The sequence below is a fragment of the Solanum dulcamara genome, chromosome 9, assembly GCF_947179165.1.
Source record: "Solanum dulcamara chromosome 9, daSolDulc1.2, whole genome shotgun sequence".
In the NCBI taxonomy this organism is placed as follows: Eukaryota; Viridiplantae; Streptophyta; class Magnoliopsida; order Solanales; family Solanaceae; genus Solanum; species Solanum dulcamara.
The window spans coordinates 2,477,284-2,545,834 of NC_077245.1; the positions used below are offsets into that span (position 1 = coordinate 2,477,284).

Below are 68,551 nucleotides of genomic sequence, written 5' to 3' on the forward strand. Positions count from 1 at the left end.
AGTTAATGATAGGTTTGAAGTTTGGAGACAAACTCTGGAGTCCAAAGGGTTCAGATTGAGCAGGACCAAAATATAATACTTGGAGTGCAAATTAAGTGTTACGATGAATAAAGAGGCCATGGAAGTGAGGCTTGCCACTCAACCTATCCCCAAGACAGAAAGTCGATGATGATGTTACTTATCGCATTGGGGCAGCGTGAATGAAATGGAGGCTTGCCTCTAGAGTCTTGTGTGATAAGAAAGTACCATATAAACTTAAGAAAAAATGGTCTAATGGACCCCTATACTTGTATGAATTTGTATTGTGGAACCTTCTATTTAACCCTTTTACCAATTAAACCCTTAAACTCAATCAAAAGGAGATTTTAAAACTCCTCCTACCATGTGTGTAGCTCACTTTTCCTTAAATAGATGACATGTCAAATCCATGTCACATAAATTAATAACATGTCATAATTATCTTTATTAACTTATTTTCAAAAATTATTAATCAAAATATTAAATAATAGATAAAAAAATAATTCTTTAAAGTAAAATTCATTCTTCTCTCAACTTCCTCCACCTTCTGCTCAACTTTCCTCCACCTTCCCCGACCCACCATCACTGTCAACACAATCCTCACAACCATCACCTCCACCCTTTTAGTCTCCTTTTCTTCCATTTAAATTTATCTTCATACAAAAGAAAAGAGACATTGGAATGAAAGATTTGAAGAAAAAAAACTTGAATCTTCCTATGTTTCCCTTTCTTTTTCTTTCCTCGTAAGACTTTTGTGTTTGAAAATTTTACTCTTTAATGATGGTATTTGGTGAGACTAAAATAGAAAGAAAAAAAGTGGAAAAAAAAGGGGATGGGTTTGCTGATGGAGTGGGAGTTGTTAAAAAAAGAGATTGGGGCGGGGATGGGTTTGGGATGGCTGGAAAACGGGGGTTGGGGTAGGGATGGGGTGGGGGATGGCTGAAAAGAAGGTTGGGGCGGAAATGGCTGAAGAAGGTGAACAAGGTGGGGGTGGGGTAAGGGGAAGAAGAAGGTTTTTTTAAAAAACAAAATCTTTACTACTCTATTTACTTCATTTCATAAATACAATTTATCATATTTTACTTTCATTAGTCGACCAACTGACTTATTGTTCAACATCTATGAAACTATAGATGTTAGGTAAAAAGTCGTATATGGAATTTGCCAATTTTGTAACAAATAACGAAGGATATGGGGTGTAACTTAGAAATGAATGAAGCCTGAGATAAGGATGATAATAATTGAAGGCAAGTTATTGGAATTGAGTGGATGTTGTGAGAAATGGAAATATGATCACATGTAGAGCTAGGTTTATATAAACCCCACCAAACCATGATCTCGACCTTTTTATTTTTTTTGTTTTTTTGGTTGAAAATGTGAGTGGCTCGAGATGGAAATAAAGGAAAATGAAGCAAGCAATCCAAGTTATGGCATATATTATCAATTTCAGAATTTAAATTTTATAGATTTAATTTTTAATATTTTTAGTATTAAATTATTGTACTTATGAAATTATGAATTCAAATAAGAGCTGAATTAAATAAAATCCCTTGAAAAAAAAATATTTCATATCAAAATTGAAAATACTTAAAAACTTTTGTCGTAGGTAGCACGAAAAAACACGTTACAACGACTTGTATGTCCTAACATTACAAGCATCGACACCTTAATACAAACTCCAAATATAACTTAAAAAAATAGACGCATACTTACACAAATTAAATTAAAAGTAACTTGTCATTAGAAATTAAAATTAACCGGTCTAAAGCCAAACCGACGGATCAAGCATTGATTCCGATTGGACCGGGTTTATTGTTGGATCCAGTAGCCATGTTGGCTACGTGAAATTGTGACACGTATTTTGTAAGCTGCACTTTCTGGTACTTTCACTGGTGGTTCATTTAAATGTGCCCAAAAGCGTTGATTCCGGTTGGACCGGGTTTATTGTTGGATCCAGTAGCCATGTTGGCTACGTGAAATTGTGACACGTATTTGTAAGCTGCACTTTCTGGTACTTTCACTGGTGGTTCATTTAAATGTGCCCAATTGCTACTCATCCACCTGCAATTCCAAAAAAAATTAATTATTTTATATATATATATATATATATATATATATATATATATATATTAATATTATAATCTTTCTTGTTATATGATTTGGGCAATTCTCGATAGATTAGTCTTGTCCCACATGGCCATATGGGAGCCTAGTCAGATGTTCATCTAAATCCTCCCGGCCTAACCCATCGGGCCCACAAAATTGACACTAATTTTCACTTAGATATTTTAATTAAACTTTGTTTATTTTAGACACCTCAAGTAAAATTTTGATGTGTCATTTTGACACTTTCTTTTACAATCACCCAAATATCTAAAGTGTGTGTAATACACTTGACGCTGATGTGTCAAAGTGACCAATTAAATGAAGAAATGTGACAGATATATTAAAAATATTTTTAAAATAATGACTTTTGATTAAAAAAAAGTAATCATTAACTTCATTTAATTGGTCACTTTGACACATCGACAAATGTATTACACACACTTTAGATATTTGAATGATTGTAAAAAAAAGTATCAAAATGACACATCGGAACCTTACTTGAGGTATCTAAAATGAACAAATCTTAGTTGAAGTGTCTAAGTGAAAGTTGGTGCCAACTTTGAGGGGTCACCGATGAATTCGGCCAAATCCTCTGCGGCTTATGGTTAAAATAATTTTTTTTTTTTATGTATATATAATAAATGTCGAATTCTTCAGCTAATTTATGTACTTATTTTTTAAAATTTTGAATTAATAAAAATTCTAGCTCTAAAATTTTGAATTAATAAAAATTCTAGCTCTTGTGGGATGGTAAGTGTTAACTAATATAGATCATCATCAAGAAGCAATAAATTTAAAACGTTTAATTACCATCCATTTTTCTTGATTAGTTGATCGAAACTTTCCTCACTTGACAAATCAGAAAGCTCTTTAGAGTTTAATCTTTCTTCCTCTGCTTTAGCTGCCTCCTCAAATGCAATATTTGCCTGTCCCTAATTAAAACAGCCAAAAATTAATTAGTAAGCGATCATCATAATTACGAGTTCGACAAAATTGTGATCTAAAAATTTTAAATTATAAATTATAAATCCGTCTCTGAAAATAATATGATATTAATATGTATACCTGTTTTTGGCTTTGAGGAGATAACATAGAGACATATCTCTGATGTTCTTCTTCTATTTGTTTTTTGGATCTCCAATATGCTTCTATATCTTCCTTTGTTAATGACTTATTTTTTCGATATTTCACTATAAATTAAATCCAACAAAGAAAAAAACATTAACAATTAAACAAATTATAGAAGGAAAGAGAAAAGGGGTAATATAATTTGTCATCCATTAAATGAACTTACTAGCTTGAGGATCAGAAACATGAGAGTCCCAACCTGCCATAAGAGAACCCATAATAATCTCTTTTTCTTGCTAATTCACTTCTTAATTAAATCAATAAGACACTTAATTAACTTCACTTAACTTTGTTATAGACAACCTAGTGGAAAATCTATTTTTATAGGGAGAGAAGAAAACAGACAATGGTTTATGGTGGGGCCTGCCTTAAATTGCTGCGCTTATCTCTAACAAAAAAAACAAAACATTATTTTATTATTAAATTATGTTAAACCAATGACTTGTGCTGTTGTGCATATAGTTTCTTTATAGTGGAGTAATAATTAACTACTAATACTGCCTGGAATTCTTTAGCCGCCCATAGATATGCATGCAAGATAAAATATAGAGAAATAAAAAGGCAAACGTATTCTTGCCTCAATTAATATTTATGTCTATAATTTTGGATATATATAAATAAATATTTAAATTTATATAAAATTAGGTAAATAGATAAATATATTCTAAGTGATATAATATACCTATAACATTATATAAGACATGAATTGTCATGTACATAAAATGATATGTAGAACACATATATTTACTTATTTAATTTTATATAAATTTAATTTAAATATATAGATATATACATTCAAAATTAAAATAGATAAATATGAATTGATTCTAGTTAAAGTGACATGTTTATTTGTGTTATGCCAAATGAAAATATCTTCTATCTATCCATCATGGATTGGTATGTCCACTAAGTTGTCACGTCAGATAATTTATCTCTATTCTTATCATATCCTAGTCTCCTAGAAGTCCCCGTTGGACTCTATTCCTTCATAAACAAAATAGGAGTAACACCAATATCCTAATTATCAAAAATAAAATAAAATAGGAGTAACAATTAAATTGATTTTGATTAACAGTAAAAAGCTATTTTTTTTCAAAAGTTAAAACAATTTTTTCCCGGTAAATACTTTCACTTTAGTCAATCATAAATTATTGCTACTTAATAAAAGATAATTTCTAAATTATTTAATCAAAATACAAATTGCTATTCTCTATTTTTTTTAAAAGTTTGATCAGACGTATTATTAAAAAATGCGTGTACTTCTTTCCCAAAATTAAACTAACACCATATTCAGATCAGATACTAGGATGATTATCTTCAGGGACAAAGTTAAAGTGCCAACCTTATCCAAGTTTGTGTGAAAATTGGATTATAATAAGTCAATTGTGTTGCTGTTGTGTGTTGCTCATTCTCCCCTCCCCATCTCTCATGTGGAAGAACATGATGAAGAACAAAGGTGACATAGAACCTCACATTAAGTGGAACTTATGTTCAGGAAATTGCAGTTTCTGGTGGGACGATTGGCTGGGTATTGGCCCTCTAGCCAATTACTATGAATATATTTCAAGATTCAACAACTCCACTGTCTCCATGTTCATGACAAATGGAAAATGGAATGAAGAGAAAATCAGGCAACAGGCCCCTCAACACATGATACACACAATTCTCAATATTAAAATCATGTACCAACAAAACACATTAGATCAAGCTCAATGGAAGCTGCAATCACGTGGAAATTTCACTTGTAAATCAGCTTGGGAAAATATGAGAAAGAAAAAAAACAAGACATTGATAGATAGGATGACATGGCATACTAACATCCCTTTCAAGGCTTCATTCTTGCTTTGGAGAACATTGAGACACAAACTCCCAACCAATGATAAACTGATTTCTTTTGGGAGAGAAACCGCAGAGTGCTCATGCTGCTACAGGCCTGGTTTGGACAACATAGATCACATATTTGTCTCTGGAAGCTTTGCTAAACACATCTGGACATATTTCTCCAACTGGGGGGAATCAGGCAGGACCACAACTCCATTAGAGACATCTTGATGAGATGGTGGACCTACAAACCAAACAATGCTGTACATAAACTCATGTTGCAAGCCCTCTCTATATTTATTTGCTGGAATGTCTGGAAGAAGAGGTGTGCAAGTAAATATGGAGGAAAGAAATCTAGTACTACTAGGGTGAAGTTCAATATAATCAAAGAAATATACATGCTTATTACTACAACTTTTCCATATATCCAATGGCCACCAGCTTGGAAGGATCTAATTATTTGGATAGAAAACTGTAAGCATGACATAAAAGTAACCCAGGTTAAATGGCTCAAACCCCCCCTAACATAGTTAAACTTAACACTGATGGGAGTGCCATAGGCAACCCAGGAAAGATAGGAGCAGGAGGCATAGTAAGGGATCATAAGGGTAATCTGATATATGCTTTTGCCTCTCCTTTGGGAGTTGGAACAAATAATCAAGCGGAAGTGCAGACAACCAGTTTTGGCATTAATTGGTGCATTCAACATGGTTATAATAGAGTAATATTGGAAGTAGATTCGGAACTTGTGATCAAGTGGCTGAATCTGGACATCAAACCACCCTGGAACATTCAAAACTACGTTAATGAACTCCAACAACTGGTCCAACTGCTAGAATACTTCCAATGCAAACATGTTTTTCGGGAAGCAAATTTTCCAGCTGATACATTATCTAAGTACAACCATACACTTGATAATACACAACACTTCTACAACCTTCAACAACTTCCACAAGAAATCAAGGGCTACATAAAGCTATACAAGATAGGAATGGCAAGCTTCAGGAGAAGAAGATTAAAAAGGATAAAACAACCTTCTTGAACATTTTTTTATCTCTAATGTTCCTAACTTGGCTACGATTGTTGTTGCTGCAACTTTCCTTGGACCTACTTGGTACGACATGTCTAAAAAGAGCAAAGATGAAAAGAATTTCCCCAACCCATGCGAGATAAAAGGTTCGTATACTTGTTCTTGAATAGGACTAGTGTAGGCTACTTTCTTGTATTTTCATGGAAGGGGAGAGTCTCCCTCATTTATGCTTTCTTAGTTGATTTGTACCGAGAGGAGTCCTCTCACAGGTTTAATGCTTTCTAATTATAGTTAGTCTCTTTTTTGTATCGGGGATGAGTTAGCCGACCTTAATAGGTTAGCCGACTTATGAACCACCATAGGATCGGAGGTAAGGTTTATGTCCCCCTCCTTGTATTTTATTTTGATTATTTATGTTAAGGCTTGGGGGTGCTGCTCAACCCCTGACTGTGCACGAGAGGTGGGAGCCTCGTGTAGGGTCTGTTCCCAAAAAAAAAAAAAATTCTCCCCTCCCCTCACCCCACACCCCACACCCCACACCCCACACAAAGAAACATTTACTCATAATATTTTTTTTAGTGGTAATATATATTTAGCTGTTATTGAGTTAGTCATTATTTAGAATTATTAATATTTTTAGTGATATTTATATAAAAGGTTAGTTATAAATATTTATATTTATTATTATCGCTAAATTCGTTATTTTTGATAGTGTCATCTCATTAAACTTGGAACTGGGAAACATGAAACTTGGAAAACCCCAAATATTAATTTGGCTTTGGAGCCTGTTAAAGAATGATAAAAGTCCTACATTGATGGTTAATGAGATAGGTAGACTCCTTAGAAGGTGTGGGCAATCCTCTTTCTTTTGAACTAGCTTTGGAGTGTGAATTAGGTCTAGACTTAATTTAACATGTATGAGAGCAGAACCCGTTCATCCAATGTTGGGTCACTAAAATTAAAATTGTCCACACATCAAATGTTAAACACTGCACTTGAAATACCGTGTTAAAGAATGACAAAAGTCTTAGATTGATGATTAATAAAAAGGGTAAATTTTTTATAAAGCTTAAATAATCCTTATTCTTTTGAGTTAATTTTTTGGGGTGTAAGTAAATCTAAGAGCTAATTTAAGGAAGCTGAACAATTCTAGTATTAGTAGACGCCAAAATATCTTAAATAAACAACATTATCAACATCAAAGTTTTGTTATTTTCAAATGTCAATTTTTATCTCCAGCACGTCTGGTATCCACTTCTCTTTCTTTTATGTCAAAATCAAAAATAGCATATGCATGACTTCATCTTTCTGATAATTATCGTACCTTCTAGTGTGCTTTAAAAAAAACTCCATTAACATAGTCGATCTCCTGTTATTTTTACGTGAGACACTTTTTTTTATTAATCTATTATAATAGAATGATATTTTTTTTTCCAAATTTCGAAACTCGATACAGAAGAAAGAGTTCAGGCATTATTAAATATGGGACTATAGAAACACATTCATTCATCAAAAAAGAGGATTTGATTGAGTATTGAGGAGTCAGGAAATTTAGGCCAAAATACCAAATGAAAGTAGATCGATTTTTTTTCATTCCTGAAGAGGTGCATATCTTGCCCGGATCTTCATTCACATTATATTCTTAATGACGTGATTTATTAAAAATTGTTGATATAACATTCATTCTTTCACTAGGATAAAAAAGAAAATGGCAATATATGTGAAATTCTCGCTACCATACAAAATGTCAATTAAGGTACTCTTATTTAATTTGCATATATTTGTTATATAAAGAGATAAGTGTCAAAAACACATCTAAACTATTCCTCTTTTTTGAGTTTCATAACTAAACTATTGGAAGTAAGGATGTCAAAATGAGCTCAAATATAGGTAACCCGTCCAACCCACCCAAACTTTTATTGATTGAGCTGAAGATAATTTATATTAGGTTCAATCTCAATCCATTTAAGCCTTAATTCATTTTTAAAAAATCTTCAATTAAGTCCAACTTAATTTCTAATTTCAACCCATTTTAAGGCTCTTTATTTGTATTGATGTAATGTATGTTATCATAGTAAAGGTATGAATTACTATCTATATAGTAATTTTATATCTTTTAGGATTAATCTATCTATTTGTAAATTTTTAATTTTATTTTCTTGAGTTGAAATTCAAATTGTGGTTATAAAAGATAAATAATAATATGTTAAAATTATTGAGATTAACGGATCAAATTGGGCAGTCATGAACCAACCCAAATCTTAGCCCAATTAAGCCCAATCCATTTGAACCCAAAGTAAATTTGGGCGAGTGATGATCCAGCGCGATTTTTACTTCAATCCATTTTAATATTTTCAATTTCAATCCAACCCGCTCATTTGACAGCCCTAATTGGAAGTGTGAATTTCATATCTAAACTATCACTTATTAGTTTGAAAAACACATCTCTCTCTTATATTTTCCTCTCATCATGGTATGTACTACACTCCCTCTTCCATTTAATTTTTTTTTATCACATTACACTCCACATGGACAAAATATTTCATCTTAACAAAAATTAAATCAATTATTAGAGTTAATTAAAATTAAAGATTAAAATATTATTATTCCCTTCCCCCCCTCCCCAAATAAAAAAATAATTATTACAAAATAAAATATAAATATTTTTCTTACCTCACTCCACCACTTTCTCTCACCATAATCCCCCCTCCCCCCCACAATTTTTTATTTATATTTATTAAATTTCTTTTATAAAAGTTTTTAAAAAAATTCTTGCTTCATCTTCCCCCCCCCCCCACTCACACAAATAATAATTTAGATATTATTTTATTTTATTTTAGAAAAATTATACCCCGCCCTATCTAACCCACCGCTTTCAAATTATTTTCATATATATATATATATATAAAAATGAATTTAGGAAAGTATTTTTAACTTGCCGCAAGACTTTTCTTAAAATTAAATTTTTATTTTTATTTTATTCGGTACGCAAGTAGGAAAATATATTTCCCTAAAAATATACGTACATATCTAAAACAAAATGAGAAAAATATATTAAAAAAATAAAAATTAAGAGCGGAGAGTTAGATAGAGTGGGTATAATTCTATTTTTTTAAAAAATAAAAATAATAACTTTTTTAGGAAGGAATGGGGCAGGGGTGTTGACACCCAATTTTGACCCTCTGATCTTGGGCGCATTTATAAGTCCATGCACTATGTTTGGCCATTGTTGTGTGGCATTCTGAGAAGTTATTGAAGCCAAATGACGTGTTTTGGATGGAATATCAAGCAAGTGTGCAATAAGGTATGAGTTTCAACATATGCAGGAATTTTGCAAAGCAAAAGGTAGGAAAAATGGTCCTGGCGCTATAGTGGCGCAATGCGCCACTGCAGCGTCAAAACCTGCACAGACTCTAGTGGCGCGACGCGCTGGGATGCAAACTACTGAGGCATGTTTTGGGCGCGATAGTGGCGCGATGCCTCACTGCAGCGCCAAGCGAAATTCTTCAGAAATACTCTAGACGCGATAGTGGCGCGATGCCCCACTGCAGCGCCAAGCGAAATTCTTCAGAAATTCTCTAGGTGCGATAGTGGCGCGATGCCCCACTGCAGGGCCATCAACTTTCCAATTATTTATTATTCTGCCCTTCAATAATTGAAAGTGGAGAGCACTTTAAATAGTTGGGTGTGCTAGGGCAAAAAAGGGGAGACGTTTTGGAGGCGGAAAAAGAAGAGAAGAAAGACGAAAGAAGAAGAGAAGCACAAAAACATCTTAGGTTCTTTTCTTCCTTTATTATATTTTAATGTATTTGGAATTGATTCCTTGTTGTTGTTATTTACATATGAGTAGCTAAACACCCGAATTCCGGGGCTATAGCTACGAAACATGATTTAATAACATTTAAACTTGGTGGAAGATGGGTTGTTGATTCTAATTACTCTTTTATTCTTGTGGTTATGATTTTAATGTTTGACCAGCATTAAGATATATGTGTTGTTTATCTTGAATTCGGAAGAGGACAAGTAGATAGAACAAAGAATGGAAGGAATGTGTTCATACTAACATATGTTAGCGTGATTAGTAGATAGGATGCTTGTGACCCATACCTATTTACCACATTTGGTTATGATAAAGGATGATAGTTAAATGCGTTTTTATTATTTCATACCTATCACCGCTCAATGATGTAGTTAGGTTGGCAATGAAGATAGACAATTATAGATCGAAAAACCATAATTGGATTATTAACCCTTTTTATCAATAATTAAATAACCCATCGGAAACTAAGATTGAATAATAGTAAACTTGATTTCACGTTATGTTATAGCCCTGAAATCTCTTAAAGCCTGATTAATATACATAACTATTGCATTGTCTTCACTTCGAGAAAGTGTTTATACTTCCAAAAATCAGTAACAAACAATCTTAACCTCATTGCATAACTATAATTAGTGTAGGCATTTGAAAGAAACTGTTTGCCTTATCAAGGTCCTTGTGGGTTCGATATCTGGCTTGAAAGAGCCGCTTTACTACTTGAGAGACTACGTACACTTGTGTGTGCAATTGTAGCCACAACACCCTCCACAACACAAATTGGCTATCGAGTTTCTTTGAATTTCGAACATTTTTGAAATAATTAGTTTTTATAAAAATAAAGATATTTTCATGTTATTCTTAACTATTTTTACTTTTTTTAATATAAATTTTAGTATAATATACATATTTTTATATATAACTATATCTTTAATTACTATTTATGTCGTTACTCGAAAATCACCTCAAAGGATTTTATTTTTTAATAAATATAATGTTAGTTAGGTTAGTTTAATTATAATTTATATTTTTGAAATTTTTAGTTTTTTCTATATAAAAAAAACTTTCTCCCACATCGAAAATTGATGAAAAATTTGAGGTTTTTGGAGCCTATATAAATGTTCATATTCTTATGAGGAGGTCACGGGTTCAAGCTTTGGAAACAGCCTCTGGCAGAAATGCAAGGCAAGACTGCGTACAATAGACCCTTGTGATCAGACCCTTTCCCGGATCCCGCGCATAGCGGGAGATTTAGTGCACCGGGCTGCCCTTTTTTAAGAGTAAAGAAGTGAGAGATTTTTTAACCACCTCAAAGTTAGAAATTTTCTTAACTTGACTAGGATTTTGGACTCTTGTCCCCAGCCTAAAGTTGTGAAAATTTCTAGCTTTTAATCTATATTTTTCTTCAATGAAAATAGGAGATTGAATTTGAAATTTAGGCTAAGAACAATGTTCTTATAACATCGAACCCACGAAGGTTCGAGTCAAAATTTTTAATTTTTCTTTTTGTCGATTGGAGTTCCATCAAACTCTTGGGGGGTGATGAATTTGTTTTCCGCTCGTCGTCTTAAGGCTCGCTGTCTAAAAAGAGGTAAAATATTTTCTCAGTTTTATTTTATTTAATTATTTCATGATTTATAATTAGTTGATTCGTAGTCTTATTTTTTTCAGTTAGCATGTATTAAGAATAATTAGATTAATGATAGAAATATTTTATAGTTAGTATGTGTTAGGATTAATTAGCTATCATATGTTAAGATTAATTAGCTATCATGTGTTAGGATTATTTGATGAAAGCTCTTAGTTTTGTTCATTATTTTTTTCAAGTAATTTTCTTTAACAATATAGATTTTCATGTTTTCAATTTTTTCTTTTAACATGATTTAGATAACAAAAATATGTTTAAAGTTGTTATTTAATTAGAACTTCCATGACCTAATTGATTTAATTCTTTTTTTAAAAAATTTGAGCTAGTATAGCGTATATATTAAATTCGTGTTCTTTACTTACTTGAATATATTTCTTCTTTCCTTTCTTTTGTCTACATATATGCATGTTGTTAGTCACTTCTAGGATGCCCATCAATTTAATAACTTAAAATATCATGATATATTCTTTGATTTAGCTTAAAATGAGTAAATACTTATGTAATTTTATTTTGGTGCATGTGATATCAATTCGAGTCCTTCTTTGGACTCCATTCTTGTATATCATTGAGTTTTGAGTTTTCCATCATCTTGCTTGAATTGCTGAAAAGTTGATATATGAAAATAAAGCTAATATACATGGTTTGAATATTGATATTAGGTTGTATACATAGAATAGAGGTGGAAAACAGTGTCGTATACACTGATATCCAGTATCTTTACAGTCCGATATGTAAGAAAATAAAATATTTCTATATATCAAACTGTATACAAACTGATATACAGTGATATACAACAGATACATGGAACAAATAAGTGGCATACTGTTTGTATACAGTCTGATATATAGAAATAATGTTGTATACACTGTATATAATGTATATATAGTCCGATATACAACCGTGATATACAGTGGAATTGTGCTTAAGGTCCAAAACGCAAATGACCTAACAGTTTAGTCCAGGCGTACAGAAACTAAGTGACAGACCATATTTTCATGTGTTATTTATTATTTATTTATATTGATTCGTGTTGTAATAATTTATTTACTTATGTTATTTATGCTTGCTTAGATATTAATTTTAATTTGTTTTAACTTAATTAGATTCCCCTAAATATAAACCAATTCATATTAATTTACTCTTTAAATGATTTTCTATCTTTACATAGTCATTTGATAAACTTTTACTTTTTTATGCACATGTATATTATTTTTAATGTTTAAGTTTGATCATTTTTTCTAAAATATAATAACTTTAAAGTCTTTGTTTCCTTTTAAATTAATATTTTCAAAAGTTCGTCAAATAATTTTTCAAATCGTCGGATAACCGTGTGTTAGCGGCCACTTTGAATGCTTAACACCTTCTCAAAGTGGAAATAAGAACCTCGTACCTTTTTCTCTGAATTTTTAAGACTTAAATCTGTTAGTGTATTTTAAACTAAGTTTTATTGATTTTTTTAAAAAACTAAGTGGCGACTCTTCTTTTCTAAAATTATTTTTTTCTCTAAAAAGTTAAAATTAATTTTAAACCGTCTTTTTCCAACATAACAAGGGGGAGGGGGTGAAGTATGAAATTTTAAAAAATATTTTATAAAACAAATTTAAAAAATAAAAGGACGGGGATTGTGTGTGGGGGGGGGGGGGAGGTATTTTAAAAACTAGTATTAATAGTTTATCTAATTTTTTGTTAAGGTGAAATATTTTATCCATTTGGAATGACATGAATTTTTTTAAAAAATAGAGAGAGTGTATTACACACACCATTGATGTGTGTTTCTCAAACTAATAAGTGATAGTTTAGGTATGAAACTCACACATCTAATAATTTAGTTATGAAACTAAAAAAAAAGAATAGTTTAAGTGTGTTTTTTGACACTTATATTTTATATAAATCTAATACATATGTCTGAAAACTTTGCTTTATTTCGTAAATTCGATTTCCAATCAAACATTTTTACCTAAAATGAAACAGTCACAGCATGCTGAGGAATATCATTCATATGTCTCCACTAAAGAAAATTCCTTTCTTAATGATTTTATCTACTTCCTATCTTAAAATTTCTCTACTTTATTATGCTCCTTCTCTCTACTTATACCTTTATGGTAGAATAGCAATGACAAATGGATAGATTGGATTGAATTTTTGGGGTTAGAAATGAATTAAATAAAAATAGATTGAGTTGCGATCCGTCCATATTAACATGGATAAAAAATTGCATTAGGTAAAATATGAATTAAGTAAAAAATGAACTCGATCCATTTTTATTTAACCTATTTTAACGAGTTTTCTTATGCGTCAATTTGGATCACATGTTTAGTTCAAATGAGATACAATCTAGATTCTGCCTAAATAATTATTCCGCCATGAGAATACCTAACCCAATCATTGATCGAATGAATTATATTTTTATGGGTTAATTTTATCATCCATCGAACGAAAGATAATAGTTGACATGTGTATTTTTGTAACAAGGACACGACTTTGATTACATTAATCTTTTAATAGATAGAGCACTCTCTCTACATAATAAATCCAAGATCATTTGTATCTTCACTAAAATATTGGTCATATTTGTAGAGGGTTCAAATAATAACTAAGCTAATTTAAGAAAAAAGCAGATACATAATACAATATAGTGAGATTTCTTTAATAAATATATTTCAAGTTTCATGGGCTGCCTCTCTTGTTGTTGAACTTGGTGGAGAGAGTTTTAGACAAAGGTGTCAAATGTGTGGGCTTGGACCTAGTCCAACCTTTTGGGCCCATGATGCTCTCCTTCAAGTAGGGCACATCTTCTTCACTAGACAAAGTCCTTAACCAGTTTACCCTCTTATTAGAACTTGCACCTGGCCCATAACACTTGTACTCAGCAAAATATGATGTCCTGTAAAAAAATAAGACGAATGATCATACAAGATTAAAAATGATCATATTTGTAAGAAAGTGTAAGTAGTAATATACATTGAGGATAAAATGAGAAAAGATTGTTGGAGAGAGTTTGGTCATATAATGCATAGACCTAGAGATTCATAAGTTGATAGATGTGAAATTGTGGTGACTGAAGGTGTAAAAAGGGGACGAAGTAAATCTAAAATCACATGAAAAGAAATTGTCTCGAAAGACGTACAATTTCTTGGAGTGAATATAGATTTAGCAAAACAATCAATAGAGAAAAAAAGCTTCATATAGGTGACATCTACTATTAGGGAGTAGACTTTAGTCTTTTAGACGACACTTTCTTGCTTGAAACTTAGGCTTAGTTATTGTTATTGTTGTACCTGCTATAATAAGTTAAAATAAATCTTATATATTGTCGGTGCTTATGAGTTAAATTGATAAATGTACCTTTGCCTAGAGGGATCATTCCAATCTTCCCAACCATTGGGGAGTATGACATTTGACATGTAAGTTTGAGCAAATACTACCCTAGCATAGGCACCCCATGGTCTCCCAAGAATTGCACTCTTCACTCCAGTGATCTTACATCCCACGAAGGTGAAACCTGTATTCTCTTGAGGTGATTGCCTATGTTGTGCTGTTATAGCCCCATTCGATTGCGAAAGCGAATGCAAATGACATTTCTGCCCATAAAAATAAACGGGGTCTTAATCATGGTTAAGTGATATATAACTTATATGACAGAAAATTGATTTGATGTAAATATCGAGTATATTATATATTTATGTTACCTCAAAGAGAGAAGCGGCATTTCCACATATGAAATCAGTGTCCCCTTCAATATAACAATTTTTGTAATAATGTCTACCAACGTCATCAAGTAATGTGTCTTGATGAGACATAATTCTACAACCCACGAAGGTTGCTTTATCTCCTTCTACCCTCAATGCTACTGCTTTTGCTCCACTTCCATATGTGTTCTGTGATTAACATCAAACAAAATACATTTCAATTAGTGAATAAGCGGGCTATGCTGAATTTGAACAGATCAAAATAGGCTGAGTGTTAAGAATAGTCAGCTCAAACGCTACTTGGCCGGAGTTAGGTTGGTCAAGATGGGAAAAACAATGTGTCAATGGCCAACCCGCCCAACTCTTACATATTTTTAAGTTCTTTGTTTGCTTTGTTTAATTATCCAATAAACTTTATTTCTCTATTAATTATCACTTTTCTTATAATAAAAAATTGATAAAGTTTCTCATGGATCAATTTGGACGAGATACCCCAATCAACCTAACTTTCAGATAAATTGAATTTGACGAGTCAAAATAGGCATAAGTTAATAAATGGACGGGTCATTAATCCGATAAAACATGAGCAAATTGAGCGAAACATATTTTCATGGACTGATTCCATCACCTCTACAAAGTAACCAACATGTTATAATGGGTTAAACTACCATGATATCTATAATCAACAATAGCAAATTAAACTCAGTGTAATTCCATAGAGTAGGTCTGCTAAAGACAGAGTGTACGCAAATCTTATCCTTATCTTGATGGTAGAGAGACTTCTAATGATAGAGCCTTGCCTCAAGGAAAAATAGTTTAAAAGAGTTCGAAAAAAGTAATAACTACAGTGAAAGAGCCATGAACATAAAAAAAAAATGCAGTATATATACCTGAATTGTAAGGTATCGAGCCACAAAATCAGAAGCAAAAACAGTGAAAGTTGGAGATTTAAATATATCTCCATAATCATTCCCTGTAATTATAGTATTTTTCACTGTTGTTTTTCTCCCACTGATTGTTATAAATGGCTTGTCAGAAGGAACAACAATTTTCTCTCTATAAACACCAGGCTTTACCAAAATAAATACATGGTGAGTATTCTTTGAAGGTACTGCATCAATTGCTTCTTGTATTTTCTTGTAATCTCCGTTACCAGATTGATCCACTTTTATCAAAATTGCATTTGACAATTGACTTGATGACGACGACGACTCAGCTTCAGAAAAAATCACTAAATAACTCGTAGCTAAGAGAACAACCATAATTATTGCAGTGTAACCGTGAAATAATGCCATATCTTGACAAACAGTAACGAAATTAGAAATTTTGATACACCTGCGATACAAAAGTGGAAAATGCATTAAGAAAGTAAAGTTCTTGTTTTTTTTTGGAATCAAATATGCAATATTTACAGAAAAATGTGAAATTCATGTTGTAATTAATGACTACCCTGACAATGCAATTTGAAATGAAAGAGGAGAAGAGGCAATTCAATCAAAATACCTTTTGCCGCTACACTAGAAATTTCAACAATATATATGTGCACAAAAGAATTTTAGTTTTTCCTTATTTATACAGTATAGTTTTCTGATCGAACCCTTTAACTGGACATAGCTCTGCCTCTTCCTAAGAAACTCAAAATTAGGAAAAAGAATTTTAGAACTTTGAGAAATGCAACTTTAAGACAATTGAATAATAACCTTCTACATATGTGTATATATAGATATAGTGGACAATGACAACATTGGCAAGGTCAATTTTCAACTAGTTTTCTTGAAAATAGAGTAGTTCAAACTTCAAAATTCTGATATTTCTCCATTAACTTAAATATGAACATGTCTTTCTCCATGCCAAACTTGATAATTAAAAATAAAAAAAAAACACAAATAAATTAAATTACCTCAATAAGTTTGTATAAAATAAAATTGTATGTCAGTTTGATTAAAGTGGGGACTGGAGAAGTTGGCAATTTAGGAGAAGTAGGCGGGAAAAACAGGTTGTGTATTATCAGTTAATTTGGCGCCGTTTATGGTTAACAATTTGAATAAATAGCCTAAATTATTTTGAAGTAGTATAAGTACGTGCTGCACAACCTTCTATATAGATAGTGGAAAATTACCTTAATTCTTTAGGCATTTAATTTTAGAATGAAAAAAAATAAGTTTGACTGGTCAAGGCATGAACGACTTGTTCAAAAGTCAACTTTTGGATGCATCAACAATTAATTATTAAGATTTACTACTAGTCCATTTTCGTCTCAAATCTTTGAGGTTGTTTTTTAATAAATTAAACATTGGTTATATATTTTTTATTTGTACTAGTATGATTTTAAAAAAAATATTTGTCAAAAGTATTTTCCGAAAAAATATTTTTGAAGAATAGCAATGGATTTGGCCAATCACTTTGAAAATACCTTTGGCTGTTTGGCAATAGATGACAAAAATGTTTTTGTGTGTGTAAGGTGGTGTTTTATACTCATTATTTCATTAATAAAATATCAAAATTTAATCGATTTTTTTTAATTTTCTAAAAACATGACTAAATATCATAACTTTCTAAAATAAGCATTTTCGTTTCAATAGAAAAAAAAGGAAGAAATTGAATTAATTAAATTAAAGTCGTCAATAACATTCGACATCAAGTAGTTAATTAGTTATATGGTTGTAACAGATTCTATTATTTAAAAGTTGTAATTAACGAAATATTAATAAAATATTTAGTTTTGCGTTTGGTAACTAATGACGCTTGACCTAAGACATATTTTCAGTTCCTTGGATATTAAATAAAATTCATATATATTTTGCTAATTTTTATTTTTAAAATGTCAATTTTTTTAGTAGAGAAGTGGATAATCTTTGTCACCTCTCAAGCTCTACAAACACAATATTTCTATAAATCTTAGTAAAAAGAAAAGAAAAAAAATTAGGAAAATGATGCAAAAGCTTTTACTTATCCAGGTATTTACATCATATCAATAAATGTCTGAAATGTATTTACATAATATTTTTGTTTTTACTATGATTTGAATATTTTAACCTCAATCACTTAATCGTGATAAATTAATATACCCAATTTTTCTATAAAAATAATTAATGCTATGTTTTTATTTTTACTAAACCTATGTTTTTTTCATTTAAATTCAAGCAATAGATTTTCTCAGACATTAAATTTATTCCTCCCTTTTGCATCTATGAATAAGTGTAGAAGATTACATGCCTTCTCAAACTTTAATAATATTACTATACTAAAGTTTTGTAGTTCGTTAGCATCTCTAGTATAAGTGTACAATAATTTTTTAAATCCTTTTTCATAGAGATTAAAGAGTTCAAGATTTGGTCATCAACCATTCAATTATATTTTCATTCGTTTGTTAATACTATCGAAGATAATTCAATTGTGCCACAGAATTTTGGTATCTAAGGCCATAGGATACGCACTATTAAATTAAAATTCATATATTCATTCAATTCTATAGTGGGAAATTAAAGAAAATGATATCAAATCTATCTACGAGACATTTGATAATAGGTCATCTAACTTCAACGGTTTAACTATATTAGTCACAATCACAAGTCATGACATTTCTTAATTTTTCAACTAACAAGAAACAACATTTGACACTTAAGGAAATTTCCTAAACAATTTATAGAGATAACAACATCATATCCAACACTGACTTATTAATGACTTATGATGTGGGTAACTGAGTTGGTGTAGCAGGAATATCCCATAATTAATGAGATCGGAGATTCAAACCTCACCTAGTCCTTTCTCAATCGGCTGAGTTGGTGCTGTTGGAAAATAGTACACAGCGGAAGCATTTCAGAATCTTATTGCTTACATGAATTATAGACAACACAGTTCTACGGTCTTCTACAGTGATCCAAAATTAATTACCAACTGAACTCTCTCAATACTTGCGTGGGCAAGTATCGTATAGAAAAATGATTTTCTTTCTAGGTCAGAAGAATCCCTATTTATAGAGATTTCTTCTCAGTCCAAAAAGGAGAGGAAGATCACGGTCCTTTTCCTTCGAGGAATAAACCACACATTCCTTTTCCTTTTCTTCCTAAAAAATAGAATTCTGAATTCTAGTTAAATATGGGCACTGTAGGGACCACATAATTAATTACTGAAGCTTCTTATTATGGAAATAATTCCAAAAATTAATTTGAATTATTCTTACCATAATAAATTACAAATTATTCCACTAGAAATTCGTAATTACACTCCTATATTTATATTTCGAAATTCCCCATTAAACACTTATGCAATTCCCCATGTTAAGATTACAGATACTAATCAATAAATTAAATTACTGACGAATTTAATTCAAGGATTAATTTCCTTTAGAGCAATACTTAACTAATTTTATGTGCCAGATTCATAAATCTACCGATCAGGTTTGCACATGAAAACTTATAAGCTTCTCATAAAAAAATATATCATCAATCTCTATATTGAGACATGGATTCCATCAACTAACTAATTATTTCACTAATATATATTATTTTCATCCAATCTACCAGACGTATTGACCCATCTTAGAATCTCACATTTTAATAAATCAAAATGATAATTAATATATACAAATCATAATCGTTATATCAAGATTGAGAATTTAAGTACATTTATTAGTTTAGAGAATATGTTTTTATCAGTCAGTCTAAAACATCTATTTCTACTCGATTCCGTTCAATACATACAAAATGCACTAGTACGAGAAGTTAGAACTATACCATTCTCATAATCAAGATAAATTACATTTAATTTCGTACTACAATCTTACTGATGGTTTGTTCAAATTCCCACCTATGATTGTGAACTATAACTTTTAACTTATAAGAATCGATGATTTAATCTTCTGTATATAAGCTCAAACTCTATACACCAAATCATCTACTATATAAGTTGAGGACACATATATGACAAAATGATCTATTTAATGTAACACTTTATTGAATTGAATAAATAAATAAACAATTGTTCAATAAATAATACTATATCTAAACATATAGTTAATAGTATATCCTAAGAGGCGCATCGAGAGTGATATCCCAAAGGGGATTTCCACCACTTGATCCTTCTCAGTCGAGCTCGTTGCACTTACTTGCCTAGAGTTTACATTTTCTATTTGATTTGTGTCCCTTGTTAATAAAGTTTGTTGCACCAGGCTTGCGTGGAGATTCAATACACTTTGCATGATCTCTCATTTCGGAAGACAAGCTATTATACTCCAACATTACATTAGGATAAAACTTGAAACATGAGAATGGTAAATTTGCCATTTCTTTGGTACTATAATTTTTCTATGAATAAACCTTAGGCTCTGTATTTTACATTAAGAGAACTATACCAACTTGTGCAGACAATTTTTCACCAGCAAATTGGCGTTTCGTAAATTCCAGATTTTGTTTCTGATGTGTTTGAGATTAATCGGAACACGAATGGCTCTGCATTTCCATAATTCCAAATCAAAATGATGTAGTTAAGCTTTTGATTTGCATTCTACTCTGATTTTGTTAGATAATGGGGATAATATTTTTCAAATTAAAAGCTATCGTAATCTGATTTCTCTGCCTGATTTCCAGTGAGGATTTTGAGTTGTCAAGAGAATTCGAACATTGAAAACAAAGCAATAGGTAAAAATTGGAGTTTACTCTTCTTCTTCTTTTATAACCCTGGTGTGTTGCACGCACCTCAACTAATTCCACGTGATACCTGTTGGGAGGAGGAAGCACCATAACTAAAGTTTGATATGATAATAAATAATGAAAATAAATTGGATACAAAAATTTTACGTGGAAACCCTCAAACAAATAGAGGAGAAAAACCACGGAGTAGAAGGATTTTACTATTATAATATGGAGTACACTGCTCTCAAATACAAGGAGAAAAAAACAATTAACACTTGTCTCTTGTAAAAAGAACAACTCACTAAAGAGGACACTCAAGACTATAATATTTATCTTGGTGTATAACTCTCTTTGTGTTTTTACTCTCTCTCTTTCTGAATTGTGGATGATCCTAAATGAGGGCAAGAGGCCCTCTATTTATAGTGGAACGAAAAACGCTAAAGGAAAAAATGTAAGCGAGAATAATCGGTTGGTTTTCCTGTCCACATCTCCATTGGCGTTTTCAGATCAATTGCGGTTAATGGTGACCGATTGATCACATAACAGGCGGTTTTGATTGCATCTGTCCAGAATGGTTTTTCCAACCCTGCAGATGCCAACATAGCTCTTGTCCGTTCCAACAAGGTTCTGTTCATCCGCTCTGCTACTCCATTTTGTTATGGAGTATATGCCATAGTGAACTGTCGTTTAATACCTTCTTGTTTACAGAAGTTATCAAATTCATCACAAGTGTATTCTCCTCCATTATCTGTCCTCAAACACTTGATATTTTTCTCAGATTCAAGTTCCACCCGCACTTTGAATTCTTTGAAAACCAAAAAAACGTATGTCTTTCTCTTAATTGGACACACCCAACTTCTCCTGGAGTAATTATTGATAAATGACACCAAATATTTCGCTCCTCCTAGGGACTCCACCGGTGCTTGTCAGACATCAGAGTGGACCATATCTAATATTTCCTTGCTTTTAGCAGAGGAACTGCTAAACCTTAGTCTATTTTGCTTACTGGTAACACAATGCTCACAAAAAGGTAGTGAAACCTTTTTGAGCCCCGGAAGAAGCATTTGCTCAGCAAGAATCTTAAAACCTCGCTCCGACATATGGCCAAGTTTACGATGCCATATCATCGTTGATTCTTCAAATGAACTTGCTGACGCGGTTGATGCTTCACCTTCTTGGTGTGTTTCACCTTTAAGAACATATAGATTTGCAGCAAGTTTTTCTGCTTTCATCACTACAAGCGTTCCTTTGGATATTTTCATGACTCCACCATGAGTTTTATATGAACATCCATTATCATCTAATTGTCCCAAAGACAATAGATTCTTCCTCAAGTCTTTTACATGTCGTACCTCCTGGATGGTGCGTATCGTGCCATCATACATCTTTATTTTTATGGACCCAATACCAATAACATCCAAAGCATGATCGTCTCCCATGAACACAGATCCTCCAGAGATAGGTTTATATTGATGGAATCATTCTCTCCGCGAAGTCATGTGCCATGTTGCTCCTGTGTCCATGATCCAGATATTAGTGAAACGTTTTTTGCCTTCATTATTTGATATTGCTTCACTACATAAAATATCGCTATCATCTGAGGTACTAGCAACATTCCCTTGAGCATTTGCTGACTCAGGGTGTTCACTATTTTTCTTAAACCGACAATCTTTCTTGAAGTGTCCTTTCTTGCCACAATTGTAGCACTTGATATTCTTCTTACTTCTTGATTGAGATCTACCATGATTGTGACTCCCACTGGAGCCATGTTCCGTTGGTCTTCCTCTTACCATCATCAAATCTTTAGCTTGCTGCGAACATGCTTGTTTGTCTTTTTTATTTTTGCGCCGACTTTTTTCTTCTAAGACAGCGTCTACAATTTCATCGAAAACTAGACTGTTTGTATTATTCCTCAAGTTGATGATGAGTTGATCATACGAGTCAGGCAGACTTTGAAGTAGAAGCTCCGCACGTTCAGTCCCCTCTATTTTGCAACCCATTGTTGTAAGTTACGAAAATAGAGTATTTAAAGTATTGATGTGTTCAGTAACTGACATGGACTCTGCCATTCGAAGAGTATACAATCTTCATTTTAAGAAGATTTTATTATGCAAAGACTTGGCCTCATACAATCCCGTAAGAGTATCCCATATTTCCTTCCTAGTCCATTTTTCAGCCACACTAGATAATACTTGATCAACTAGTGTCAAGTGTAGATCAGCAACTGCATTGTTATCTATGTCGTTCAACTTGCTATCATTAGTAAAGTCTGTGGGTCTGCCTTCAATTGCAGCTAAGTATTGTCCTTTCTTAATATCGCTTTTATTTTCATTTTTCACAATGAGAAATTAGTCCCATTGAATTTCTCAACTTCAAACTTTGTTGTACTCTACATTGTTATTTGTTTCACACCCTTCTAGATCGTTTTTGAATATTTTTGTGAACAATTGTGACAAAATGTACCGCCACTGAAATTTACTATTCACATGAATAATATTTTCACCGAATTTTACTATTCATGAAAAATTTACTATTCATAAATAATACATTCGCATAAAACAGACAGAATAATCGAGGGCTCTGATACCACTATTGGGAGGAGGAAGCACCATAACTAAAGTTTGATATGATAATAAATAATAAAAATAAATTGTACACAAGAATTTTACGTGAAAACCTTCTAACAAATAGAGGGGAAAAACCACGGGGTAGAAGGATTTTACTAGTATGATATGGAGTACACCGCTCTCAAATACAAGGAGAAAACAACAATTAACACTTGTCTCTTGTAAAAGAAACAATCCACTAAAGAGGACACTCAAGACTACAATATTTATCTTGGTATATAACTCTCTTTGTGTTTTTACTCTCTCTCTTTCTGAATTGTGGATGATCCTAAATGAGGGCAAGAGCCCCTCTATTTATAGTGGAACGAAAAACGCTAAAGGAAAAAATTTACGCGTTTTCATGTTGAAAACGCGTAAGGTTGGCTGCCAACCAACCTTTACTTTTCCTCTTTTTCCTTTACTTTTCCTTCTTTCTGCAGCCCAGCCCCTTTTTTGACTTTTCTTTTTCTTGAATACCAGGTAACTCTATTCACCAAGGCCAATACAAATGGGTAACATGAGACCACTAGGGCACACCCTTGGGGGCGTATTCAATAGCGTGAAACAATGACTTTGATGTTCGTTTTGTTTGTTCAACATTACTTGTTTAGTGTGTTCTTCCTCATGAATTTGATCTCACAATTATTGATCAGCAAAGGAAAGGCAATGACACTGAACAATTATTCATGAGATTAAGGGGTAAGAGATGGTGTAGATAGAAAATCAAAAGAAAGAAGAAAGCTGAGAGGAAATGTGTATTGAGCAATGACAGGTCATATGTGGCAATTAAAATCCTTCACATGTACTATATACGCTAATGCACATCAAAACCAGGAAATAGATAACAACATCTCATGGATATCATGGTTTATTGAATATTTGCATCTCTATTACAATTGCTTTCAGCAGATATTATTGAATCTGTATAAAATAATATGTTAAACTTTTATTAATTACATGCATTAGTTTCAAAGAATGTCAATATCGTTATCCGTCTTCTCTATACCGCCAACTTGGCAACCATGTCTCCGAGGTTTCTCCTGGTTATCTGAATCAGAATCACTTGGTTCAAAGAAAAGGCCTTCGAGACATCTTCTTCTTACTGTTGGCTCATATGTATGTTTCTGTGCACGGGTAACATTAAACTCGGCCTTGTGTGCCTCAAACAGTCCAGTTCTATCACTTGATTTTGTAGGTTCTGATCGCATACGAGGGAATGACATATGTATACCTGGATTTTTTCCCTCAATAGTACTGTCAAATGTAATTGAGTTGTTTAGGCCCTGCACATTGCAGTTCATGTATGCCTCTAGTTCTTTATCTTTCATCGTCCTTGTATCGTTTAGCTGTCTTCCCTCTGAATTTCCCTCTGCATCTGTGGTTGCATCGGCATTTTCATCTGCATTCAGTTTGTAGCCTCTATGAATGTGAACTTCCCTTCCTTTTCTGGATGAGTTTGATCCAAGTTGCATATATGCTCCTCTATTATCACCTGCAAGGGTGATCACGCTCACCGGCCCCTTTTCCAAATCTTTCTTTCCATCTCCAACTGCCATCCTATGAATAAACTTTGAGATGTTATCTTTTACCTCTTTGTTAAGGGGTATATCTTGTTCAGCTGAAATTGTTCTTGTTTGTTTTCCATTAGAGACACGGTTCACCCGAATTTGGTCATGATCAGAATTGGTTTGCTTTGATTGAAACACAGCGCCTGGATGCTCTTTGGATGTCAGAAAACCATCAATCTTTTCTCCTGGACCGTAGTTTTTACCCGTGGTCTCTTGTACAACTTCCTTCACTTCTTTAGTTTCCGGGATGTTTGTCTCCAATGGTCTGGCTGTCTTAGGTTCATTAACGATACTTGATAAATCTGATATCTTGGATGGTCCTTCTGTAATACCTCTAGTGGAACTCACCTCTGAGAGTTCTGAACGCTGCATTACCTTTTCAGGTGACCTGTCTTTTGCTTCAGTTAATGTGTCAGCTATGGCCTCTCTCTTGAGAAGCTCCATTTGTTCTGATTGAGTCCAAACTGTTGCGGGCATTGGTTCTTTTTCAGAGTTTGATAGTAGTGGTTTGGTGGATTTGGGAGAAATCTCTGAGCTGTCTTGTGATTGTTTTGGTGGAGATGTTGGTTGGGAAATTGTCTGATCGTTTGGTTGCATTTGAGAAGTTATATCAGCAGAAGGATTTGAAGAAGTCTGGCTCACAAGGCTAGCTGCCTTTGGGGTAAGTTGGTTAGTTGAAAGGACCTGAGGACCGTTGCGTGTTGGGGAGGATTTTGGACTCAGTTCTTGTGATTGGGGAGCTGGACGAGACGGGGATTGAGATGGAGATGGAGCCTCAGGCGCATTGGACTTAGTTGCCACATCAGATGGTGAAGATGGTTGAGAAGTGATGCCTTGCTGTTCTTGAGACGGTTGAGACTCAGTTATGGAGGGAGCTACTCCTGAAGGACTAGCTGGAGCATTTGTCGGTTTACTGTTTGTGGTAGAGGACTGGATAGGGGCTTTACTTTCAGCTGAAGGTTGAGAAGGAACTTGGCTACTTTCAGGTAAAGGGCTTTTATTTGTGGTGGACTTGATAGGAGCTTTGTTTTCAGCTGAAGATTGAGGGGAAATAACGGGAGTTTCAGTTAATCTGCGTGTGCTCGTAGTGGTGGGCTGGCTCGGTGCTTTCGTTTCAGGTGAATTCTGAGGTTGACGAGATCTTGACTGTGGGGTGGTTGTACTGGCAGTTGGTGGTGAAGAAGGCTTTCCAGATGTCGTGGTTGTGGTGGCACTTGGTGGCTGCTTGGGAGTTGAGTTTTCAGTTGTAGGACTTGCGGAAGGGCTAGTTTTAGGTCTAGTGCTGCTGGTAGGTTGTGAAGTAGTTCGTGATCTCGTCCCTTGACGAGTTGTACGACTAGAACCAGTAGTTTTGGTATTAGACTGAGTAGATGATTTGCTTGCAGGTTCAGGTTCAGATGCAGCAGACCAAGGAAGGCGAAAGCGGAATGTTGATCTTCTTTCCATTTTACAAAGATAAAATCTTGTGAAGCAAATGAAAATGTGTGTTTTCAATTATCTGGTGAATGATGATATGCAACCAGCCAAAAAGCATCAATATATAAAAGGTTTGCTTTTGATACCTTAGAACATGTCACACTTTAGAATGTCTCAACTTGCCTTCTCACCTTCACCTTTTGCTTCTTTTCCCCTCACTACAGGCAATCAATAATAATGTTTAATTGCCTTATGATTAAGGTTAGCATCTAAGTTTTGTTTATTCTGTCTGCATTAGCATAATCTACTTAAAAGTAAAAATATTTTTTTAGTTTCCTTGTCAAAGAATATCTTGGCATGAGGCAAAGGAAAAGTGAAAGAGAAGAAACTAAGCTAAATGTGAAAGAAAGCAGCAATTAAAAAGTACTTGATGACCTCTACAAGAAGCAAAGCATTAGAAGCAAGATTTGCGTTAATAGACATAGTTTGTTTCCTGATTTAGTAGTTCAAGAAAAGAACATAAAAATTGTATTCATATAAATAACTAAAGGAGAGTACTATTCTCTCTTGTAACTTTCTTGCTCAAGCATATAATCATCATTAGCTGAAACAAGGTTGTCAATTGAAGATATTCTTTCCTCAAGGTAAGTTCTTCAATTTTTGTACTACTTCATGAGCATTGAGAAGTACTTTCACACTTGATATTCTTCGAATTAGACCCTAATCACAGGCGGATCCAGGATTTCGAGTTTATGAATTTCTACAATGACCTCAAGTTAATACTACAATAATAACTGAGATCATGGTCAAATATTTGTATAAATTTAGTAGATTTCTTATTAGATATATAGAGCATGAGCAAAAGCTATTAGGTTCACATGTCTCCTTAATCAGGCCTCTCGATCCGCCCCTGTTAAGACCGACATTCATTTTGATGAACACAACATTGGCAAGCATATAAGACTTTAGTATTTCTTTAAAAAGACTGCTATATGACAGCTATCATGCCCAATAATTTGCAGTTACATGTTCATTTATCACATAAGTACACACTCTAATGGACTTATATAGACAAATGATTTATAAGTGTTTGATAATATGATATAAGTTTTGTACCTTAATCACAGAAGCACAATGCAAGGTCTTATGTGCGTGGTTAGATCATGCCATGAAAAGCTCAAGGTTACAATTCTACAGCACCCACAATTCAAAAGCACGAGTGAGATGAACAAAGTATTCGTAAGATTTGGACGTGTCATCTCCTTCCCCACGGTGCTAAGCAAGGAAGCCAATGACATAATTGTCGCAGAATCGTCTACAATGCACCAAAAAGGGTTAGAGAATACAACAGTTGCTGATGTTCTAATGATAAAAGAGGAAGAAAAAGGTAACTCGTGGATTTGTTGTCGGACAAATGACACAGTGTATGATGCCATCAAACAAGTAAGTTGCTAAAGCTTTAACATCACCATGGAATGTTAAATAGCGATTAGTATGATGGTGGTGACAAATTTGTAGATGGCAGTAAACAATATCGGGTCTTTGGTGGTTCTAAAGCCTGGAGAGAATCAACTGATAGCTGGAATTATAACAGAAAGAGGTAAATTTGCCTTTCAAGTCACATGCACATGTTGAACTTATTGATCTAAGCTACAAAGAACTTTTTAACCAAAACTTTATAGTTTCTGCTACACAATTTTTGAAGTAATAGACGTTTTGCTCAATTAGATATAATCTTGAACTTATTCATCTATGCACATTGTACAAGAGAACAGACTATCTGCGGAAGGTAATTGTGCAGGATAGATCATCTAAATACACAAGAGTCGGAGATATTATGACCGAGCAGGTACCCTTAGATATCATCTTATTGGCTTATCTTTTTGTCCATCTCTTCTCTGTTTTTCTGCTCAATATTACTACCTTTGCAACAGAGCAAGCTGATAACCGTCACATCCGATACAAATATTCTTCAAGCAATGCAGCTCATGTGTGGTAAGTATTACTATAAGTTCAAACTCGTGAAGTTTCTCATGGTTAAGAGGAAAATGAATGAAATATTTTTATGATCACAGAGCATCACATTCGACATGTTCCGGTGATTGATGGGAAGGTAGTAGGCATGATTTCTGTAGCAGATATTGTAAAAGCAGTGGTAGATCAACAAACTAGAGAAGTGAAGCAACTGAATCAATTCATCAGGGGAAATTACACTATTGAAAACAATAATTAGCCTCAAATTACAGTTTGTTGATACATGAATACCAATTTCAAAACAAACGTCATTTTCTCGGTTCATGGGTTCAAATTGTCAATAAGATCCAGTAACCTAATGTAATAAAAGAAGCCCACAATGAATTCAGACTTCACAAATTTGACTGAACTGGTGGGGTGCGCCAGGCCCGTGCAATAGTGCAACGCATGGGCAACGCGCAAGAGCCCGGGTAGCAAGCTACCTTAATGGACTCTTCCCCTTAAAAAATTGAGTTAATATCATGTGAACCAATGGTCCACATATCAGATATTAAACTGATAAGAACAGATACTACACTTGATCTTAGCCAAAAGGCCGAGAAAGGTATGCCTAATATCTTAGATGGGCCTTTCGACTTATAGCACCTCTCTACTGTCTACTTATTTGTTTCTTCCGATGTGGGAATCAGTGTAATTGACAAAACACCTGCAAACTAAAGGAGCAAAAAACTATATCTAATCAACCACATTTTATGAACAATTTATTTTCATATCTGAACTTGTAAATATGAAGTAAGAAAGAGATGGGATAAAAAAAAAAAACTAACGAACAGTTATTAAAGCAATTAAAATTTAGGAATGTACGAAAATATATTTTATGCTACGTATTTCTTAAAGGTAGTAATGTGAATACATGAATATCAGGATGATAGATACTTATCCGCACCGAAAATTTACACCAAACTGATGCAACTTATCATAGTTAAGTGATTATATATACGATAATTGTTCATGGTTAAATGATAATTGTGTGTATATTCGTGTACATCTCATGTATTCATTGACTTGGTGTAAACATTCACCGCAACATTAGTACTTTTAACATATGGGGAATACTTTCAACATAATTTGCCTCCATAAATGTTCTTTTCCAACAAAAAAAGAGGTTATATTCTAGAGTATATTTTTAATATTTCATCCCTAATTATGTCTTCATTGGATTCCTCAAGTTGCCTTGCTAATTATTCTCCATGGTGATTAATTTTTCTATCTTGGAGAATAATAGATGATGCTTTGTGTCTCTATTCTTGCACTCTAATTAGACATATGGATTTAAGTTCCGTCATTAACCGTAAATGAAGTTAAATAAAAACCTGAAAGACATATTTATTGCATTACAAAGGAGTAATCTTGATATACTTACAAGAAATGGTAATCTTCCAAGTTTTGGAACTTCTTTTCCAAAAACTAGAAACAACAAAAGGTTTCACAAAATTTTCATCCTTAACTATCATCAAGTAATCTACAATTACAAACGAAACATTGCTCTATTACCAAAATAATTTCGATACTCTTATATTTTGAGGGGGATATAATTAGAATAAAGATTTGTGTATTAATAATGTTATGGGCAAAAGTATTTAGAGACAAAAATGTCGTTAAAGTAGGCAATCCATACATAACATCAATGGCGAATATAGTGTGTAATTACTCAGTTCATACGAACCAAGAGCTTTGGCTCATGTAAGAAAATCACTGAAAAAAGGTATAATTGATGTCGAACCCAGTAAATCAAATGAGTTGTGATAGAATCTCGAACTAGTTCCCATGAAGTTCAAATCCTGCATTTCCATACACTATTGAACCACATAATAATTCCTACAATTTATTCAATGTATAAACAACCTGTTACATTGTAATCATCGCATAACTAATACATGAATCAAACAACCTGACTACTGGTGGTTTATGACCACCAACCTAAGCACAATGCAATATCAATATCACAAACCATAATAAGGTCATCAAATAGAGCAAGAATTTGAATAATTATGCAATGGAGGATCTCTTAGAAAGTACTCTTTTATTTCTGACCACTGAATCCCAGAATCCAATATACCAATAGAAAGCGCTATTAAACGTTCCTCAAAAAAGACATGTTGATTCTGCATATCTCAATTTCCTCTTCGGAATTTCGCCTTTTACAACCAGCCATTTACTTATCAGGCCTTAAAAAAAGCAAAAGAATATAAGGCAAGAGAATTCTATTCTGATCAAAATGTTCCAATTCTTAGCATATTACTGCTATAAACGCTCTCATTCGAAAGACAAATATGTTCCAATTCTCAGCAAGATTACACGCAAGCGCCCACATTTGACTCAAGAAAAAGAAGGAACATATCCAGAATATAAAAGTGACCACTAATCTTGCAATTAGCTAAGATAAGGAACTCTTATCTTTTGTTTCTAAAAATCAGATGAAAAGATACTTATAATGCATCTATCTTTTTATCATTTGGAACATTTCATCACACAAAGAAAAGAGGTAAAAAGAAGGAAATCACCTGATTATTCTAATTGTAGCAAATTTCTTTGTTGATCCAACCACTATAGACCTTTTCAACAACATATACTTGTCTAAATTCTCTTTAATTTTGTGGCATATCCAAAGATTCCATTCTGAGTGTACTCCTCAAGCTTTTACTAGAATACGACTGAACGAACGTTAATAATCTCAGCTCCATATTTGTTTCATCTTGACTATTAAACATACTTCCTACCAGATAATTGAAATAAATTTCTACTTCATTGCAGGTTCAAATATTGATGAAAATTGTAACGATTACATGCTAAGTAAGCCTTAGTTCATTATTCTAAATAAGAATACAAGCACATCACCTCTCTATGGGCTCATTATCCCCGAGTTACAAAGGCTGCTGTTGGTCTAAGGAATTGGCTCCAGACAGATCATATCTGGTTACTCAAATACTAATAGAAATTGAACATTTTATTCTTTGATAGGTAATGGAAATTGAACAATATATTTGAGATATGTCAACAAAAATTTATTTACATTGTACACATTATAGTTAGACATGATTTCCCAATGTGGGGTCCAGTCCCACCTATTTTTTCAAAAAGTTTTGCAACTGCAAATTGCAGCTTCTCCGTGTTGTTTGTCAAAGAAAGTGGCGAGGTAGCTGAGAAGAGTTCCTATAAAAGGAGCTCTCCAGCTCTTCATTTGATACACAGAGAGAAAAATATTTGAGCTGTGAGGTTTCCATAGACTATATATGTAAGAAAATCGTTTGTGAAGAAAAAAATAGAGTGTGAGCGATATTTTTTAATAAGGTGGGAGATCAAAAGAATGTTATTCCATTTGAGTGTGTGGTAGTCATTTTTTAGTATTGTACTTGGTACTACCCAATATAAAATTTCTTACTATACTGATATCAGTTGCTTCTCTTGGCCCGTGGTTTTTCCCTTATTTAAAAGGGTTTTCACATAAATTCTTGATGTCATTATTTTCCCATTTTATTTCTACAATTTTGACCATATATATTTTTGTGTTAGTCCGCATTTTCCCAACACCCAAAACAATTCACAATTATAGTAGATAAAACCTCAAGGTTATACTTTTCAGATCGAGGAACCAATGATAAATTGTTCCTTTGGGGAGTTTCTAAAAAATGAAAGTCTTTGACTTCACATTTCACATTTCCACATCAAGGTTTCAGGAAAATGGATTACCATGATTATCAATCATAGGGAAAGAAGACCTGTGAGCCAATGAACACAGTATCTAGTGGGAAAAAGGTTGACACTGACTCTACTTAGATCGACCCAGTGGCAGAGCAAGAATTTTCTTTAAGGAGATTGAAAATGTAGAAAAGTAAAACACGGAGAAGCTAAGTAGAGATTCAACATCTACTATATATATATATAAAAATTAAATGTAACCTTAGATATATAGTGTAATTTTTCCGCCGAAGGGGTCAATAAAAAACCCTTGCACCTATGTGGCTCCGCCCCTAGATACACCCATGTAGAAGGTATTCCAAATAGAAGGGATTCTTAAACATCAGATACTTTGTTGCACAACTGCATAGATTCCTACTGTAGTTTTTTTGCTAGAATATAAACTGCAAGATTTGACAAATGGTGTCCCTCCACCTCATCTCAATATGATGTAAACTGGAAAAACTGTTGTGGAGAAGTTAAAAGATCAGTTTCTCCTTTTAAAGCACGAGGCAGAAACTAACATAGCAAGAAACAGAAGAGGCAATACATATTGAAAATATCTGTCCTGCTTCTCTATGAGAGTGCTTAAAATGCACCAATTATTCTGGAAACTGAATTAGCAGCTACAAATCATGATGACCAACTTTCAAGTCGTCCATCTGGACATATCGATGGTTGGTACTGGTTTTGAAAAGAGCTTTAGGGTCAAAGACTAGTCAGTTACATGCTAGTTGATTTCATTAGTAACTTGTTAGTTACATGATATAACACACTTCAATAACAGTATAGGAGTAGAAGAGAAAATAAGTACATAAAAAACACATAAGTTAGCTAGTGAAGAAGGTACCGACGTTTTACACCATGATGACCATGATGGTACCTACTCCTTATCTTAAAAAGCAAAAGCAGGGAAATTCTTAAGAATATAAGCACATGGTGACTCCATTTGTAGAGAATATTTTTGATACAGTTACAGGCAATCTAATAGTTAAAACCATCCAAATGTAAGATGCTTAGTTCAATGCACAGATTGTCAAAAAATTGACCAGCAGTAACAATTGAAGGGTGACAAAAGGTTTTCCAATTGATGCAGAATTTAAGCAACATTTTGCAACCTAGAAGATGGAAACATATCTTGGTAGTTGTTTATCGGCCTAAAATACTATAGCATTGGCGCGTCCATCTTAGCCATAGAATTGGAATTAGGGGATCTAATCTCTTCCAGCTAGGTGAATTACCTATCTGATCCACTTGCTGATGATAATACTTTTAAAAAAAAAATCAACCAAAAGTCTGGTCACAAATACTATTTTCTTATTCTCCCTCCACCTATTCTCATTAGCATTATTTCAAGAATCATGTATTGTACCTCTCCAAAAAGAAACGCAAAAATATTCGCCAACTTGCCACCTTCTCCAGCTTATAAGGATCTAGCTTAGCATTATCTTGCCCATACCATTCACTTAAGCACTTGGCTTTAGGTGAGGTAGCTCTGCACTTCTCCCCAGAGCTTCTTCTCCTTTTTCAGCTTTAGAATCCTCTCTACAGCTTGTTCAATTAATCAATCAAGTACTAATCTTTAATGGCCTCATGGACTGCAAGGCAAAACAAGAAGTTCGAAGATGCTTTGGCTTTATATGACAGGGAGACTCCTGATCGCTGGCATAACATTGCCAGATGTGTAGGAGGAAAATCAGCAGCAGAAGTGAGGAGGCATTACGAAGTGCTTGTGAAGGATATCATGCAAATAGAAAATGGCCAAGTACCTTTACCCAATTACAAAGCCGCAGCTGAGAGCAATAGCAGAAGTTATGCCAATGAACATAGGTATCACAAATCTCTACTCTCCACACAACCAAACTAATCTTTTCATCCATATACAAGTCAATGATACGTTCAATATTTCCTATCAATCAATTATGTATTACTCCGTAAACTTGATACCTGGTATCGATTCCCATATGTTGTCATTTTCCTATTCCTGGTACTATTTATTACCACCTATCCATTTTTAGTAACATTAAGTCAAAGACTAGTCACAATCCTTGTTAATATATGAAAAAGTTATGTTACCACTCTCAAAAAAAGAAATACAGGAAAAAGTTGACACTTAAGTGCTTAAAGTTTCACCTTTCTGCAAGAGGATAATTTAGAAATGTCTGCACCTTTACCTCTTTAAGCTTCTGAATAATGAATCTAATCGTACTTGTCTTAGATAATATGTGTAAGTCCTGCACCTTGATCCCCTACCACTTCATTATATAAAACACAATTGTTTAAGTGAAATGCTTTGTTGCGTTTCACTTAAATAAAGAAAATGTATTAGTTTCTCAAACAAATAAATAATATGTATCTCCTCATCCTTTATAAATTCTTTACATGCCTATATTTTATGGAACAGGCTTCTGAAGAACCTGAAGCTACAGTGAGAACAAATTTCGCAGCCATGCTCAATAACATCACAAGTTCTCCGTTATATGCCAAATGCAAAAGCATAAATTGTGAATTCATGTTAAGTTTTTGAAGTACGAAAAATGTATGACTGTTATTGTCCATCTGTATCCATTTAATGTCTGTCTTACTGTGTAATGTTTCTCAAAAGCATAATATATAGATATAATATCTACTTCACTTCCACATTAGTTTAATATGTTCATAAAATAAAAACCAAAATTACATGCTTCATAGTCGTCTGAATTCAACAGATCGCAATTCTCAAATCATTTGAGTTTTTCTTTTCAGTTTCATGTAGAGTTTACCTTGTCCCTAACATCCTACTCTCAAAATGAAAAAGTTTAAAGAAATAGTCACTAAATGCATCGACAATGATCTCTATTGTCGACCCGGTTACTTTATGCATTAAACAAGATAAGCTTTTTCTAATCCCCTTGAACCTTTACCTTCTGGGCATCAAGCAACAACATAATAAGTCAATTAAAGGAACTTTCTCAGTATCTTTTTCTTCCTTTCCTTTCAGGTTCAATTTGGTACAAAAGAATCTAAACACTCAGTACAAAGACAAACTTATAAATATATATATATATATATTCTAAACTCTTAGCATAAATATTAGTTTAAGTTATCATCACAGGTCTCAGGTTCAAGAATGGAACACAAAGTCATCTTTGGTGAGGAATATTTAATCCCAAATGGAACATAAATATATATATATATTGGAACAAAATTTCTAAAAATAACATGGAACTTTGTTGCAATTGAACAAAAACAGGGACGACAAAACTGCAGTATACAATCAAATTTTGAATCTTCATAGTCTAAAATATTTACATCTGAATAAATAAAATTACTAACATCTTATATGAATAAAATAAGAGAAGGTAGTCCAGAATTACCTCTTCGTGGATTGCAACCCTAAATTAAGAAGGAACCATCGAACCAACTGATTAAGTGAAGAAAAGAAGGAAATTTTGGATAATAAACGATTCAGTAGTAAAGGCATATTGAAAAATTAAATAAACTTAGCTCTTGAGAAGGCGTTGATGGAACCATTTAAAATTTGAACAGAGTTAAAGTAGACGGAAAATGTGAGATTTGAATTGAAACTACTAGGTTCGATCAAATCCGTAGCTGACACAGTAACTCCGCTCCTGAGTGTAACAGAACTTGGTGTCGGTGAAATTACAGCGAGAGGTATGTCGCTCTCAGGATATTCAAGCCTATTGGTGAGTTTTAAAGCTCCAAAAAAAAAAATAACACGTCCCTTCAATTTTTTTTTGACAAATTTAATCCACTCAATATTTTCTTGCATTTCAAAACAAAGAATACCTCTCTATTTATAAAAGAGGAAAATCATTCAAAAAATAAAAAAATAATGAAATGTCATCATTATGATTTAGTGTACCACTTATCAGTGATAATTAAGTTAAAAAATACATAATGAAATGAATAATCTTGCACTAACTAAAGATGATAATGAAAGACATTTTTATGCACTAATAAAAAATAGAATAAAGATGACATTAAATGTCATCAATAGACAATTGCTAAAATTATAATTTAATAAAATGTTAAAATGTCACACTAACACTTGGTATACGATCAAAATTACCATGATTTGACCGTATACACTTATAAATAGTATTTAAAATTTAAATAATTTTTAGTTGTTATAGAAAGGTTTAATGTCTAGTCCTACACATAATCACACTTTGTATAAAGAGGAGAAATCTTTTAACGGTGGAAACATATATTCATATACTCATATTTTTTGTCATAAATAATGTATTAAAGTATCAAAATATTTGATCAAAATACCTTTCCTTTATTGGTAAATTGTATCCCAATAAAGATGGTTAATAATCTTCATATCATAAAATTGATCATAAATTTAATTTTGCGAGACATGCATCATATTTCTTAATCAACTCGTTTGAGTAAACCCCATCTTCACTTCGTGCCTCTTCCCTTTCATCCATTATCATTAGCGCGGTAAGATTTACTTAGCTCACTCCTTGCTCATGGAGTGGCGTATCAATAAAAAGAATAGCGTTATTGAATTGGAATCAATGACTTAGCCTTTAAAGATCGGCCATTATCAAACTCTTCTTATACTTTTTTTTTACCGAGATTGAATTGAGGAAAGCAGACTTGACAGGCCCGATAATCTACTCACACAAAAAAGATATACAAGCATAAGATTAATCACAAATTCCATGAAATACCTTTTACATGTAGGGAAATATTATTGCCTAATGAATGTCAAGAGCCAAAAAAAACTGCTATATTCTCTTATACATTGTTAGGTAATCAAATTTGCCTCAATATTTTTTTGTTAAAGGCAAACAAATCAACAGATGAAAATAAAAAAGGATGAATCTTGAAAACCCAACACTCCTCTTCCTCCTCCTCCTCTTCATAGGACCAAATTTGTACCAATTCTTGAGTTTCAAAACTGTATGCAACAATTGTATGTGGCAAAACATGTAGATATAATACCTGCAAATCTTTATTGAATGAACATGGCTTTATTGAATATCCCAATCTCAAATCTTGATCATTTATATTCTCCAATCTTACAAAATGATCAAACTTGAATTCATTTCCTCTGAAACTCCACATGAAAATTCCATTGTTAACTGGATCACAGAACTGTATTACTCCTCCTTCTGATGATTCATATAAAAACTGAAAGTAGTAAACACCTTTTCTTGATTTTCTTGAATTGTTTTCCGGCAATGAAAAAAGTGTAAAGACTTCAAAATCTATGTCGTAAACTAACAAACATAAACTCCAAATCCAGTACAATTTCCTTTTTTTGTGCGAAAAAACACTCGGGTTGAAGCATTGTCCTCGTGAAAATCCATCTAAAAGAAGCAGCTCGGAATTCAAAATTTGAATTTGGGTTTCCCTCCAATTCCATGAATCTGATTCAAAAATCATACAATTCATCATTTGAGAACCTAGATCAACTTCTTCCCAGAAGAAACTGACTACTTGAAACAAATTCAACCCATCAACATCAAAAACAAGACTTGAACAAGTGGGTCTTGAAATATGATGAGAAATAGGAAGAAAAATAAACTGATCAAGAACAGGGGAAGAAACAGAGTATGTCCAGAACCCATTGTCATGTGAAGCATAAAGAAGAACCCCATTACAAGAATCGATTAAAAATGGGAATTTATGAGTGTAAGATGAATGGAAAGTACAAAATTTGGGAGATTTTTTCTGGGTTTGGTCGTGTAAATTCATAAAAATTGATTCTTGAAAAGTTTTGTGTTTCAGAAAGAGGACAAGACCAGTTGAAGTTGTGGGAGGGTAACAATGGCGTATATTGGTGATCGAATTTCTCCATGTTTTAGAGACAGTCTTCAATTGGATGAGAGATTTTAAGGGAATTTTTGAGAAAATTGATTCTACTACGTGATTTGATAAATTCCCAAGCTCTATCATCTCTTCTTCTTCTGTCTCCATGGGAATCGCCATTGCCAATCTTCTCTGTTTTTTTGTAGTTAATTTCTTATGTAATTACACTTTAAAAGGATTTTAAAGAAACCCTAATATCCCAATTATGGCGGTTAATCGGTTAGTTACAGTCGTGTTTTTTTTGTGTGAATAATACTTGGTGTGCAAGAATACAAGTAAGTAAATACTTGATGAGCAAGTATTAAGTTTCTATAGTTAAACGGGGTAATGACTAATGACCTATATTTTCTCACTTTATTGATGGTTAGTTTAGTTAAGTATTTCTTTAGGTTAATTCATTACTTATTATTATATGTGTGCTTGACGATGATATGTGTGCTTTGAATTGGCTTTTTTTAAAATTACAAATCATAAGTTAAGAACATAATTGTCATATTTGTTAAGGGAACGTGTGTGCCCATATTGTGGTCCTGATATTATTAGAAAGTAGGTAAAAGATGTAAGAAAAAATGAAAAATATTAAAATTGGATCTCATGTTAAAATAGGTAAACATAATTTTGGTACAAATTAAGAAAAGCATCCCTAATTAAGGATGTAATAGAATATATTTTTATGCCATAAAAAGCAAGAATAATATAATTGCATGCGTTGTTTGATTAATCACATGTTTGCAAGACTCAAACCGTATGTTTGTTAATTGGTGCTTGCGTTAAATTAATAGAGGCATATATTTGATCATAGTTAACTAAAATGTAATTTTAATTATTAAATATACACCTAATCATGATAAGATGATTCTCAATAATTAAATATGTTTATTTTTTATGGTCAATTTTTAATCATTCAATTCTTAGTTATACGTACGTTTTTAATATAATTTACTATTATTTAATAGTTACGAATAGATCTAAATTTTAATATTATTAAGATGTAGATTAAAAGATGACATGAATCCACTTTTACCGCTAAACAACGATGTTATCGCAATCCACCATTAGCAATTATAACCATCAACCTCAGTTACAATCACCATCATTGTCAATCATCATAGCTAGTCATCACCATCATTTAATCGCCATTTAGAACTATCACTTCCAACCACCCATTACTAACAATAGTCACCACTATATATCGCCAATCATCATCATCGTTCATAATCACTATTACCTATTCGTTCATCACAATTATTGTTTGTCACCACTAGCTTCAACGATTAATAACCATTATAAATTACCATTGTCAAACACCATCACAATAAGCTGTTACCAGAATTATTATCATCGCCCAACAAAAATTTCAAGGGCACCCACAACAATCATAACTAATTACCATCACCTCCTACTATTATATGATTTTTTAAACATATTTTATTAATATCAACTATTATATGATTTTTTAAACATATTTTATTAATATAGCATTAGATTAATTTAATATTGTATTTAAATTTTATATTTATGTATTATGAATAAAAAAAATTATAAATGAGATATTAAGAAAATAAATAATTTAAAATTATTTAATATTTAAATGTTAATTCGTAATATAATAATTTTACCGTTACTTTGTGATTTCATCAAAAATATACAAAAACTTTTAATGGATGCATTTCCCAAGTAATCATATAAGTTGATAATGACCACAAGTAGCCTTCTGATTCCTCCTATGGTCCATTAGCTTCATGTTTCTACATTTATAGCATCTCCTTCTGGCTAGGTTATCTAAACAAAATTACAAAATATTCAATTTATAATATATAGAAATAGTGAAACAGACTTTCATAGACCTAATTATTTATTTACCAATTGTTTCCAATAAATTTAAAAGTGATAGCGAAATTGATTGGAATCACAATTCACAAATATGTGTGAGTATATTTCTTTTCTTCCCTTATTCTCCTTTCTAAATTTCTTTGATGATTCGCTCATTTTAATATTTATCGAATGTATGATGTTTTGAATTTTCTTGTGATGCTTTTTATCGTTAAAAACATCGGATAGCGGACACTATTTAATGCTTGATAAAGAATATTCAAAAAGTTTAATTGATTAATTTTGAAATTTTGATCTCTCTATAAATATCTAAAAGTTTATGAAATAATCGAGATGTTTTTTTTTTTAAGAGAACATGTTATCCTTTTATATAGACATGAACTGAAATTTAAAATAAAGTAGCCTCAAAAAATCCTAAAAAAGATTGAACCAGTCTTATAGAATCTCATGACGTGTGCACCAAATTAAATTAAATTAACCAAACCACATTTGTTATAAATAATTACTACTTTTAATTGACTTACAAGAAGGCTGAAATATATGTAGTATGTATACAAAATTAAATTAACTCAACTGGAAATATTTAAAATAATCACTTATTTTAATAAAACAATATATCTTGGTACATGTACACCTTTGAGTTTCACTTGTTTATTATATTTTTGGCGATTTATTTGTTTATAATTATTGAACATGATCCAAAGAAGATCTAGTATTGTTCGTTTCCGGGCTTATTTATTTATTTTCCCCCATTTCAATTTGTGTTTTAATTTGACGGTGCAATATGATTATCAATTACTTCCTTCTTCCCACACTAATAGTCAAAATTATTAAAAATATGTATCCCAAAATGATTGCCATTTTACAAATTTAAAATGATTCATTTTGCCTTTGGTATTGAGTGTTTCTGGAAGCAATCAATATTAATTACATAGCAAAAAAAATTTAGTATAAATTTAAAGAGTTTAAATAAATATTTATTGATTGATGTTATGATTTTTCAAATAAAAAAAATTAGTTTAATCTTGTTTCTAAACAAAGTCATACTTCTTAAATAAGAGGCGCAAAAAAAGAAAAACACGAGAACTAATGTAGGAAGAATGAAGTATATTAAAGACATAATATATATATATATATATATATACAAGTTTATGTTCTTTTATTTTTGATGTGCACAAGTAAAAATTTAAATTTATATAAAGTTGAATAAGTAAACACACATATAAAAATAATACAAATCAATTATCACGCAGACAAATATATTTCACATGCATTGTCATATAAAATTTATGTATCTATTTGTTTAAATTTATAAAAAAATTAAATACTTATTTATATATATTCAAAATTAAAAAATATAAATACCAGCTAAAATTAAATTAAAGAAATACATTTACATATTATACCTATATTAAATCTTAATAGGATCAAAAACCTTCAATCATTGTAAGGAAAAGATGTACAGACATTGTATTTAGCAATAAATTTTGAAAGAGATGAATATATTTATGCCTAGTCCTCTTTTTTTTTTTTTTTTTTGAAGTGACAATAAATTAAGGTGACGCAATTATGTTGTCTCAATTGGCGAGCCCCTGCAATATTACTGCTAACGCAATTTCCTTGATTAATCTGTAAAAAGATAAAGCAAGTACCGAAGCAAATAACAGAAATTAGACATGGGAAGAGAGCTGAGGCAGATGTAATGTTGTACTAACGTAACTCGTTATTTATCGTATTTTTAAATATTAATTAACTTTTTTTGACTATATTTTAAAATCACAAAATAAAAATAAATTCTTTAATTTTCTTAAAACTCCCTATTCAATTAAACTAAGCACTATAAAATGAAAGGGATAAAATATGTTTTATAAAAAGTATAAATTTGTATAATAAACTTGTTAATTAGGGGAAGGGAAAGATTACAAGATGGGAAATCGTAACTTCACCAATAAAGTAAAAATTCAGATAGCCAATTAATTAAATTGTTAATCTTGTGACTTACAATACTTATCAAGTAATTTCCAAATATGTCAATTTGGATGTCCGAATTTTCGTCAAATTTAAGAAATTGATCTCAAAATTCAACAGTCCTGGAAAAATACTCATAATTTTAAAAAACTTAGAAATTAAAATCATAAAAATTAAATCTGGAATATATTTTTTGGAATAGAAAAGGAGAGGGGAGAATCGAGAAAGGGTTGCTTGGGGGAAAGCATGGAGTATGCAGAGTTTGCAGGTAGAATACAATTACACTCATAATTTGCATCATTCATTCGGTAGAACGTGAATAATAAAAGCTGAGCAGAGTCAAATCAGATTGCAGGCACAAGAATCGCACTATTTTTGCGTCATTTTCGACTCTATGTGTATGTAACACGGTAAACTAAAAGATTCACCAACTTCCCACCCCCCAAACATAACAACCGATAGAAAACGTTTTATACCTAAAGTAAAATTTTCCAAACACCAATTTGAATTAGTGTAACTCAACCAATCACCAAATGACAAACAAAAAAAATAAAGTGAGTATATGTAAAATTTAATCTAGTGTGATAAGATGAGTGAATCTTTTTATATATTGTATCTTACGAGACTCGAGTAGGTGTCCAATATGACCTAAAAATTGATGGTTGACTTCAATCTGAAAAAACATAAGATAGTTTTGTATTGGACTAATTTTAGTTCAATCCAACGCAACCCATTTCTAAAGTTGTCCTTCGATTTAGCCAATTCTAATCCATTTTTAAAATTTATTAATTTGGAGTTACTAGTTAGAATTTACTTTGATTTTTTCTACTATGGGTTGAGGCTCAAGTTCGAGGTCGAAAGTCGGGTCGCTGGTTAGGGTTGGGTCTCAAATCAAAATTAATTTAGGGTTTGGGAGAAAGTCGGGGTTGGAGTCGTGTGTTTCAAATTAGGGTCGAATGTCAAGTAAGGATCAGGTCCAAGGTCAGAGTCGAAGGTTGAATCATGAACCTCGAAATCCATGTCAAGGTTAAAGCTCGGATCCCGGGTCTCATATCTCGCATCGAGATCGGATCGATGTTGAGTCCAGAGTCTTGTTTCAAGTAAGGATCGAGTTTTGGATCAGGTCTTGGAGCTCAAATCCCAAATTTTGTATCTTAATTGAGGATTGATTCAAGGTTGAGGCTCTAGTCCCGATCTCAAATCAGGGTCAGAATTAGAGTTTGGATCTCGAGTGTTGGGACAAGATCATAGAGAGTTGAGACTCAAATCTAATTTATTTATTTTTTTCAAAACAATCTGAAAGGAAGGCAAGAGAAGTTTTAGATACATAATTATTTTGAAACAAAAAGGAGTAATTAGGAAAATAAAGTTCTTCATTCTACCCACCCCCTCCCCCACCCCCAAAAAACTATGGAAGGTAGGGGGTGGGGCAATAATGAAGAAGGGTGGTGGGAATGGGGCCAATGTTGGCAGGGCGTGGGAGAGGACTGAACATGACATTGTCTGTTGTTTTCTTATGCTCAGTCCTATTGTTTCTCAACATAACACTCCATAATCTCATCACAGTTTATCTTCGCTGTTCCGCACTACTCCTACTCCTACTATTCTCTCTCTCTTTCTTATCTCCTCCTTTTTCACTTTGAAACTACCTTTTTTTTTTTTTTTTTTTTTTTTTTTTTTTTTAGCTTCGTCTCAAGAAACCATGTTGTCTCTTGTTTCTTACATTCTGTGTTGCTTCCTCCCCAACACCCCACTTTTTTTCTCTTCCACAACCTTAAAACAAACCTCGTCACTTTAATTTTCTCTCTCTCTCTCTTCCATCTCTATTTCACTGTTTCTTAATCTCAATTTTCATGCATTTTTAAGGTGGTGGTCCGCCGGATTTTGCTTCTACTAAGGTAGTAATTCTAGGGCCCCATCCTCTTTATTTCCAGCTTAATTTCTTCTTCAACTTACCCTTTTCTTTTTCTCTTTACTCTCTCTCTCTCTCACCCCACATAAGATTGTGAAGCAATTGATTTTTGAGTACTGTACTACACTTAGTTAAGAAGTAGAATTATAATTTTTGTTAGTTAAACTATTTTCTTCATCTTATTGGTGTTTTATTTCTATGTTCATGGGTAAAACATAGGATTATATACACATCATAAGAAATAGGGTTAGGGTTTCTTAAATCTTAATTAGGGTTTTAATTAAGTAATTAAAAATAAAAATAATGGCATTAGCTGGTGAGGAAAAGGAAATGAGAATGCCAGGTTCTTTAGGGTATCATTCACTTGATCAAAACATAGATCAAGTTCTCCCACCCTCCATTCAAGATCACGAAAAATCATCCGGCGGTGGTGGTGCAACTCCAGCTGTAGTTGGCGTTGCACCACACAATTCCTCCGCCAGATCTAATAAATTTAACAAGATAACAACAGCAAGAGCTAGGTACCGTGAGTGTCTTAAAAATCATGCTGCTAATATTGGAGGAAATGTTACTGATGGATGTGGTGAGTTCATGCCTAGTGGAGAAGAAGGAACGCTTGAGGCGTTGAAATGTGCTGCCTGTAATTGTCACCGTAATTTTCACAGAAAAGAACAGCCTAACAACGTTGGTGGTGACAATAATAATAATAATGCGGGGATTATGGTTGTGCATCCACTACAGCTGCCTCAACCACTACCTTCTCCGATACCGTCGTTGAATCACCACCACCACCATCACCATCAACACGGAGGTAGATCAATTTGGACTACCATGCCACCTCAGCCTGTCAAAATGGCCTTCGGAGGTAATGTGATTATCTCATCTAAAAATTTAAACCATTAGATGAAATATGTTTTATTTCATTCACTCAATTTGGTTTACCATGCCACCTCAGTCTGTCAAAATGTCTTCGGAGTTCCAAGGTAACATTCATAATTATAATAATTATATTATAATAATTATGTGATTATCTTATTTAAAAATTTAAATTTTTAATTTAAATACATATTTATTTACTCCCATTATTTCATTTTATGTGTCTTTATTTCACAGGACACTAAATTTAGAAGCATAAAAAGGTGTATTTATCATATATATATACCCCGAATGTCACTGTGATTCTAAACCTTACATAGCATTTCTATTAGGTGTATCATTAAAAATAATTAGCATGAAAATGTTAGATTTAAAAGATTATTGAAATACTCTTATGAAAAGATATTCTTTTTGAAACATACACTACTATAAATAAATGTTTTTCCAACCATGAATTAGTGGAAAATTTGTACCATACAACTAGATTTTTTCACTCATTTTTCACCGAACAAGCTTACTAGAAAAATTACATGGTGAAAAACAGATTCTCACTAAAATAGCGAAAAACTTCCTACTTTTTCCGCATAAAAAATATTGCTAATTTTTTTCGTTGCTGATTCAGTTGAAATATCAATGAAATAATTTACTGAACATTTTTTGATTAAAAAAATAATATTTTTTTAGTAACAGATAAGTGCACTTAATTATGTCTGCAACACGTTCTTCCAGGGACGAACTTGTACCTTTTTTATGAACAAAAACATGTCAACTCAATCCTAAGACCTTAGTCTGCTCTGATAATATGATTATTGTATGATAATCTCACCTTGAAGTTAAAATCATTACTATAATTTTTTTTTAATTAACTTAATTATGTCTTCGACAGGTAGCGGGGGAAGTGGGGCAACGGACTCATCAAGCGAAGAACTTAATTTCAACACTTATCATCATCAACAGGCAACATCAGTGCCTCCACAACAACCATTTGTGTTGGCTAAGAAAAGGTTTAGGACAAAATTCAGTCAAGAACAAAAGGAGAAAATGTTGGAATTTGCAGAGAAATTAGGATGGAGAATTCCAAGAGAAGATGACACTGAAGTACAAAGATTCTGCTCACAAGTTGGAGTGAAGAGACAGGTTTTTAAGGTTTGGATGCATAATAATAAGAATCCTTCTGCTAAAAAGAACACAATACAAGAAGATCAACCTTAATTAATTAAATTAAGTTAAGGTTTGGGGAAAAAAATGAAATGAAATTTCTTGGGATTTGGTTTCTGCTTATGTAGTCGTACTAGGAATCGTACGTAGCTAGCAAGTTTTTTTCTTCTTTTCTATGTAGCATTATTGTAACTATGGAACCCCTTTAATCAGATTTTATTTTTATTAATTAATTATTGTACTTGCAGGAACCTTTATTCATCTGAATTTTTCAGCTCTTTCTAACACTCCCCCCTTATCACTGAATATTAGATCACTTTTTTTCCCCCTAAACTGCATTGAATTGCTTTTACTTGAGTCGTGGTATGTCGGGAACAATCTATTTTTTGAATAATGAATAAATAAAAATGATCGACGACCCAAGAGAGTGAAAATGAGTATATTTTGCTGGAAATTAAACGTCTTTCGAAATGGAAGTATATATAGTTAATAGATCGCCGTTGGATGAAAGGAAACAATGAATCTTAGTCGTTAATTTGAATTTTTTGAAAGAGTATAGTTATTTTTGTCGAATCAAAATGCAGTGTCTATTTAATTTATTATTTTTGTGTGTTGTCAATTTCAATTAATTATGATGCTTCTTGGAGTTTCTGTCACTATTTAAATGTTTATTTCCTATTTTGGGAATGGGTTGCTGCTTCTTTTGGAAAAAGAAACAATGAAGGTGGTGTTATATTTGAGGCTTAGAGCTATATAGGCATATGACCCCAATCATGTCCATGTTGATAATCAATGTTGAGTTCCATGGACATAAGGTTATAAAAATTTCCGCCTGCCATTTGACATTATGATTTTAAATTAGTGTTTAGATATGTGATTTGTGATTATGATTTCAAATTTTGAATTCTTAAAAAATAGGATTTAGAATTTTAAGTTGTAATTTCAATTGACTCATAAGTTTATATTTCTTAAAATAGATTTATCTTTTCAAATTTTACAAAAAAACAACTGATGCTTATTGTGAAGAGATTATATATATCATGTGAAAGATTCTATTAATGAATGACTAATTATTACTATGTTGATTAGTGAATTTTTATAAAATTATGTGTATCTGCAAGTTAGCATATCGTAAATATTTATTTATAAAAGAAATAAGGAAATATGCAATTTATATATGCGGCGCCTTAGATTGTATAAAAATTGAGAAAACTTGATAGTTTTCATAACTTTTGGGGTTTTCATGTTTATAAAAAAATATACAAATCACAAAATTCAAATTGCATATCATAACAAAACTTCAACTTTATATCAGTCGTGATTTTTGAAGAATTTAAGAAATAAAATTATGATATCAAATTGCATATTCAAACGTTAATTAAAAACATGATTTCAAACCGCCCGTCCATACGGAGGCCTAGATTTGTGGAAATAATTGTACTACAATTTTTCTCGTCTCTTTTTCATGTGCTTTTGTGCAGACGTTTGATTGACTCTATTCATATCTTCACATATTTGAGACAAAAACAAAAATACATTAAACATGTAGGTCAGCATACATAATACATAAAACACGTTATCCAAAGTAATATTACAAAAACTCAGGGATCATACATACATACAAGCTAATTTTTTGGAAACTTCTCGTATACAAACTAAATTATTCTTGGATTATAGATTGGGATTATAATTTTGAACTAATTTATCTTACTTGGGAGATAAGATAAAATAACTCCAAATATAATCGAATAAAGTGGATATCCAGGATTAAGTTTGAAGTTAGATTTACGGTGTGTCTGGTTGAATTGATGATATAAATCTAATCTCAAACTTAATCTTGAAATATCCCACCTTATCACGGGTATCAATCTACAACTAAAAGTTCAGAGAGCTTCTGAACTAACCCTCTGATTAAATTATTAAAGAGAAGCTTTCAAAGTCCTATTTATTGGAGCAAAAAACATCCCTTCTTCTTCTTCTTCCAAAACTAGCACTTTCTTTCCCTTTTTAGACTCTTTTTTTCCAATTTGCACCACTTTTTGCATTGTGCTTTGAACACTACTACCATTATTATTATCAAACTTCATTTGCATGATAATATTCATTTGTGACTTCATAAATTTATACTTAGCAAGCCATCTTTGTATTTTCCCAGAAGTAGTCTTTGGTACACTTCCAAATTTAACAAGTACCACAAGTCCAATTCCAACACCTTCTTCTTTCATTACTCCTTTCCTTATTCCTTCACATATTTGCTTCAAAAACATATCACTCTCTGTTTCACCTTTTCTCTGCATCTCCGCAACAACAGCTATAGATGTGTATTCATATTCAGACATCTCAAACGCTGCAACACAACCACCTCTTAGGAAATTCGGACAAGTATTATAAGTTGATGTCTCCAAATAATGTGGATGTATTTCTCGTCCATTTGGGAGTTTGAGAATGTCTGAGCATCGTCCTGTCACGTATAAAAATCTTTGTTCTCCTTTGACAACTCCTCTATCCCCTGTTCGAATATAGCAATTTCCCGCCTTATTTTTTAGCCTGGCATTGAACACTTGTTGAGTTAAATATGGATGTCCTAAATATCCAATAGCATTGCTAGGAGATGAAATCCATATTTCTCCTTCAATTCCATCTTCCACAATCTCATTTGTTTCTTCATTCACAACTAGAATTTCAATGTCTACATCTTCATCAAGTCTAGCACTTGGCAAGAGCTTTTTATACGTCGAAAATTTGTCACAATTACTACTTCTCCATGATGTTGAAACAAATGTTCCATTCTCAGCTAAGCCATATGAGGGGGAAATTGCAAAAGGATTAAGACCTAAAGGCCTAAAAAATTCAGCAAATTCTTCAACACAATCATTGTAAATTGGCTCGTTAACGATGATCAAATTCTTCAAGCTCAACATACTAATAGGATTATTAACAATTCCTGTGATAGTTTCCCCAGTATGACCACGTTTCAACACGAGTGGTAAAGCAAATGAAGGAACAGGAGTGCAAGTTGCCTTGAACTCCGAAATCAATTCAAGCCATATTCTAGGACGATTGACAAATGTATTCGGGGATGTCAACACATGTGTTGCCCCTGATACAATTGTCAAAAACAAAAACATGAGTCCACAATCATGGTACTGAGGTAACCATGATACAACAACTGTATTCGGGTGAAATTCATAAGCTTTCCTCGCGACTCGAACGTTATGAGCTGTAGATCCTGCAGTCACTAAAACAGGCTTAGGAATAGCAGTTGTACCAGAAGTGTACTGAATCAAATACACATCATCAACATTGCAACCATTGTAACTAAAACCACTATCAAAATTCACATTTTCCAATTGAATTTTCATTTTCTTGCCCTTTAACTCCTCGGTTGAAATCCATCGAACCTTCTTCAAGGCCTCGGACAACTTCTTATTACTCGATCTTGCAACATACTTCTCAACATGTTTGATGTAATCGCGTTGTGCTATAGCAACTTTAGGCCTTGTTTGGGACAAAACTCTAAGTAAATGGTGCCAATTACCGCTCGAAAAAGACGGGTGAGGAGGACTGATAGGAACAGCTAAAAGCCCAGCTCTTTGACAACCAAAAATCATTTCAACAAATTCAAGTCCTGGAGAACATAAAACAAGAACAGTATCATTTTTTCTTAAACTAAGTAACAATTCTGAAGAAATACATTGGGCTGAATTATTTAGTTCCTCATAAGTGAGGGATGAAAACTGAATTGATGGGCCATCTTCAGCCCAAATGAAAGCTGGTTTGGACTTAAAACTTGCAAGTTTAGCCCATATTGGAAGATAAAGATCCACAACAGGTTGGTCAGGGAAAAAAGGGTCATAATTTTCATAGTTCATGGCTATAATTTAAAGTGTATTTGTAGAGATATGCTGAATTTTGTATGAACAAGTAATTTTTTTCAAGCATGTTGTTATATATACTACGTACTGAGACTAAAAAGGGAATTTAAAAAGTTTGATTGAGAATTTTTTTGGTATAATTTAAGGATATACTGATGGAATATTATGTATATTCTGATATATACATCAATAGCCTCGCCAATTACATGTCTTATTATGTTAAATTTCTACTACGTTATTACCTAGGATACCATTATTAAGGAGATCAGACAAATTGCCGCGTATATTTTATCCTGTGTTGCTACATCAAGATTTATAATATTATGTTTTTTTATACATGCACAAATTATATTTTAGATAATTTTGTTAAGTTTGCAATATATTGGTACCTTGGCATATCTTTTGATACCATACCATTGCGCGGTGAATTTGTATATTTCTGTTTGGCATAGCATTGGAAGAGGTATATACTCCTTCCGTTTTAATTTGTTTATCTGATTTTGATTTGGTATGGAATTTAAGAGAGTAAAAAAGACTTTTGAATTTTATGGTCTTAAACTAAAGGTATGTACAAGGTGTTATGTCGGAAAAAAGACAATTTAAAATTAATTTCAACTTTTAGAGAAAAAAATCAATTTTAGAAAAGAGAATCGCCGCTTAATTTTTAAGAAAAATCAAGAAATCTTAATTTGAAAGCCCCTAACAGATTTGAGTTTTAAAATTAGAGAAAATGGGTAAGGGGTTCTTATTTCAACTTTGAGAAGGTTCTAGTATTCAAAGTGACCGCTAACGCACGGTTATCTAACGATTTGAAAAATTATTTGACTAACTTTTGAAAAATATTAATTTAAAAGGAAATGAAGATTTTAAAATTATTTTTTTAAAAAAAAATGATCAAACTTAAACATTAAAAATAATATACATGTATAAAAAAAAAGTAAAAGTTTATCACATGACTAAATAAAGGTAGAAAATCATTTAAAGAGTAAATTAACATGAATTGATTTATCTTTAGGGGAATCTAATTAAGTTAAAACAAATTAAAATTAATGTTTATGCAAACATAAATAACATAAGTAAATAAATTATTACAATCCGAATCAATATAAATAACACATGAAAACATGGCCCTACACTTAGTTTTTGTACGTCTGGACTAGGCTGTTGGGCCATCTGCGTTTTGGGCCTTAAGCCCAATTCCACTATATATCAGATTGTATATACACTGTATACTACAATATTATTTATGTATATCGAACTCTATACACACTGTCTATCACTTTTTTGTTTCCTGTATCTGCTATATATCATATTGTATATACACTGTATAACATTATTTTCTTGCATATTAGGTTGTTTATATATTGTATATCAGTGTATACAACACTGTTTCCCACCTGTATTCCGTGTATACAGCCCAATATCAATATTCAAACCATGAATATTAGTTTCCTTTCCATGTATCAACTTTTCAGCAATTTGAGTAAGGTGATGGGAGACTCAAAACTTAACAATATACAAGGATGGAGTCCATAGAATGACTCAAATTGATATCACATGCACCAAAATAAAATTACATAAGCATTTACTCATTTTAAGCTAAATCAAGAAATATATCATGATATTTTAAAATATCAAATTGATGGGCATCTTAGAAGTGACTACCAACATGTATATATGTATACAAAGGAAAGGAAAGAAGAAATATATTCAAGTAACTAAAGGATATGGAATTAATATATACGCTATACTAACTCAAATTTTAAAGAAAGAATTAAATCAATTAGGCCATGAAAGTTCTAACTAAATAATAACTTAATCATGTTTTTGTTATCTAAATCATGTTAAAAGAAGAAATTGAAAACATGAAAATCTATATTTTCAAAGAAAACTACTTGAAAAAATAATGAACAAAACTAAGAGCTTTCATTAAATAATCCTAACAAATGCTAGCTAATTAATCATAACATTGCTAACTATAAGAAATTTCTATCATTAATCTAATTATTCTTAATACATGCTAACTAAAAAAAATAAGATTACGAATCAACTAAATATAAAACATAAAATAATTAAATAAAATAAAGCTAAAAAAGATTTTACCTCTTTCCGAGCAACGAGACTGAAGACGACTTTATCACCACCCAAGAGCTTGACGGAACTCCAATCCACAAAAAAAATAATTTAGGCTCGAACCTTCGTGGGTTCGACGTTATAAAAACTTTGTTGTTAGCCTAAATTTCGACTTCAATCTCCCATTTTCCTCGAAGAAAAATATAGATTGAAAGATAGAAATTTTCACAACTTTTAGGCTGAGAACAAGAGTCAAAAATCCTAGGCAAGTATGAAAAATTTCTAACTTTGGAATGGCTAAAAAATCTCCCAACTCTTCCCCTCTCAATAATGAGAATATGAATCTTTATATAGGCTCCAAAAACTCCAAATCCCTCAAGAATTTTCGATGTGGGAAAATGGGTGTTTTCAATTTATTTATTTTTAGTTATAAACTACAAATTTCAAAAATACAAACTATAATCAAACTAACCTAATTAACATTGATTTAGTTAAAAATAAAATCTTTTTGAGATGATTTTCGAATAACCACATAAATAGTAATCAAAGATATAGTTATATAGAAATATGTATATTATACTAAAATTATATAAAAAGATAAAAATAGTTAAGAATAACATGAAAACATCTTTATTTTTATAAAAGCTAATTATTTCAAAATGTTTGAAAGTTAAAAAAAACTCGATAGTTAATTTACGCTGCGGAGAGCCAAAATTAAATGTGAACACAAAGTACCAAAATGCTCTTTAATCTTATAGTCTTATGTCAGGTGGAAGTTCTCAGTAAAAAAGAGATGAGTTACAACACCACTTCTTGAACTTACGAAGTGAATTTACAATGTTCTCAGCTTGATTGTCCAGAATTTTCAGTACATGTAGACAACCTGTGGCTAACATTTCAGCAAATTGATACCCCTCAAAAAAAGCCTTCACTGCCACTGACAATCATGTGACTTCAACTACTGTCCCCATGCACATGCCCTGTATTTTGATCACTTCAAGATTAGCAAACAAGAAAATAAAAGGGTTGTAGCTACAAGAAAAGTCTAAAATGAATCTATACCAAGGAAAAAACAAAGAGGGAGGGGGGGGGGGGGGCTGATCTTGCTGCTATTTGATGGATTCAATATTAATCTTGAATCCATTGCATTTAGGGGTTCAAAACTTGGTTTTGTTAAATTTTTAGAGATTCCTCAAAGTTGTGTCCTTTAACTGAATGTCCTATTGCTTTGCATATTCCTTTGTCCCCTTATAATGTGGTGCCTAAGTCAGCTTAGGTACACCTCAACTATTCCACGAGTAACTGCTACCTCCCACCATCATAGGTTCAGGTAATTCTACCCTCCAAGGCTTAAGCAAATGGAAAGAAATCACCTAATGTTTTTATCTCAATTGACATTTGAATCCTGGTCTCTTTATTGATCACTATACCGCACCATTGAGTGCTATGCTTTACGTCTAGATTATGATCTGCCTGTATGGAGAATGGAAGGATCAACATAACCGGTCGCACATCTTACCAATAGTTTGTGTTTGTACTGATTATGGCACACAAAACTTGCAAGTAAGTTTTCGTTAATCTTTTTAAGTGCCTCATTTTACTGGCAGCTCATTAGGACTAGTTCTAACTTGATCCAGTGTGGATTTCCAGTGCCTTATACAACTACCTAATAACGGCATTGATAGCATGGATCACATGGAAGCTTTAGAGGAGTTTGATGGACACCAAATAAAGACATACAATGTATGGAAGGTCCATCAAAGTAAAGAGAAAAAAGAAAGAGGCTATGTGTGCAAGTGGTCATCTTCAAATTCAAGAATTCTCAAAGAAAAGACAACCAAGCAAGTCCCTTATCTCCTTTTCTTTATTTCAATTTTCCGCATTTAGATTCTAGTTTTCCGACTAGGATCGCTATCACTTCCTCCAACCTCGTCATGGGTAAAGAGAAATCCAGAGGCCCTGTGGCACTTCCAAAGGTTATTGAACCAGAAAATACGACAAAATATTCCTCAAGGAAAAATTTCATCAATAAAAGAGAAAAACTCCCATATACAAGTAGTATACCAAAAAAGAGAACCTACAAAAGGCCAAAGGGTTAAGAATTCACTATGGAATCAATAGGTCATTACAGATGAGCCAAATACTTCTATGTTTTATATTTTCAACCTTTATTTCAAGAATGTGTATACACAAAATTTATATATAAATTTAACAATAAAGTAGATGGAATAAACTTGTGAAGCACATGTCGAGAATATGGAAGGCATAACTTAATTGTGCCTTCACTAGACCCGCTTCCCATATACAAGTAGTACACCAAAAAAGAGAACCTACAAAAGGCCAAAAGGTTAAGAATTCACTATGGAATCAATAGGTCATTACTGATGAGCCAAATACTTCTATGTTTTATATTTTCAACCTTTATTTCAAGAATGTGTATACACAAAATTTATATATAAATTTAACAATAAAGTAGATGGAATAAACTTGTGAAGCACATGTCGAGAATATGGAAGGCATAACTTAGTTGTGCCTTCACCAGACCCGCTCTTCTCCAATTAGCAAGCTCTTAAATTCCACCAAATTCATACTTAGCTTGGTTGTTCGCATCCTTAGCCCCTTAAATCACTTAGCTCCTGAATACGGAAAATTCAATCAATTGTGTTTACTTTCTCATTATAACTTTATTGGAGGGAAAATGCTTACTTGCTCATTAGAATTAAGAACATAGTTAATACTTTTATAAGTATAGGCATGATTTTGAAGTCAATGAAAGTCATGGCAAAGTTCTTTAGTTTCAAGGGATTGGAGTAAGTAGCACCTCTTTTTTTTTTTCTTTTTTTTTTTTTGGGGGGGGGGGGGGTGACATTGTAATATAATATTACAAACTAGCACCTTAAACCAGAAAGATTTTCATAAATTGCAAAACATCTTGGGCACGAAATCTGTATAGATCATTATCATGGTTCCATATCCTGAGACGGAGGGTGATGAAAAGTCAGAATGACTACAGTCGAGGATAAAGCTCAGCCCTGAACTAGTTTGGAGGAAGATTGATCACCACCAAATCAAAAGGGGGTCTGCGAATTAGGACTTAAATGCTCAAAATACAAGTATACTGATGAAATGGCTATGGAGGTATACTATGGAAGAGGACAGTTTATGGAGAAGGGTAATTCTCGACAAATATGATCAGGAGGGGGATGTGGTGCACAGATCCTGTTAACAGTCCTTATGGGGTAGAGGAGTGGAGATCCATCAGATCTCATTGAAACACACTGTTAAAGAGATCAAAATATCCAGGTTGGTAATAGTAAAAGGACTTTGTTCTGGGCATACAACTGGCTTGGGCATGGATGTGTGAAAGATCTTTACCTGATCTGTTCAACATCTCAACTACTCCAAATGCTTATTTATCCACAGCTAAGGGACTACAAGAATGGATCATTACTTTCAGGAGGGCTCTAAATGATTGGGATTGAAGGAGAAGTGAAGCTTTCGAAAACTTAGGAGGAATTTTAGGGGCTATCAGAAGCAGAGGACAAATTGTATTGGAATCCAAGCAAAGATGGGACCTTCACAGTCAAGTCTGCCTATTTAGCAATCAGCAACTATGCTAATCAGATTATTGATTGGCCATGGAAGTTTATAATGCTCCCCCAAAGGTTCTGTGTTTCACCTAGTTGGTAGCTAGAAAGGCAGCTTTAACTCAAGAAAGGTTGAGAAGAAGAGGATTCCAGTTATGTTCTTCCATATGTTTGTTCTATGAGTCTAACACAGAAACTAATAGCCATTAGTTTCTTCATTGTTCTTTTACTTATCAATTGCGACAGCTCTTTCTTAATTTGGGGGGGATCAAATGGTGGAAAGTGGTTCCTGCAAACACTGTGGATCTTCTTCAGAGTTGGAACAGTTATAGTCAGACAGAAGAAAGGGTGGAGATTGGTTCTTGTTTGCATATGGTGGACAGTTTGGAAAAAGAGAAACTCCAGAGTTTTTGAAGATATGGGCAATCATATGCAGGATATTAAGATGAAGTGTTTACTTTTGTTCCACTTTTGGTGTAAAAATGCCTTTTAGAGGAGGAGGTTTCTTTAATAGATATGATAGGGCAACTGTGATCAGTTCTAGGCTTTTGTTTGGATGTGGTAATGTATTCCCTGGCTTCAGCACCACTCTATGCTTTCAATACCAATGTCACCAATTTCAAACAAAGTTTGGAGGAATATTTCAAACAGATTAAGTGTCACGTTCTCATGCTTTACTAATGAAAATTACATGTTACTCACATGGGTACTTATTCACATTGATTGTATTAGCAAATCAATCACTCAGCTCAAGTCAATAAGGCTACTCTTGGAATTGTTAAATAAGAAAATTGTAACACCAACCATCAAACTTAATGTCAAAGCCAATGGCTGGAACATTGATATACAAGGAGATTCTCTCCACATTCTTAATTCACTTCCCTTTTTTTTTCCTACACACCTTGAGCAGTGGGAAGTAAAATTTCTCCTTTCTTTTCTCTAGTATAATATTATAATAATTTTTCTTGTTCCTTTTTTTCCAATGAATGCGTTGGACATATGATTGAGGACTAAGATCTTACTAAGATACTACATGAGTTCTTCAGCAAATGGAATGTAGATACACTCACATTAAATGGATCAAAGTTGATCTTACCACTGTTTCCTTACCTTTTTTTTTTCTTTTTTAAAGCTTTTCACTAACGAAGTAGCACTACATTGAGATTAACCTAACCACTCTGTAACTAAACTATTTCAGGCACAAGTTTACCTGAAAGGAACAGGGAAAAAGATTTAAACATCTGACTAGTAACCAGCTAAACAGAGGAGAAGATTCAAGAAAATATATTCGGGTAATTCAACCTAAGATTATGTTAAGCATATTTGATTTCCAATCTATACAAGAGAGGTAATCTACAAGCCAGGCCTGGCAAAAGTTGCCTGACCGGAAGCCAAAAGAAATGCATACAAACTTGCATATTTATTTCGAAGACTTAATGGCTTCAATAATGAGGTACCATGGGCCATGGCATTAGCATATTATGCATTAATGTCATTGCTCATTGTGTACTTTACTTTTCCCCAGAGGGTGAGTCCTCTCCCAGCTTCTACTCTAGGAATTTTACTCACCAATCATTCTGAAGTTCCAGAACATAATTTTGGTCCCCAAAATTAACCAAGATGTGCCCACATGGCATCAACACTCAACATGGTCATATAGGTTAATGTTACATTATCTCAACTAACAAAAGTAATCAACCAATTTTCCCCAGCCGAAAACCATCATTACATACTATTTAGAATGCAATGAACATACATGGAAAAACTCCGGAAAAGATGCATGACAATTACTGAACGTTTAAAGGTAAACTAGACACGAAAGGGAAACATACCCAACATTAAAAATCCCATTAACAGGATCCAAGAACTGCTGATTCGGTTGATGTTGTTGCTGCTGCATTGACAACATCTGCTGCTGTAAACTAACATCAGAACTCCCCACCACATTGGCTTTTGAAATTGCTCCCTTTGCCTCTACAAACCTCCAAATGTACCAGGAAGCTACCGACCTATAAGGCTTCCATTTCTCACACAACTGATCCATCTGTGATGGCCTAGGAAGATCATCAAGGCCATATAACATTTTCACTCCTTTCCTAATACCAAGATCATGTATCGGCAACACATCCGGCCTATGAAGTGAAAAAATCATAAACATATGAACTGACCAAGACCCAATTCCATTCACCATAGTAAGCATTGTAAAAAGGGATTTATCATCCATATCAATAATTGACTTATCCGACAAAATCCCATTTTGGTACTTCCTTGCTAGGTCATGTAAATAGCTTGCTTTTCTAGCAGATACCCCAATTTGTCGAAGATGTTGTGGGGTTAACCCCAAAACCAAATCTGGAACTACATTCGATTCCCCACCACAAAGAGATATAAATCGAGTGTAAATCGATGACCCAGCTTTATACGCTAGCTGCTGAAACAGAATGCTTTTGGTGAGGGCAAGAAAAGGGGGTTGAAAAAGTTCGAGTGTAGGAAGTGGGTATGTTTCAATCAATGGGGAGAGTAATGGGTCGGAGGATTTGAGGTAATTAATGGCTGACTCGAGCTCACCTTCACATGAAAGTGAACGAGAAACAATTCTTGGTACGATGGTGGAAATCTGAGTTTTGGGTAAAGAGGGATCAACAGTGTTGGAAAGCTTTCGGATTTTTCTGGGTCGAGAAGGAAGTTTGGTGGGTGGTGAATGAGCTTGAAGAGGTACAACATTAATGGCGTCGGTAGATGGGGGGTTTGTTGGGGTGGTGGTGGTGTTAGGGTGGGGTTCAGATGCAGATTCTGATTCTTCGGCCATGGATGAAGGAAAGGAAACTGGAAATGGCGATCAATTGTGGGATTTAACAGGGGAAGTCGTTAATGGAGATTTGAAGGAAACAAAAAAAAAATGGTGAGTGAAGTGTTTAGCAGTCAGCTCGATAATTGTATTAACTCTCCCGGTTTTGGGTTTGCGAAATATAGTAATCTCCGGATAAAATTTAAAATTTAGTTTTTGTATTTAATTTGAAATATTATTTAACTTCAAAATTATTTTATCCAACATTATTCATATTAAAATGGTGAAATTATATTCTCAACTCGTTTATCGTAAATAAAAAATTTAATTAAAATTTATGTAGCTTAAATTTTGAGAAGAAGAAAACAACAATTACACTAAAATCCTTTAAATTAATATTGTCACAACAGTAAAATATTAATATTATTTTATAGAGGTATTATTTAATCAATAAATTAATATTTATTAATTTAAAGAGTTTTTTTTGAGATTCAATGAAAATTAATTTTGATTGTATTATTCGGAAATAAAGCCTCAAGAAATTTAAACAAGCCATTTTGTGAAAACAACATTTATGAAATTGAGGTCATGATTAATAATTTTAGTTACGTAATAAAATGAATATCAATAGCTTGTTAGATTATCCGAGAGAAAATAATACATGTTCAGAGATTTAAAGCTTAGAAAAATTGTGAATACCATCAGAGAAAATAATGTTATTGATGAAGTTGAAGAAGGTGCAATACTTTCGAAATCAATTATGCACAAGAAAACACTTATCGCATTTAGAACTCTTCACAATTTTTTGGTGCAGTTCGAAAAAACAACACCAAAACTTTGAATACAATAAGAAAAGCTAGAGATGGACTTCGAATAGATTTAAATTTTAATTTAAAAAAATCATAATTTGGTCATCCATTTAACCCATCAAATTATTTACAACAACATTGTATTTATTATCTCTTGGGTGTGATATTACACACACTTAAAATAGGACCGACAAATACCAACATAATTAAGGAGTCCTTTATTATGAATCGATAGTTATGGAAAAATTCAAATTATATGAGTAGAATTGGACTATATTCGTTTCGTTTATTTTTATTTATCCAAAATAAATTTTTCAATTTTATTTATTATTTTTAACATATTAAGAAAAGATAATTATTTTTTCTTATTTTATCATTAATATTAATTACATATTTTTCAAATCATTTTTAAGATATTAATATGAATACAACAACAACAACAAATCCAGTATTAATATAAATATTATGGTAAAATATTTATATAAGTATTATTTTTTAAAAGACGTGTAAAATGAACAAGTGATAGTGAATGAAGAGAATATAACAAGTGGTTAACAATCTTTTCAGAGCAGAGCTGCGTTGGTGTCAGCTGTCACCCTTCATTAAAAAATTACACCGTATATATTGTTCAAATCTTACTTTATATTTATATATATATAATATTTTGGACACCTTTAAAATAAATGAAGACTTGTAGCTCTGCCCAAGCTCAAAACTTATATGATGTCCACGTTCGAATTCCTAGAGTAACTTTTTTTAAAAAAAAATTACTATACAAAATTTGGACATTCTTTACAAAAAAAATTGGCTGTACCATTAAATCTACTACTGGCTAAGTTATTGAAAAATAACAGAATCTTAAATCTCATAATATTTAATTTATATTCTCAATCAATTATTAATATGCACTCGAAATTTTTCTCGAACTCCCAAAGTTTCTTTGAAGTCACTCTTTAACATGCTTTATATACAATTTTTATTTTTTTTATTTTTTGAAATGTGAAAAAATGCACTAAGCTGAAGGGTAGCTTAGTCTTTTCACTATGTCTCGTAAACGGTCACTAAGGAACTCGACACGATATCAAAGTTATATTATTTTTGATTAACTACGTTGCTTGTTAATAGTTATTTTTTTAATATATTTTTTTTAATTCAGTATAGTGCACGAGATTGACATTTTATAATGTCAAATAAGTAATTATAAATAAGGATATCATGATATCCAATTGAATAGACCTTATAATAAAAGTTAGCATGTGGTTTATAGCCTCATACACAATGTGTGAGTACTGGAAAAATCTTACCTAACAAAGATATAATTTGACTTTGCTAGAATTGAAATTTTGTTAATGTAAAATTACCCTCTCTATAAAATTTCATAATATATTTGGTACATATATAATTTAGTATACTCTCAAGTTTCAAGGCTAGTTAGTTCAATCAATTGAATATCCTTTTATTTTTTATTGGAAAACAAATAAGTTAATATTAATTACAAGTGAAATAATTTAAATAAGTGGTATATTTTTCGTCTATCAATTTCACACTTCAAAAAGCAAAGTTGAATTTCTTCTTTTATTTTTCGTATCTTTCCTTTTATTCATACGTCGATTTTATGCACGTATGTAAAATTGGCTAGCGGGTGCAATTTCCACCTTATTGAGCTTGTTAAGGATTGCAAGTTAGATAAAATGTCATTGAAAAAACTTGTGATAGTTATATGAGTTTTGATTAAATTAAGAAAATAATAAAAAGATATGATGACTAGATGTGTACATGGAAAAAGGAAGGAAAATCCAAATATCCTTTTATGGTTGTAGACTTGTAGTAGTTGGTATCCACGTTCTAATTTAATTATTTTTTAAATTTTTTTTAGAGATTTTTAATCAATTTCATGGTTTCCACATAGTACTTACTACCAACTAATAATTCATGGAAATAATTAAAATAAATATGGAAGAAGCTATGCATTAAATCCCTCACGTTCCATTTTCTCCAAGGGAGTTAATTATTCAATATTTTTACAGTGGCAAAGGAACATGAAAAAGCAATTGTTGACCAAGAACTAATTATTATAAAATTAAACAAAAGGAAAATGAAAAGAAAAATACAATACTAGCGGTATTACAGACAAATCAAGATTTAAATTCAATATTTTGAATTGACGTGAAATTATATATTGGTTATGTTATTATTGTATTTTAATTCTTTTGACTAAGTCGTATTTTTTTTTAATTTTGAATTTTAAAAATTTAAATGGAAAAACATGATCAATAAAAATTTATATAATTGATTTCAACGGAGATTAGGCGTAATTATTGTGTTTGTTATTAATTTATTTAGAGTTGCATAGTGCCCTACAATTTCTGGATAATCTTTGTGGAAATAAATAATTCATGTGAGTTATTGTATTATTTATTATATATGTCAGCAAAACGTATGCTATTCTTTTTCCTTCTCTTCTTTTTCTTATATTTATATCTGGAAGTATTAATTGAATTTTTGAATTCGAGTTCTGAATATAAGAAAATATCTAATAAATTTTTTTTCCCGCTAAAATAGATTTTACGTGATGTAAATTTAAATTAATTGAGGCATTAATATAAATACTAAATATCGAGGGAAAGAAAAAAAACATTTGCACTCTAAAAAGGACATATCACATCCAGCTAGCTCAGTTAATCATTAAGAAGAGTCACTGTTTTGGATAAAATTAAATGTGTGGATTAATTACCAAATCCTTTTGCAGCAAAGACAGATAATTAGGCTACTGAGTACAAATGCAAGTTGTGTGTCAATTAGTCCCTCCCAAATAAAAATAAATCACATTATTATAAGCTATCATTATTCCCCAACTAGCTAGCCAACCCCCCCCCCCCCCCCCCCCCCGCCAAAAAAAAAACAAAAAACCACACATACACATGGAAAAATATTTTTGCACTAGGCAAAGAAATAAGATTGTTGGCACTTACCCATGTATTTTTTAAAATCATGTATTGACTAATTCTATAAGTTGTCTGTTATTTGTCATCGATATAAACATTGAGTAATTTTTGTCATTAAATTTTGGATGGAAAAACTTTATACTTACCATACATGAATCATAAAGCTCTTTCTTTAAATAAATAAATATATATCCATAAAATAATATGTGGGGATTATTTCAAAAAATCAATATTTATTTATTAATTTGGTTAATTATTTCAACTTTAAATTTGTAATTTAAAAAATAAATATTTGGAGTTTTTCAAGTTACATTCAAGTACAACTTCAATATGCAAATAATATTTTTTATATTTAAATTCAAATACCATATTCAAATATCAACTAATTTTACAACACTTACTAAAATCAAACTAATTCTCAAAAATTATAAGTACATATATTAGTACTTTCATACAATATGAAATATAAGACAGAGACAACCATGGACCATTGCTAGTCCACGTTAAACACATGATTTTATTTTTCTTACCTAAGCTGATTCCCCTGTCTTGCTAAATTCATAACAAATTCTCATAAAAATGGTAATGAAGTGATAAATAGTTTTTTAATTAATTATTAAAAATGTCAAATATAAATTTTGGATATAAAATTGCTTTATTAGTAGGGTATTTTACTCCTTTTTCTTATAAAAAGTTTTAAGAAAATTTGTAGTTGTTATTCTTAATTAGCATACTGGATAAAATTTATCCTTCTACAATAGTTTTGCAAAATCACATAGGAAATGTGAAATGTGTTAGACAAATTCGATATGATGAGCTCGACTGAAAATGATCAAATATGGAAGTTCCCCTAGCATTTCTTTAGAATATCATATTCGTTGCACCAACTCAATTGAGTGAAAAAAGATTAGATTTTTGCCAGCTTAATCATCCTTATGGATAAATATTTTTGCCTTTAAGATTAGATTTTGATGGCAAGTTTATATTTAATTGAATTTTAACACGATTATCAAAAATTAAATGGTAATTATAGTCACCGTCTACAAAAATGAATTATAGTAGTTTAAAATTCAGTTGCTGCTGTCATCATCATCTTTTTCCTCCTTTTCACTTGCTAATTAAAAAAAAAAAACCTCTCCTTTTTCCTATCTCAAATCTTCTTTAAGTATATCTGTTTAATTCCCTTTTCCTGAAAACGATCAACATCCAGATTCTTGCTAATTCCAGCATTTTCAAAAACTTCCTTCTTCTTGATCTACTAGTTCAAATTTCAAGAACTGTAGAGAAAAGGGGTTGACCCAAAATTTTTAAAAAATGAGTTTTAGAGAAGAGAATAATGAAGGAGATCTGAAAAAGCCATTTTTGCATACTGGAAGTTGGTATCGTATGGGTTCAAGACAGTCCAGTATGATGGGTTCTTCCCAAGTTATTCGTGATAGTTCTATCTCTGTTCTTGCTTGTGTTCTCATAGTTGCTTTGGGACCAATCCAGTTTGGTTTCACTGTAATTTCCCATTTCTATTTTCTTATTCAAGTTCTTTGCTTTGTTTCTCTGTATATGTCTGTTTACCTTCCTAATATCATGTTCGAAACTTCAAGTTTGATGAGAATGGATAGTTTTTTTTTGAATAAAAATGAAGTCTTTAGCTTCTTTTATTGTGGTAAAGGATTCACAATTGGGGTTGATGAGAAAAGATAGTTTTTTTTTTAATAAAGATGAAGTCTGTAGCTTCTTTTGCTGTGGTAAAGGATTCACAATTGGGGTTGATGAGAAAAGATAGTTTTTTTTTTTTGAATAAAGATGATGTCTTTAGCTTCTTTTGTTGTGGCAAAGGATTCACAATTGGGATTGATGAGAAAAGATAGTTTTTTGGAATAAAAATGAAGTCTTTAGCTTCTTTCGTTGTGGTAAAGGATTCACAATTGGGGTAAAAGGTTGCATATTTGTTGGGATTTACAATATGTTATGTCAACAGATTCTTCTGTTTGCTTGTGCATGCGCTGTTGAAGATATAATTAAGTAAATAAGCATGTGCTCTCTCTATCGGTTTGAGTTTTCAGATGAGGAGGTCAGCAATTCAATATTGACTACATGCCTGTTTACCTTCCCAATATCCTATGAGAAACTCCAAGAGTTGATTTCTCGATCAATCAACTAATAGTTACAAAGTCACTTTCTTTGTTGAAAAGAATTGGAATCAAGAAGAACGTTGACTTTCTGAGATAATAACTATTAGTTAAGTGATCATATGAGAAATGAACCCGAAACTTCAGATTTGGTGGAAGAGGATAAGTTAAGTTTGAATAAAATAGGCTGTAAGTTTGTGGTAAAGGGATCAAAATTGAAAAAATGGTAGCATCTTTATTGGGATTACAGTTTTTTATGTCATTCTTGTAGCCTATTGTTGGGTGTTTGTCCTGACTTTTCTAGTATAATTCGATTTTTCTTTTCCTAAAAGGAAAACACAATGTCTTCATATTTGGCTAGTCCTTTTTTTTATAGGAAAAAGTTTATGACTCTATAAATAGAGGCTTATTCCTTCTAACTTGGTAACATTTACAATGTAGTCCTAAGGGGCTTTGAAAGTTTTGTGCGGGGGGGGGGGGGGGGGGGGGGGGGCTGTGAGACACAATTAATACGTTATCACTTGTGTGAACCTCTTTGTATTCCGAGTGAATTGTGTGAAGTTATTTCTCTCGATATTTTGTACTCTCATATTTATAGTGGACGAACCACATTAAATGCTTGTGTTTCTTTTGGTATATTTCTCGTTTGTCTTCTTACTCATGGTCTTTCGAGGTTTAATTTGCTAGCTTCCGTATGACACCTAATTATTTTTGATCCTAACACCTATGTTGCTGCAATGGATATTTGCACATGTATCTTTAATTGATCACGTGTTTGTTTTTGTTGCATTTGAAGTGTGGCTACACTTCGCCTACGCAAATTGCAATTACCAAAGATCTGAAGCTCACTGTTTCTGAGGTCTGCAAGAGCCATTCTTGATTTGTATATTAATTCAGTTTGTTTCAGAGCGATTGTTGACTAAAGATAATCTTTTCAGTTCTCTTTGTTTGGTTCTTTATCAAACGTGGGTGCTATGGTTGGTGCAATATCTAGTGGTCAAATTTCAGAGTACATTGGGCGAAAAGGGGTAAGATTATTGCATCAAAAATGATTCTTGTTTTTCATTTACCATATTTCCGTGTATTTCCCTGTATTGCTCAAGTGGATACTCAAGTCCTTTTTTTCCTATTGCAGTCTTTAATGATAGCTGCTATACCTAATATGATTGGTTGGCTTGCCATCTCATTTGCCAAAGTAAGATATTATACTTGAAGTATATTATATGGTGCCTAGATAACTTACATAGACATGTATGTTCTTGTATCTCCCTTTCTTTGGCCTTACCAATATGTTTCAGGATCCGTCCTTTCTATACATGGGAAGATTGTTGGAAGGCTTTGGTGTGGGAATAATCTCATATGTGGTAATATTCAATTTCTTAAATCTTTTATGGTTACAGTTATTGGATACACCGACATTCTCAAAACTAAATGCTTTAGCTTTCTGCTTTTTGGTGTTTTTAGGTGCCTGTATATATTGCCGAGATAGCACCTCAAAATTTGAGAGGGGGTCTAGGGTCTGTTAACCAGGTTCGCTGAGTTCGTGACGTATTTTTCTTTAAACCAAAGTTCTTACGCCTGCTAAATCAATCACATGCTATCATTTCTATTTTGTTGTAGCTCTCTGTTACAATTGGGATCATGTTGGCCTACTTACTGGGACTTTTTGTTAATTGGCGGGTGCTTGCTGTTCTTGGTAATGATCATTGCTCTTGAAAACTCTCGTCTACAATATACAGTTATGAAGTCATATTATCATTTTTTACTCTGGTGAATAACATTTAGTGCATATTAGTACCTCCTTGCATCCACCTGGAAGTCAGCCCCCCCTCTCCCCACCCGACCCAAAAAAAAAGTTAATTAAGTTGAAGTAATAGCTATTTCATTTTGTGCAGACTGAGAATAGTTATGGAGTTCTTGGCTGATATCAACTTCTTAAGCACTTTCCAGCTCCCTGATAGTTCTACTGAAGACTACTTGTATTCTGTTAGTTGAGCAGTATTTCTGTTTTAAAATGACAGTCCTTTTTTATCCTTAATGATGGTGGTGTTCGGGGCAGCTTGGGTGCACCTCGAATATTCAACCAAGTACCTGCTACCTCCGACCAGCTTGCAGATAACGCTGCCAACCAAGGCTTAGGAGATGGGACCGAATGACGTAGTGTTTCTTTTGCCTCTGTTTGGGATTGAACCTGAGACCTCATGGTTCTCCTCCTACTTCACTGACCACTAGGCCAAACCCTTGTGCTTCCAAAATGACAAGTCTTTGTTTGCATTTTAGTAAGGCAACACATTTTTAGTAGATGTAATTGAATCAACATATATTGATCCCACTTTCTTGCCTAGATGGAGGAGCTAGGAGTTTCCTGCATCACCCCTGCTAGCCAGTTGGTGTCGGTAAAGAGGAAATATGTCATAGGCTAAATACCCGGAGGGATTTGATATGTCACTCCAAAGAATTTTTAATGGAAAATTATTATTTTTTTTGCTTTTGGAGGAGAGGATTATGTTTCTTCTTCTTCTTTTTGTGTAATCATCTCTAAAACAAAACAATTACCTAAAAGTTTCCCGATTGAACTTTGAATTAGCTGGCATATTGACCATGGCAGAGCTGCAGAGCCGAATGGAATTGTTCGATTGCACTTTAACTAAATATTATTTCTCTTATAGGAGCATTGCCTTGCCTAGCACTGATACCTGGACTATTTTTCATCCCCGAATCTCCTCGGTGGTTGGTGAGCTCCATTATATTTATGTTTTTTGGCGTAATTTCTTCGAGGTTTTGATTGCTTGTTGTCTCATTTGAGTTTCTATCTGAAACACAGGCCAAAATGGGATTAACAGAAGATTTTGAAACTTCATTGCAAGTTCTTCGAGGGTTTGATGCTGACATTACCAATGAAGTACATGAAATTAAGGTAAATTGTTTTGAAAAAATGACCATATGAATCAGCCTTGTTGCTACACATGCAATTCCATATAAAACTTGTTGCTAAATTTGTATTTTAAAAGTGCAAGTTTTATTATAATTTATTTTTGTGTGTAGAGGTCAGTAGCATCATCAACAAACCGAAGAACAGCAATGCGTTTTGCGGATCTCAAACATAGAAGATATTGGTTTCCTCTCATGGTATTTTGACGTTTCATGCTGTTATTGGAGTCTTTGTCCAATAATATTTTTGCCTCATGAGAACCCCTAAAACATAGTCTATGCCCGTGTTTTTCTCAATCTTTTAATCTTTCATTCTTTAGGTAGGAATTGGGCTACTTATCCTGCAACAGTTAGGAGGAATCAACGGTGTTATATTCTATTCCAGCAACATTTTCATATCCGCTGGTACGTAGATAGCACTTAACAAGCAATTGTATTTGTATCTGTTAAATGATGGAAGTAGCTGTAGCATTTGTCTCCTAAAAAAGAATTGTCATGCTTAGTGTGTGGTGTAGCATCTACCTCTTTGTTATGATCCACTGCTGGCAAAGCAGAATTGCACTATAATATTTTTGCCTCATGAGAACCCCTGAAACAAACTAATTGAATAAGATTGATATTTTTCTCGCATTCAGCGAGTTATTTAAATGGCATAATACATAAAGAAACGCAAGTATGCATTTCAACTTTGAGAGTGTACATCTAGACACCTCAACTTGGTCTCACCTGACAACTAAACACTCCCAACTTGTCCTCACTGTCTCGTGTGCACCCGATGCTGACGTTGCACATAAATATTTGGAGGTGTCTAGATGATCATTTTTTAAGTTGGAGTGTTCAACTGACAAAGTGGAGACGAGTTGAGATGTCTAAATGTGCATACTCAAAGTTGAAGTGTTTAGTTTTCAGTTGAGACTAAGTTAAAGTGTCTATCTATGTATTATGTCTATTTAAATCTCCAATGATCTACTTTCTTCGTGTAATATAATTCTCTCTAATTTAGTCATCTAAACTTCACAGGTATTTCTTCAAGTAATGCTGCAACTTTTGGTGTCGGTGCTATCCAGGTCCAGCTTTTGCTATTTTAGTTTCTCTTCTTTAATTTCAAATTTTGCATTTTATTTAGAAAGGAAGGGAAAAAGTTTCTATTTCTGTGTAGCACTTGCTTGCATTACTTTTGTTCAGTCAAATTTCTTCGATGTCTCTCATAGTTAGCAACTGAAAAGAAAGGCCCTTTCCAATGTGTAGGTTGTTGCAACTGCAGTTTCTACATGGCTGGTGGATAAAACTGGACGTAGAATTTTATTAATTGTAAGTTCTAAGAAAGTCATAACTTAAATGTGTATTTTTCTAACTTTTGAGCCAACTTATGAGGCAAATGCTCTTTTGTAGGTCTCCTCTGCTGGAATGGCTGTTAGTCTCCTAATTGTCGCCGTTTCGTTCTATCTAAAGGTAGTTTAGTGGAAGAAGTTGCTTTCGCATGGAGGATTTAGACTTGAACTGCACTTGTCATCTTTTCTCATCATTTCTTCTTTTATATATGATCAGGGTTATGTATCTGAGGACTCTACCCTCTATGGTATATTGGGAATAGTATCAGTAGTTGGGGTTGTGGTATGTACCCTTCTCGATGCGGACAATCGTTATCC

General features: G+C 32.5%; 9 protein-coding genes, 1 long non-coding RNA gene and 1 other non-coding gene across 12 annotated transcripts in view; 4 read left to right on the forward strand and 7 right to left on the reverse strand.

Annotated features, from left to right (window-relative positions):
• Positions 1 to 1,568: 1,568 nt before the first annotated feature.
• LOC129904570 (uncharacterized) lies at positions 1,569 to 3,576 on the reverse strand. The gene is made up of 4 exons (XM_055980131.1): positions 3,419 to 3,576; positions 3,190 to 3,314; positions 2,935 to 3,056; positions 1,569 to 2,079 (listed from the first exon to the last, which is right to left on the reverse strand). The coding sequence occupies exons 1-4, from the start codon at positions 3,468 to 3,470 to the stop codon at positions 1,920 to 1,922; spliced, it is 459 nt and encodes a 152-aa protein (XP_055836106.1). The 5' UTR covers positions 3,471 to 3,576; the 3' UTR covers positions 1,569 to 1,919.
• A 10,455-nt stretch (positions 3,577 to 14,031) lies between these two features.
• LOC129903153 (putative pectinesterase 11) lies at positions 14,032 to 16,928 on the reverse strand. The gene is made up of 5 exons (XM_055978655.1): positions 16,758 to 16,928; positions 16,145 to 16,589; positions 15,255 to 15,443; positions 14,911 to 15,146; positions 14,032 to 14,449 (listed from the first exon to the last, which is right to left on the reverse strand). Exons 2-5 carry the CDS (start codon positions 16,547 to 16,549, stop codon positions 14,233 to 14,235), a joined length of 1,047 nt encoding a protein of 348 aa, XP_055834630.1. The 5' UTR covers positions 16,550 to 16,589; positions 16,758 to 16,928; the 3' UTR covers positions 14,032 to 14,232.
• A 7,420-nt stretch (positions 16,929 to 24,348) lies between these two features.
• Positions 24,349 to 27,871, reverse strand: LOC129903997 (flocculation protein FLO11-like). Its single transcript, XM_055979528.1, has 2 exons — positions 27,597 to 27,871; positions 24,349 to 26,698 (listed from the first exon to the last, which is right to left on the reverse strand). Exon 2 carries the CDS (start codon positions 26,508 to 26,510, stop codon positions 24,465 to 24,467), a length of 2,046 nt encoding a protein of 681 aa, XP_055835503.1. The 5' UTR covers positions 26,511 to 26,698; positions 27,597 to 27,871; the 3' UTR covers positions 24,349 to 24,464.
• LOC129903998 (CBS domain-containing protein CBSX3, mitochondrial-like) lies at positions 27,060 to 28,768 on the forward strand. The gene is made up of 6 exons (XM_055979529.1): positions 27,060 to 27,124; positions 27,608 to 27,923; positions 27,999 to 28,080; positions 28,256 to 28,329; positions 28,415 to 28,475; positions 28,556 to 28,768. The coding sequence occupies exons 2-6, from the start codon at positions 27,615 to 27,617 to the stop codon at positions 28,711 to 28,713; spliced, it is 684 nt and encodes a 227-aa protein (XP_055835504.1). The 5' UTR covers positions 27,060 to 27,124; positions 27,608 to 27,614; the 3' UTR covers positions 28,714 to 28,768.
• Positions 28,769 to 28,866: 98 nt separating this feature from the next.
• LOC129904804 (U2 spliceosomal RNA) lies at positions 28,867 to 29,062 on the reverse strand. Its single transcript, XR_008770485.1, has one exon. It is a non-coding gene; the product is annotated as a U2 spliceosomal RNA (small nuclear RNA).
• A 1,031-nt stretch (positions 29,063 to 30,093) lies between these two features.
• On the reverse strand, positions 30,094 to 35,843 carry LOC129903871 (uncharacterized). The gene is made up of 2 exons (XR_008770307.1): positions 35,549 to 35,843; positions 30,094 to 30,682 (listed from the first exon to the last, which is right to left on the reverse strand). It is a non-coding gene; the product is annotated as an uncharacterized LOC129903871 (long non-coding RNA).
• LOC129903870 (protein RADIALIS-like 6) lies at positions 32,438 to 35,288 on the forward strand. Its single transcript, XM_055979385.1, has 2 exons — positions 32,438 to 34,022; positions 34,597 to 35,288. The coding sequence occupies exons 1-2, from the start codon at positions 33,778 to 33,780 to the stop codon at positions 34,622 to 34,624; spliced, it is 273 nt and encodes a 90-aa protein (XP_055835360.1). The 5' UTR covers positions 32,438 to 33,777; the 3' UTR covers positions 34,625 to 35,288.
• Positions 35,844 to 43,385: 7,542 nt separating the features above from the next.
• On the forward strand, positions 43,386 to 46,019 carry LOC129902920 (zinc-finger homeodomain protein 6-like). The gene is made up of 2 exons (XM_055978367.1): positions 43,386 to 44,599; positions 45,497 to 46,019. Exons 1-2 carry the CDS (start codon positions 44,038 to 44,040, stop codon positions 45,820 to 45,822), a joined length of 888 nt encoding a protein of 295 aa, XP_055834342.1. The 5' UTR covers positions 43,386 to 44,037; the 3' UTR covers positions 45,823 to 46,019.
• A 1,668-nt stretch (positions 46,020 to 47,687) lies between these two features.
• On the reverse strand, positions 47,688 to 49,130 carry LOC129904613 (uncharacterized). The gene is made up of 2 exons (XM_055980179.1): positions 49,037 to 49,130; positions 47,688 to 48,868 (listed from the first exon to the last, which is right to left on the reverse strand). Exons 1-2 carry the CDS (start codon positions 49,128 to 49,130, stop codon positions 47,688 to 47,690), a joined length of 1,275 nt encoding a protein of 424 aa, XP_055836154.1.
• A 3,299-nt stretch (positions 49,131 to 52,429) lies between these two features.
• Positions 52,430 to 58,262, reverse strand: LOC129903379 (alkylbase DNA glycosidase-like protein mag2). Of its 2 annotated transcripts, none has more exons than XM_055978914.1 (2): positions 57,136 to 58,262; positions 52,430 to 52,696 (listed from the first exon to the last, which is right to left on the reverse strand). In XM_055978914.1, the coding sequence occupies exons 1-2, from the start codon at positions 58,110 to 58,112 to the stop codon at positions 52,675 to 52,677; spliced, it is 999 nt and encodes a 332-aa protein (XP_055834889.1). In that variant the 5' UTR covers positions 58,113 to 58,262; the 3' UTR covers positions 52,430 to 52,674. The 2 variants fall into 2 exon arrangements, with proteins under 2 accessions (XP_055834889.1, XP_055834890.1); XM_055978915.1 differs by lacking the exon at positions 52,430 to 52,696 and adding an exon at positions 54,060 to 54,352.
• Positions 58,263 to 62,983: 4,721 nt separating this feature from the next.
• Positions 62,984 to 68,551, forward strand: part of LOC129902917 (sugar transporter ERD6-like 6) — a 6,908-nt gene continuing 1,340 nt past the window's right edge. Inside the window, exons 1-15 of the mRNA XM_055978364.1 lie at positions 62,984 to 63,348; positions 64,768 to 64,830; positions 64,910 to 64,999; positions 65,107 to 65,166; positions 65,270 to 65,335; positions 65,436 to 65,501; positions 65,592 to 65,667; positions 66,641 to 66,705; positions 66,796 to 66,888; positions 67,017 to 67,100; positions 67,223 to 67,307; positions 67,923 to 67,969; positions 68,151 to 68,213; positions 68,295 to 68,354; positions 68,451 to 68,516. Coding sequence (XP_055834339.1) covers positions 63,160 to 63,348; positions 64,768 to 64,830; positions 64,910 to 64,999; positions 65,107 to 65,166; positions 65,270 to 65,335; positions 65,436 to 65,501; positions 65,592 to 65,667; positions 66,641 to 66,705; positions 66,796 to 66,888; positions 67,017 to 67,100; positions 67,223 to 67,307; positions 67,923 to 67,969; positions 68,151 to 68,213; positions 68,295 to 68,354; positions 68,451 to 68,516 — 1,173 coding nt within the window. The 5' untranslated portion in view covers positions 62,984 to 63,159. The remainder of the gene's footprint in view (positions 63,349 to 64,767; positions 64,831 to 64,909; positions 65,000 to 65,106; positions 65,167 to 65,269; positions 65,336 to 65,435; positions 65,502 to 65,591; positions 65,668 to 66,640; positions 66,706 to 66,795; positions 66,889 to 67,016; positions 67,101 to 67,222; positions 67,308 to 67,922; positions 67,970 to 68,150; positions 68,214 to 68,294; positions 68,355 to 68,450; positions 68,517 to 68,551) is intronic.

Coding starts and splice junctions, on each gene's coding strand:
- LOC129904570 (XM_055980131.1), bottom strand. CDS start 3,470: ATGGGTTCTCTTATGGCAGGTTGGGACTCTCATGTTTCTGATCCTCAA. Junction 3,315..3,418: donor TGTTTCTGATCCTCAAGCTA/GTAAGTTCATTT, acceptor TTTAATTTATAG/TGAAATATCGAAAAAATAAG. Junction 2,080..2,934: donor CTAATCAAGAAAAATGGATG/GTAATTAAACGT, acceptor TTGGAATTGCAG/GTGGATGAGTAGCAATTGGG.
- LOC129903153 (XM_055978655.1), bottom strand. CDS start 16,549: ATGGCATTATTTCACGGTTACACTGCAATAATTATGGTTGTTCTCTTA. Junction 15,444..16,144: donor CTCGATACCTTACAATTCAG/GTATATATACTG, acceptor TGTTAATCACAG/AACACATATGGAAGTGGAGC. Junction 15,147..15,254: donor ATGCCGCTTCTCTCTTTGAG/GTAACATAAATA, acceptor TTTTATGGGCAG/AAATGTCATTTGCATTCGCT.
- LOC129903997 (XM_055979528.1), bottom strand. CDS start 26,510: ATGGAAAGAAGATCAACATTCCGCTTTCGCCTTCCTTGGTCTGCTGCA.
- LOC129903998 (XM_055979529.1), top strand. CDS start 27,615: ATGCAAGGTCTTATGTGCGTGGTTAGATCATGCCATGAAAAGCTCAAG. Junction 27,924..27,998: donor TGTATGATGCCATCAAACAA/GTAAGTTGCTAA, acceptor ACAAATTTGTAG/ATGGCAGTAAACAATATCGG. Junction 28,330..28,414: donor GAGATATTATGACCGAGCAG/GTACCCTTAGAT, acceptor CCTTTGCAACAG/AGCAAGCTGATAACCGTCAC.
- LOC129903870 (XM_055979385.1), top strand. CDS start 33,778: ATGGCCTCATGGACTGCAAGGCAAAACAAGAAGTTCGAAGATGCTTTG. Junction 34,023..34,596: donor AGTTATGCCAATGAACATAG/GTATCACAAATC, acceptor TTTATGGAACAG/GCTTCTGAAGAACCTGAAGC.
- LOC129902920 (XM_055978367.1), top strand. CDS start 44,038: ATGGCATTAGCTGGTGAGGAAAAGGAAATGAGAATGCCAGGTTCTTTA. Junction 44,600..45,496: donor TGTCAAAATGGCCTTCGGAG/GTAATGTGATTA, acceptor TGTCTTCGACAG/GTAGCGGGGGAAGTGGGGCA.
- LOC129904613 (XM_055980179.1), bottom strand. CDS start 49,130: ATGAAAATTCAATTGGAAAATGTGAATTTTGATAGTGGTTTTAGTTAC. Junction 48,869..49,036: donor TTTGATTCAGTACACTTCTG/GTACAACTGCTA, acceptor CAATTGTATCAG/GGGCAACACATGTGTTGACA.
- LOC129903379 (XM_055978914.1), bottom strand. CDS start 58,112: ATGGCCGAAGAATCAGAATCTGCATCTGAACCCCACCCTAACACCACC. Junction 52,697..57,135: donor AATGGGATTTTTAATGTTGG/GTATGTTTCCCT, acceptor ATCAAAATACAG/GGCATGTGCATGGGGACAGT.